This window comes from Semicossyphus pulcher, unplaced genomic scaffold (assembly GCF_022749685.1).
Source record: "Semicossyphus pulcher isolate SPU_LCO1_2020_fin unplaced genomic scaffold, fSemPul1.0.p SCAF_9, whole genome shotgun sequence".
In the NCBI taxonomy this organism is placed as follows: Eukaryota; Metazoa; Chordata; class Actinopteri; order Labriformes; family Labridae; genus Semicossyphus; species Semicossyphus pulcher.
Genome location: NW_027211770.1, coordinates 22,208,618 through 22,279,556, shown reverse-complemented (window position 1 = coordinate 22,279,556; position 70,939 = coordinate 22,208,618). Strand labels below are relative to the sequence as shown.

At 42.3% G+C, this 70,939-nt stretch overlaps 4 protein-coding genes across 6 annotated transcripts; 1 reads left to right on the top strand and 3 right to left on the bottom strand.

The window, feature by feature from the left end:
- Positions 1–28,366: 28,366 nt before the first annotated feature.
- LOC138584492 (oocyte zinc finger protein XlCOF6) lies at positions 28,367–31,509 on the bottom strand. Its single transcript, XM_069656741.1, has 3 exons — positions 31,436–31,509; positions 30,705–31,172; positions 28,367–30,187 (listed from the first exon to the last, which is right to left on the bottom strand). The coding sequence occupies exons 2-3, from the start codon at positions 31,126–31,128 to the stop codon at positions 28,809–28,811; spliced, it is 1,803 nt and encodes a 600-aa protein (XP_069512842.1). The 5' UTR covers positions 31,129–31,172; positions 31,436–31,509; the 3' UTR covers positions 28,367–28,808.
- Positions 31,510–32,407: 898 nt separating this feature from the next.
- Positions 32,408–50,755, bottom strand: megf8 (multiple EGF-like-domains 8). Its single transcript, XM_069655907.1, has 44 exons — positions 50,550–50,755; positions 49,595–49,784; positions 49,313–49,476; positions 49,012–49,221; positions 48,672–48,852; positions 48,305–48,393; positions 47,971–48,184; positions 47,687–47,870; positions 47,223–47,368; positions 47,020–47,130; positions 46,759–46,910; positions 46,501–46,602; positions 46,218–46,365; positions 45,676–45,839; positions 45,121–45,324; positions 44,588–44,785; positions 44,173–44,433; positions 43,941–44,059; positions 43,695–43,826; positions 43,364–43,477; positions 43,092–43,175; positions 42,538–42,777; positions 42,232–42,416; positions 41,902–42,115; positions 41,491–41,731; positions 41,221–41,353; positions 40,699–40,949; positions 40,471–40,581; positions 40,246–40,364; positions 39,898–40,135; positions 39,614–39,785; positions 39,328–39,491; positions 39,072–39,207; positions 38,746–38,977; positions 38,526–38,652; positions 38,222–38,432; positions 37,326–37,540; positions 37,051–37,246; positions 36,783–36,951; positions 36,467–36,659; positions 36,207–36,377; positions 35,945–36,075; positions 35,623–35,755; positions 32,408–35,535 (listed from the first exon to the last, which is right to left on the bottom strand). Exons 1-44 carry the CDS (start codon positions 50,571–50,573, stop codon positions 34,036–34,038), a joined length of 8,673 nt encoding a protein of 2,890 aa, XP_069512008.1. The 5' UTR covers positions 50,574–50,755; the 3' UTR covers positions 32,408–34,035.
- Positions 50,756–51,742: 987 nt separating this feature from the next.
- trim35-28 (tripartite motif containing 35-28) lies at positions 51,743–55,792 on the bottom strand. 2 transcript variants are annotated; one of them, XM_069656266.1, is made up of 7 exons: positions 55,706–55,792; positions 55,143–55,615; positions 54,780–54,875; positions 54,419–54,649; positions 53,671–53,693; positions 53,305–53,423; positions 51,743–53,160 (listed from the first exon to the last, which is right to left on the bottom strand). In XM_069656266.1, the coding sequence occupies exons 2-7, from the start codon at positions 55,563–55,565 to the stop codon at positions 52,625–52,627; spliced, it is 1,428 nt and encodes a 475-aa protein (XP_069512367.1). In that variant the 5' UTR covers positions 55,566–55,615; positions 55,706–55,792; the 3' UTR covers positions 51,743–52,624. The 2 variants fall into 2 exon arrangements, with proteins under 2 accessions (XP_069512367.1, XP_069512366.1); XM_069656265.1 differs by having other exon boundaries at positions 55,143–55,780.
- A 10,262-nt stretch (positions 55,793–66,054) lies between these two features.
- Positions 66,055–69,978, top strand: cxcr3.1 (chemokine (C-X-C motif) receptor 3, tandem duplicate 1). Of its 2 annotated transcripts, none has more exons than XM_069656008.1 (3): positions 66,055–66,107; positions 67,526–67,924; positions 68,309–69,978. In XM_069656008.1, the coding sequence occupies exons 2-3, from the start codon at positions 67,535–67,537 to the stop codon at positions 69,032–69,034; spliced, it is 1,116 nt and encodes a 371-aa protein (XP_069512109.1). In that variant the 5' UTR covers positions 66,055–66,107; positions 67,526–67,534; the 3' UTR covers positions 69,035–69,978. The 2 variants fall into 2 exon arrangements, with proteins under 2 accessions (XP_069512109.1, XP_069512108.1); XM_069656007.1 differs by having other exon boundaries at positions 66,062–66,100.
- The last annotated feature ends 961 nt before the right edge of the window (positions 69,979–70,939 follow it).

Genomic DNA, 70,939 nt, shown 5'->3' with positions numbered 1-70,939 from the left:
TTCCTAAACTGACCAAATAGTTTTGGTGCTCTTATCAAACTGCACTTGTTTTAGAAAGTTAACCACATATCTATTATGTAACTATGATGAAAAAAGTCTAACACATGCAGGAGTGTACATGAACACATGCATAATCACACATTCATGCACAAAAGCATTCACCCAGCTCGTCAGGAATCCACCTGAAGATCAACTCAGTGATCTTTCTCACCAACAACTCCACTTGACAGCAGTTTGCTTGAGCCATTTTGTACCCTGTGAGAAAGGTTTGCACTTTCCCTCCTCCCCCCTCATACCTCCTAGAATGTTCATTGCCCAGAAAATAATTTCTCTCGTCATTTCAGCGCCTTTGTGAGCCGCAATCAATTTCTCTTCTCTTCATGATGGTCCCGCGTGTGGGCACAGAAGTTTGACCTTCTCTAAAAGATCTATCAATTTATCCGTCCATCCTGCAACCTATCCATTAATGTTTTCATCTTCCCCTGTTGTCTTTTTTTCCTTCTCTCTGGCTGCTGACTGTTGGGTGGTAAAGTGGCTTTAAGCTTATGTGCTCTTCAACACATAGTGGGTGTCTGTTTGTGCAATTATACCTCAGTCTTAGAGCTGGACCAGAATCAGCTGGGGGAGAAAATGACGGTCATTTTGACTGACGAGAATATGCACTTGAGACAAAGGGAAGGGAAGCCCATTTTGAGCGTGGTGACGGCTGTGAACCCTGCGAGGGGACGGGGTCGGGCTAAGGCTAAATGACATATCACATTACCAGCTAGGGGTCACCCAATTTCTCCCAATCTACTAGCAGCATTTCTGTGGCAACAGCTCTGATAAAAGCTAACCTATTGTTTACCCGTCTGTGTGCTAGTCTCTTGCCCTCTTTTCCTCTACTGTGCTATAAAAATACAAACCCAACTGAAAACTATATTTTTATCTGTAGTCGCAGCTTTGACTTGCCATATAACAATACACACATATTTTCTGCAGGTTACCTATATTCATATTCTCCAGGGGGCTTGTTTTACTAAAAATGCTGGCATGGATAATTTGATTAGTGCAATATCTGTGTTGACCGCCATTAAAAATTGTTTGTAATATAATTTCAAGTCCAACACACTAACAGGCAGTAATGTACCATTGACAGTTTACAGAGCACTGATGTCACAGGGAAACTTGTTTTTTGACAGTTCGCAGCTGCCATCCTCACAACTGGACAAATCAAACACAGAGTGGGTATGCTTGCAAGATCTACTGCATTGAATAATAACTCAGCATGTGGTGAATACCATGAACAAAAAGTGACGTCAAGTGCACATTCAGTGCAAACATTAGCAAGCCGCGATAACTAGCTACCGCTTTCTAACTGGAATACAAACTGAACAGCATGAAGGGGGTTTAAAATGATTGAACAATCTGTGCTGTAAAGGAGCAGACAACTGAACTTGCTAACAGTTGATAGCTATAACTGTGCGCACTTGGAAAAAACAGAAAAACAAACAGCAAATCCATCAACCTTCATGGTTTAGAAAGAACTATGTTCTTATGTCAGCTCACTGTGGAAGTTAAACACACATCTTCTGGCTACACAGGCCCAAACACAGCCACAGGAAGCACCCACCTATAGGCTTTAAGATGAGATGCAAATATGAAAAAAAATGTCCAAAAATAGTTGAAGACTAATTATTTCAGCCCTGAGAACAGTTTTGAAAATATTAAAATATAAGCACTTTCTATGTGTATATCTAATGACAACATCGAAAATATCTACCTTTCTTTTTCTCTGGTTGACCACAAGCTAGGGGATTCAGATGAATCTATCAGTGCATGCACACCGTCTATGAGCACAAAATGATGTAGTCTAAAAGGGTGCACCTTGCTTTCTGTGTCAGTCCCACTGGGAGAGAGCTGACAACATAAGGAGGATCCAGGCGCAGTGAGAGGGGTCACGACCCCAGGAAGTAAAACCAGGTTAGGAAATAGTGACAACTGCCTCCTCTCTTCCTGTGTAAAACATGAGACTGACAAAAAAAGGCCCTTTTTAGAGGTCTGAAGAAGTTTGTCTCGGCTGAATCTGTGTGAGGTTCAAAAGAACAACATTGTGTTAATTGTTAAAGTCTTCCTCTCTTTATAACACCGGCATAATCCTTCTAAACTGCTGCTGTTTAATCTCTGCTTTTTGTCTCCGTTGGTCTGTCAGCTAAAGAGAACTTTGGCTCTGCAGAGCTTCTCTCTATGGGCCTATTCTCCTGTATCCTCTACATCTCGCTGATCCCTTTCTCTCTTTTCCTCTCTCCCCCCCGCTAACCCTCCACTCCTCTCGTCCCCTCCACCTACCCCGAGCCTTTCCATTCTCATCTCTCTCCCTCACTCGTTTTCTCCTTCCCTCATTCACACTCCTCTCTCTGTCCCTTCCAATCTCTCTCCTCCTCTCGCTCCCCCTCTCTCTAGCTCACAGGACAGTATTATATATTCCAGTCTCATGCTTTGCATGATTTGGGCAATAGATGAAGCCATATCCCTCTCTCCTCTTCGGGCTCTCCCCTCCCTCTCTCTCTCGCCTTGTTGTTTAATGTTTCAATTTGGAGGAAGCAAACATTCAATCAGACAGATTAACTGTTTAATGCATGTCATCAGTCAAACTGTCTACGAGAGGGGGGCCCCTCGGCCAGGCGCTGCCGCTCCCCCCCAACTGCCGCTACGTCCTTCTCACTCCCCTGCTCTCCACGCGCACACTGTCTACTCTCATATAGACGGGCCCATCCAGGCTCCAGCCCAGACGCAGAGGCGTCTCTGCACACACGAGTGCAAAAAACACATATATTTACTCATGCACACACACACACACACACACACACACACATATCCCCAAACACACACATATGCATGAGACCAAACGTGCATGAACACACAGTAATATGCACGATCATATACTTAGACAAGCATACGTATGCATGAAAAACCTCATGCTGACATCCATATAAATATAGTTGTAACAAGGCAGAGAATGCATGGGGACACCTGCAGCCAAAACAGAAGACGCGTGTATGCGTGTTACAAAGGTACGCGGATTACATGAGACATTCCATGTAATTCCAATGCCACATACACTGATGTGCTAAAGGACACATCCACTGATTCACTTACAACGATTGTGAAACTGCTTTACACAATTAAGTCATGCTCTCTTAACAGACAACACACATGCTCACACACACATTCTTCCTCACACACACACACATCCCACAGGCCAGTGGATAGGGAAATCAAAGTGACACGGAGGTAGAGCAAGGGGGAGTGAGAGATTAGAGGAAATGAAAAGAGTAAAGAGGAAAGAGGGAAAGAGGGAATGGGAGGCTGAGCGTGCTGCAGATGGAGTAGACTGTAAAATAGGGAGTGACGCTCGCACCGAGTTTATAAATGATACTGTATGAATTCAAGATGAGGATGTACACAATGACATTAAGGATGACGGCCTGTGCTATGATCACATCTAGTGTTTACCTGAGTGAACACTGTGAATGTACGATATAGATATCCGTAGCAGTACGTATGAGCATGTATCAAGCTATCAGCATGCTAACCTCAAATCTGTCAGCATGCTTATTGGCATCCTCTTGTTCTCTGTAAAGATTTCTTTTCTCTTTGAAGGGACTTGTGAAACCCTTGCACACCTAGAAATGCTGTTCAGCCAATGTCAGCATCCACTAAAAAATCCCCAAATGCCCTTCAGAGTGTTCTGCTGGTACATGACTGAAAATGTATTTTAAGGATGATCAAGGGATCTTAAACAATGAAGTTAATGAATCTCACTATGAACATAGTTTACCGATTTAAATGCAATGATAGTCTCACATTTTTCATACTGTATGACAAGTTGGTCTCAGGCTGGTAAACAGCCTTACAACCACTTGAATCATTATATAAAAAGACCCACAAAATTCCTCATAAGAAAAAAAACAGGTCAATATCATCACTTTAATATTCTCACTAAATATAATATGTTGAAAATGTCATCAGACATTCAAACATTTGCTTAGTTTTTAAGATCATTCATGATGCTGCTCCTCCTCCTCTGAGGGACTTTGTTACACTCAGCTCTGAAGCCACAACAAGCCACGAGGTCAACCGCTCGGGGGGAGTGCAGGATTCCAAGACCTCCCTTGGCAAATCAACCTTCTTATTTATGGCCATAAAACAATGGAACAATCTCCCAACAGAAGTAATAACATCTACACACTTTCAAACTGTATCCAATCTGTCCAAACAGTGGTTACTCAGACAGCAAACTTGCCTAAATCAGTTGTGATTAAGAGAGGGTGGGGCTGCTTGGGTATGTATTGTGTACTTAGTTATGTCCAGTCTTATGCGCTATATTGTGTGTTGGGGAGGCGGGTGGGTTGTACTCTAGTTCTATGTGTGGGTATGGGTTAGCTTTTAATGTGTTGTCTTGCATGTAATTGTGTGCGTGTTAGGGAAGTGGGGGATATATTTTGTAATCTTTCAATGTGTAGTCTTCTCATTATTTATTATTTTACTCACCTGAGCAGCGACTCCAGGCAGAAAATAGTAATTTTACATCTCTCCTTGTTTTATATAAGTCTAATGTTCTTCGTGAATTGTCCCTGCTCAAATGAACACAACATAACATAACAGAGGACTGAATGCAATCTAAATCTAAGTCTTAGAAATACAAGAGGTGTAAAGTCAGTCATTCAATTTTAAAAGGTCAGTAGAACAAACTTATATCATTAAATTGATAAAATTGGTTCTTATTACTATGATTTGATAAGTCCAATCCAATCCAATCCGCTTTATTTATATAGCACATTTTAAAAACAACAAGGTTACCAAAGTGCTGCACAACAGATAAAAACAGTAAGTAACAGATAAAAACAGTAAGTAGTAAGTAACAATGATTTAGAAAATAAAAATATATGATGATATATTAATTGAATTACTATTTTCCAGCTGTTTTGTCTGTTATTTTGTTGTTAAATATTAATAAAGTTTGTTGTTTTTATTTTTTGTTTGATTTGTATGTATTCTAGGTTGTTACTATTATAATCATTGATACTCATATGCCAGACATAATTGTAGAATTTGTTGTGCCTGTTATGCCTTTATTGAGGACAGTGGATAGTGTCGGGAAACAGAAGAAGAAAGAGTGGGGGATGAGACGTGGCAGAGGGCCGAGGGTGGGAGTTGAACTTTGGGCCAACACATCAAGGATTGTAACCTCTGTATATGTGACGGGGATTTAACCGTTGAGCATAACTGGCATCGCATAATTCCAGATTTTGATGTTAGTAGGGCGCCCTACTGTGCTGTGATGTTATAATTGTGACTGTATTGATTTTTATTTTATTTAAGTTGACAATCTCGAAGATTTCAGTTTTCTTCTCTTGGGCGCCCCCTAATGGCGATAAAGGCAATTGCGGGATGACACTCCCCAATTTAACCAGACGTCTACAGCTGGCGCCCTTTGTCACAGCCTTCATCTGAGTGTCGAATTTGATTCTTTTTTGGGGGATTTTCACTTATTTTTGAAGTTGTATCTGTAGTCATCGATCTTTTCTTTATTTGTTCAGCCATAGTAGATTACTGTTTACTCTGAACACTTGCAGAGACCGGAAAAGCAGCCGCTTACCTCCGCCTACCCTCTCTGGCAGACCAACCCCTGCTGGGTGATGGAAAACGCATCACTAACTGGGCGATTTGTTCGTCTGAATGTTGCCACAGAGGCCCAGTCCATAATACTGCAAATGCAAAGGCTTTCATCAGTGGGCCATAGGCTCAATCACCATTGTTGTACCTCATTCGGCGATAGATAGTGACTTAACATTTATTTACATGAAAATCTTCGAGATTATCACTTTAAGGAGTCGGATATCTTGCCAAAGTCTGCAGTTGAAACTCAGCTGACTGGTTAAAGCTGACATATTTACAGAGATGCTAGTTCATGTAGTTTGTAAATAAATACATTAAATGGATAAACTGCATAAAGAAAGACATTAAGATTCATCAAGAACAGCTGCACCTAATTCTTTCTTTACATGAACTTTTTCAAAATGAAATCTAAAACTTTTTGTCTGAACTCGCCTTCTCTCAAAGTTTAATCAAGTAAAAGAAGAGGTAGACACAGATTGTTAAAAATGAAGGATTGTATGTGATGGCTGCAGATGTCTGGGGAATCTAATGGTGGTGTAACACTGTTCATGAGCTCATACACTGTAAAGCTTCAAATGCCAAAATCCAAGAAGGCTCTACTAAAGTGTAACAACCTTATAAGGTTGCTGAGAAGCTGCTTCACACACTGCCTCCCTCCATCATTTTCTTCTCCATCCCTCTTTGTTTTACTCTCCCTCTCATTCATTTTTATTTTATCTCCCGGTGCTGTGGAGCATCTCGTGTATCTCCCTCTCTCCCCCACTCTCCGACCACAGCGCAGAGGGTGGCCAAACCTGGTAAGTATTGACAGGGAGCTCCAGTGACACGGAGAGAGCCAGTCAATGCCCAGACACCCAGGGCAGGGGTCAATGACAAAAGGTAGGCCGCCTGGAAAGAGGGAGCTGAGGGAAGGAGGGAGAGAGGAGAAGAACAAGAAGGGGAAGGCAGTTGATAGATGGCGGGGCACAAGAGATATGCGGAGAGATAGTATAACTTAGAGGGAAGATAAATACAAGGTGAAAGAAAAGGAACATGCCAAACAAAGAAACAAAGATGGATGAAGATGAAAAGGTGGTTTATATTTCAAACATGGCATCTATCGGATCAAATAAGACCATATTTATCAATGGTTGGGTTGTGAAGTTAAAGGCACTCAGCTAATGATAATGTGAAAGACAGTAAAAAAATAGTGATTGCAGATAAGTTCAATTCTAATAAGCTCGACAGGAAACTGGAGAAGGCAACATGGAAGTTCAAGACGAACTACGGCACAGGGAATGAGTTAGTCTGACATGAACGTTCCTCTGAGACTGCAGTTGGGGCAAGTGAGATAGGATACTAGACTAGGATTAACAGACCTGTACCAGCACGCACACACACACACAGGGACACACAGCGTGTTTGTGTATTGGCACAGAGAGAGAGTGTCAGTATGTATTGAACGGCGGGCGGTAAGTGAACCCTCCTCTCCCGCCCATCCCCTCCTCCATCTCTCCTTCTCTCTATCGGATATCAGTCCCTTCTCCTCTAATCATTTCCTTCCTTTTGGCCCTCTCTTCTTTCTAATGCAATTATCCCTCATTCCTCCTTTTCTTCCTCTTTCCCGCTCCATCCCTCTGTTTCTACTACGTCCATCCCTCTCTTCTCATCTGTACTTTTTTTTTTTACTTTGTTAGATTTTGTTTCTTTCCTTTTTTTTGTTATCTCCCCAGTTATGTTCTGGCTAACAACACCGTGTCTACCATTGTCAGATGTACTTATTGTTCCTCCTTGTTTGCTCTTACCTGGCTCGCTCCTTTGTTTTGATCTTTAGTGATCAGTCTCCCGTAGCCTCGGTGTGTGACAAAAAGGTTCTCATTAATCAATATCACTCTCCAAATGTGATAACATTCTTCTCCGAGCCTCTGCAATATGGCAAAGAGAAAGCTACATAATACTTGTGGACAAATACAGGGGTTAGAAAAAAATAACCGCCGCTTCATCATCAAAGACTTTGCAGCAAAAAGGCAGGTTATGTAAGGATGTCTTGGCCATTAGGAGTATTTGTAAAATCTGTATAAACTGTCCAATCACACCCATTTCTTTTTACCTCTTGGCTCACATTCATGTTTGTCTATTAAGTTTGTGTTTGGTAAATTTTGTCCATTTTTTCCACCAGAGCAATTAAATAATTTTGCAGTTTTGTTTACTGATACACTTGCAATTTTCTCACAAACAACTCTTCTTCTTTTGAGCTCTGTTAGTTCCCTCATATCACTTTGAAAACTCGCAGATCAAAGTGCTAATTGCCAGACCTGTTTTATAGCTGAAGATTTCTTTTAATTGGAATTGAAGCTAACATGATGCTGCTTTGTAGCAGTTTTTTAATTGTGAGCAAGTCCTATTTCATAATTATTGTATTCTATTTCGTCTAAACCGTGTAGTTCGGAAGATCAGAAAAAAGTCAAACCTCCCACAAATAAGCATATTTTACTTAAACTGCAGCCAGTTGAATTACTTAGATAACTTATTTTAAATGTTCAAAGGAATTAAAATTACTGTATCATCAAATAAAAGAAGCATGTCTATTTTAATTGAAGGCTTGTCTCCACTACAATCCGTTACACGTGGGAATTAATACCATGAAAAAGCAGCAAAAACAACAGAGTAAACCACGTACGATGGAGAAAGATGGTTTCTTGCTCACATAGAATAGAGACCTCATTCTTCAGCCTCAGGCTATGATCCTGTTAACACTTTCCACTCACTGTGAAGTATCTGCAGGTTCCTTTGGTCTCAGGTGAGGCATCTTCAGGCCCCATCATCTCATCTTTGCAGGGGTAGGAGAAGGCACGCCCCCTACAGTCGGAGCAAGGAGAGATCTCATATTTCTGGATACCCCCTATATCAACAGTGTAACTCTGCTAATGGCAGTAGCCTTAAACCAATGTTCAAATTCACTTGATTAAAATAAAATTAGAACATTCCACAATGAGGGAATCATCTGATTTAAATTGGATTAAAGCTAGAACTGATGGAAAGATCATATCCTCTCCACAGTGCAGTATTACACTCTTTGCTGCAAATGCCCAGGGCACTTCTCATCAGAAAGGTGGAGATTAGTTTGTATCTCTGCCAGTTTACCTTGACACCAACTCTCTCACTCCCTCTGTTTCTCTATCACACATGCACACACACTTTCTTGAACACTTGTTGTGTACCAGCCCTACAGTAACTGCCATTAATAATGTTGATTGTGGTGGTTTAGGAAAGGTAAACTGAATTGTACCACAACCAGTTTCCTCACGCCCGTCATCTGTGATATATCTCCACAAAGCACACTAATGTGACACCCTCTCCTTGTGCAGAGTTATTACGTTGGTGTTCCGTTCTGTAACACGTAATTTCTCCTGTAAGGTGTACGACACGACTGATAGGAATTCAAGCTGAGGGGGTGGTGGAGTCGGGGGGCGATATATTTCGCAACAAGCACATTGGCAGACAACCACCTTTCCTCGCAAATTTGTGAGCCTCGCTTCCTGCATGCCCCGCGCCCGGCGCTCTGCCGGAAACAGATGGTTCCCGGAATGTCCTCGAGCAAAGTTCCGAAGAGCTGCTAGTAGCCCGAGAGGCGCGTGAAGGAGGGAGGGGCGCGCGATGTCTCCGCCACAAACTTTACTTAATCTCTCACATCGTAGCTCTCTGTCTTCCTGCTCGACGAGGATACTTCATAATATTTCTAAATAATTAAACTAGCGGGAGAGCTATTTGGCAGCAGTTGTAGCTTAATTTCAATTTTATTTTACACACTCAGTCTCAAAAGAACGATACAAACAAGCTGTGATGATTTTGAAAGCTTTTGCGTTCTTATCACACAATATTAGCCAGTTGTTTAACCTGTATTAAGGCCTGGAAAAAAACACATGGACACTTTATAAACTGTCTTTGAAAAAGCCTACAAACATTTAAAAAGGGAGCTTGGCAGGCATTTCATTGACTGAAAAGAAAGAGTACCAGTTGGGGTTGCTTCAGCACCCTGGACAGTGAACACGTGTCCACGGTGGTCGTGTGTGCCCAGCAGATTCAGCACCCAGGACAGCGAAGGGAAACACCATGAGACATTGTGCTGAAACGCCCTCATTGAGACTGAAGTTCAGGGACATACTGTAGGCCATATCCAAAATCGTTAAACAGTAAAGTGCAGGGAGAGGACATAATAGTAACAAATGGAAGTTAATTTGTTGAAGTAATAGCATATGACTGTAGTTGAGACTGTGTCTCAAACGTTAAGGTCTTCAAAAGATCATTTCTACAGCTGTCTACAGGTGCAACTTCTCAAGTACTCTAGAACCTTTATGTTTCTTTTTTGATGATTTATACATTCAGAGGGAAATATTACACTTTTTACTCCACGACATTCATTTGAAAGTTGAAATGACTGCAGATTTTTCAAACAAAACACAGTATAATCTTTAATATGATGCAGTTATCCATCTAAATCTACCAACTGTATAGTTAAAACAGCAGCTAAAACATTGTAATGTTGCTTTAATGTAAATGCATCAGTGACAGTAATCTACCTTTGTAGGATATACTTTAAAAAACAAACTTTGAAAGGAACCAAATAATATATATAGAGTATTTAGACTTTTAAAGCAGACTTTGTCAAAAATAGTTGTGTATAGGCTAAAATGTTGCACTTTTTTCCCCACTATTGCACACAAATTACACAAGAATGTATGTTGTAATTCGGCCAATGGTGGGCTACTATTCCATTATGAGGTCACAACGATTGATGTCAAAAGCACAAAAAAACAGCAACAACTAAGAAACACTGGCCTATATTTGAGTATACCCATTAATGGACTGAAAGCATCCTTTCCAATTAGCCCGCTGTAATCCGCAGCTCATCCCTGTCTTACGCCCCACTTGTCCTACACCCGATACTTTGATCCAGGCTCGGCGGCACCTGACGATCCGGCCCTTTGTTACAGAGCACGCCGGGGCTAATCTAACTGACCCGGCGCAACCTTGACCACCTACTCCCCCGGCCTTGGGCTTGGTTCATCGCCGCCCCGGACACACAACACTTCCCGGGAGAGAGAGACAGAGAGAGCCCTCTTGATCGTTTCATCAAACGCGTCCCCGCTGCGAGAGCGTGCGCGCGCCGCCGACCTCCCACTCGTCCCAGCAGCGTGGATAAGGGGGAAGTCGATGCAACAGCGCCAAACACAGTCAATGATCCATAAAGAGGAGCCAATAGGCGAGTGGGTAATGAGGGACTTTATTTGAACTTTATGTAAACCATAAGGAGCAAGGAGCGGGGCAGATCTGAAGGTTGTAACCCTGATGGATGGACAGCCAAAGCACGATATGAACGGAGCTGCAGTCTGCTTTCTCACTGAGAGACGCATTGATTAGTATTACGCTGTTGCCTCAATTGGTTGTGAATGCAAAAACTGCCTATATAACAATAAACATCCAATTTAAAGGCAGATGCTTTTACTCGGAGTCCAAAGCAATGGGCGATAAAATACAAACACTTAAACTCAAACAGAGAGAGAAAGAGAAGAGAGAGAGAGAGAGAGAGAGAGAGAGAGAGAGAGAGAGAGACAGAAGCACCTTTCACCACCACCCCTCCTCCCCCCTCTATCTCTCGTTTTCACCCCCCCACTCCTCCCCCTAAACCCCCCTTCTCTCTCTTTCTCTGTGGAAAAAACGGCAAGGAGGCGCGAGTCGCAGGGCCGCACATAGCTGATCAATATTCGATTTAGTTGCTAATTTAGGGCCTTTCTATAGCTGTCATCCCGTGATGTATGAGTCCTAACCCGAGGTCGCCGTGGAAAAGAAGAAGAAGAAAAAAAAGAGAGAAAAAAATCAAACACCAGTCAACTTTTCACTTAACAATAGAGCGACTTGAATATTATTTATGGGCGAAAGACCCACTTTATGGGTGAATTGCTCCTATCGCTGGTGGGATGATGAAGCGCCTTGTAAGTACATGCCACACAGGCTCTGACACCGGCGTAAACAGACATGCAGGCAGGGGAGAAACATGTAAACACGCTGGGAAGCACGCTGCTTTTAAAATAGGCGCAAAGCTGTGCAAAGAGGGGAAATATTCATATCAACAGACGTCAATATCTCGGTCTCTTGGAGTTCACAATGCAATTTGAACGCACACATTTGATTAATGGCGCTCGTGTGATAAAGAGATCCCCCCCTCCTCCCCTCCCTGCACCCCCCATTGCACACGCACGAGCCGCGGACCCGCACGTGCACACAGGCAAGTTCGGAATGACACAAAAGATATCCTATTTGTCATGCGGACTAATATTATGTATTATGGACCTAATTGTTTTTGCACTTTGCTTCACGCACACACACGCGCGCGCAGCACCCATCAAATCTGAGCGCGGCTGCTTTATTTTGCCACTTAATGTCTTCCCGATCGATCACTGTTCTAAGGATGTTATCAATAATTTGAAAGCTTGATTAACTTCAACGTTTCCATAACAATTCTACCGCGTTCATCCTCTCTTGAATTTTTAATTAACGCTTGCTTAATTAGTTCGAGATCGTTTGGGAGAGAGATGCTTTATTTTAAAGGGGGAGGGAGGGAGGAAATTAACATAAAATCTCTGCTGATAAATTGATATATTATCAGGAAAGAAATGTTGTAGGAATTTCTAAGCGGAACGAGTCATAAACAGACATCCATCAAAATAAGACAGCTTGAGACAATGTATAATTCTTTGGCAGTATTTTTTAATTATTTAATGACTACACTATTCTAATTCCCCCAAATAATGAGGCTGCGAATTGTTTCTGCCTGAATCATTCATAGACAAAGAGCAAGATTTATAACATGCAGCATGTACAGGAAACCAATTTCCTCAGGTGACAAAGTATTTTAAGCAGCAGCCTGCTTGGAATCACATATAGTGCATTTAATATGGGTCTTGAACTTGCTTAAACCGGTATTATCTTGCTTAATTAAAGTGTGAGTCGTAACTTTTTAAACGTTTTAAAGAAACGCACATCTGTACATATGTAGAACTTTAAAAACTAGCCACAGAAATGATATAAGAAGACATTTCTGTGCATTTGTGTGGCAATTGATCCTTAAATGCAAGCACTGGGCTGCCATGTAAACCGTTGAATGAATAAAAGGCATTTTAATTAGAGTGATTAGTTAAGGAATCAATGAGCTGGCACTAGCAGAGCTCAGAGGGAGACCTGAGATCAGCTAATGGAGCGGTTGAACACCAAAGTAAGCTTTTACACCTATCCTTTGACTACAGCTGCTTTTCTTATTGGCTGGTTCCTGTAGCGTGAACTTCAAATTCTGGAAGTTAGGGATGTTGTTATAAAAGAAAGTGCCTTAAACATAATTAACGACGGGTAAAGTCCTGTATTCTTTTTCCTTTCTCCTATTTGACTAACAGATCATGCAGCTGTTTGTGCTTGAGGAGCAAGATGTGTGATTCTCACTGAATTGAGATGTTTTATGCAGGCCATACATCACAGATCCAGTGTGTTTAGGAGTCTCTTTGCATATAAACTAGGATATGGGGAGTGGGAGTGTGTGTATTGGCTGCTGCCAGCTGCCATGCAGCCTCCAGGTTGTTTGGTGAAAGTGAGAGTGTGATTTCCCCAGACCCTGCTCTCAGGGGACGCCTGGCTCCCCCTGCCATCTCCCCAGAACCCCAACGGTTAAACGGACAGGTCATTGATACACGCACGCATGCACGCACACACACAAACACAACCTCCCTGCCTTTTTTTTCTCCCCTCAATCTCCTCTTCCTCGATGGGCCCCCGCTGCCATATAAAGGCCGCATTTCCCTGGTCATTACCGGCGAGTCACAGAGAATCTCTCACCTCACTGTATGCACGCTAATCAGATCAAACCTGGAATTAGCGTCATTAGAATTATTGCAGGAGGCGAGTCATAAGGAAACGACCTGCTGAATAATAGCTCACACTGCCAATGAGAGTTGTAATTGTAAATCTGATTCTACCCCTCAACCCCATGCTGTAATGAGCACACGGCATTGTTTAAATGACTCAAATGAAATTGATGCCGATTCACCAAGCATGAATGACAGCTCATATGAAGATGTGTGCTGGGAATGAGAGATGATGGGGTGTGTGTGTGTGTGTGTGTGCGCACGTTTGGGTTGTGTGTGCGGCCCTTGAATGGGCTGTTTAACAGTGGTATTAATAATCTCCATGATCTATGAGCTCGTCTGGTGTCACTCAGCCATTAGGGAGACAGTCTCTCTGTGTTCTCCACACCTCGTTTCCTCCCCCCTCGCCCCCCGTTGGCCCCCCCAAAATAATTGTGTGTTAATGGGTGAGGAGGAGGGGTAAGAAGGGGGGGATTAAAGCCTGAGGATGGTGGATAGAGGGATTATCGTGGAGACAGGTCACTGTTAACAGAGGAGATGATGAGGTTTGATGCCTGACCCTTGCTAGTCACAGAGACGGTGGTAAAGAAATCAAGAGGACAAAAAGGGTGCTAAAATGTGAAGAAATGTAAAAAAAAAAATAGAGGAAGGCGGAGGCCTTTAAGGACAAAATAGATGTAAGTGTGTGATAATGAGAGTAAAAAAGTAATAGTTTGCCTGTAATCCTGTGAGATGAGGAGATCCAAAGCCAGGTGAGGCAGCCTAAAGCCACTCACAGGTCCTAATCTGGGATGAATGAGCCGTGAGAGGAAGAAGGAACTAAAGTACACTGACTAACAGGTCTCCCCTGACCCCTCACTCCAACTCCCACTCTCCCGCCTCTACTTTTCTTCTCCCTCGTTTCCTCTCTCCTTCCAACCCTGCTTTCCACCACTTCCATCTACAAAACAAAGTTGCCTGGCATTGACGGGACCCTGGAGGCTGTCAGCGGGGAAAGGTGGGAGTCACCCTCAGCCGAGAGAAAGAGGTAAGAAAGCGAATGAGGGAGAGAGAGAGAGAGAAAGGAAGGAACGGGGGGGGGAGTGAGGAGATTGAAGCGTTTCTAATTTAAATAAACCCTTTTGTAGACTGAAACTGGCAGCGAGCTTCCCCTTTGCTTGAGAGGAAAAGAGGGAGAAGAAAGGGAAAAGAGGGAGGGCAAAAGGAAAGGAGAGATAGATAGATGGATATAGAGATGTCTCCATGCTGGTTTGCTTATCCGCATGGGAGAGTTAGAGGCCAGAGGATGGGGAATGGGGGAATATAGAGAGTGAAGTGGCATAAGATAGGGAGCTAGATGGAGGAGAAAGAGAGGGGACACAAATAATGGGGAAAAACACTGACAAGATACAGAGGTTAAGGAAGGGGAGGGTAGGAAAGAGCTGTGAAAGTTAGGTAATAGAGAATTGTGTGTGTGAATAGATGGAGGTGCGATCCATCTATTGGGAAGAGTTCATCCGTCCTCAACCTGTGGAAGAAACGCACACACACACACACAAAGAAAGAAAAAGAAAGTAAAACAGGGTCTCTCAGCAGTGGGTCCGATCAGTCTCATCTCATCAAAACTTGGCTGAAGTTTTTTGGATGGATCCCAGCACCAATCTCCCCGAGCCGCCACACTCTCCTCCGTCACACTGTCTCCCCCTGTCTGTCCCTTTGGCTCGTCACAGCAGCAGGCCTGCTCACCGGGCTATACACTTCTAATAGGCTGCCATGGAGAGAGGAGCTGCAGCAATACAGGCTGTAATCTAAAGTCTCACCACTGAACGCCAGAGGATGCCCATTTTGTTTGTCTGCTGGTTGTTATGTTGGGTGGCTAAGAGGTGACAACAGGTGAACCATACAGCCCGGAGATTTAGGAGAAGTTGCTCTTGGTGGCTCTGGAAAAACTACAAAACAACAAATCAAAACAGGGCTGTGAGGAGGGAGCAAAATAAGAGTTTAAGAGCCATTTTTATCTGTTGATATGTTGATTGACATTTTAATTCTATGAGGCATTAAACTAATAGAGAAGTTGTACAATATCGATTGTTTTTAAGGAGAGAAAATGTGTTTTGTTTATGGTTCGTCCTAAGTCTCCTGAAGGTCATCGAGAGCCGCTTTTTTATTTCCCATCACATCGCTTACAATGTTTGATTAACTACCCATGCTCATATGCATTTAGACTGCCTTTTACAGGTATATTACCCGGTCAACATAAGAATCAGGGCTTGTCACGCCTGTTGACAAAAAATGACAAGATGCGATTACACAGTCTCTGGATTAAAGGTGCGAGTGTGTGCGTAAAGGCGCGACACGCATGTTGTGTACAGGCCCACAGGTAGGGGCAAAGACTATAGGATGGAGAGAGAGAGACAGAGAGAGAGAGGGACAGAGAGAGAGAGAGAGAGAGAGAGAAGGAGGCTGGGTGGGGGGAGACTCCCGACCCCCTCCTTCAAACATACACACAGAGAACTGGCTCCGGCTCCGGCTTCGCTGGAGTGGAGAACCATAAATCTTCATATAGCGGCTGTTTTGATTAATGCAGCCGAGTCGAGCTAGGGGGCTGGACCTATCCCATTACGGCCTAATGGAAGATGGAGCGGCGCTGTCTCCACCACTAGGCCCCTGTCATTTGTTCCACTTTGCAGTCCATTTGGCCGAGAGACTACAAGCCACTCCATCAAAAATATTTTCAGAGTTAATTTCCGCCCGCTTAATTCGCCTTGATTCGGATTGCGTATCGAATGGCAGGATCGATTTTCGCCTGGCGTCTAAATTAAATAAAAGAGAGGGGGGTATACTTTAAGTCTGCGTTTTCTTTCTTTTCTCTTTTCCATTCCATTCTTCCACCTCTTTTCTAGACATCCTTTACCGTGAGCCAGCTCATTCCTTTTTTTTTTTTTTTTTACGATGCATCTCATTTCCTCCTTTCTCTCAGATTTTGATAGACCAATGTTTGCAGGCGGAGAAAGAGGAGGAGGAGGAGGTGGAGGACGCGCAAATCTGATTGTAGTTACAGATGAAGGGAAACCTATTGAAAGAGGAGCTCATGAGGATGGATTTATGGATTTGTCATAAAATACAAACAGACACATAAAGACTCGGACATGGGTGAAACACCTTCTATGACAGGTAAAAAGAAGGAAAGAAAGAGAACCTATATCCTCACATGACAGCTCCACTATTCGTAAATGCTGAAGAATACATTTGGAAAAACATGGAGTGAAGAAGAATTGGACAGGCCTACACAGGAAAAGTGGGGTAAATTAGGGGCATCGGGGTATTGAGGGGGTGAAAAATAATAGGGGGGGAAAGTACCAAAAAAGAAATGAAAAGAGGCAAAAAGCACAGTGACAAATTGGTCGAGTGTGTCGCGAATTCCCTTTTAGATTTAAAGCCGCGTGTAGCCTATCGTCATATCTTTCCAGAGTAATTTATTTTCTCATTTCTCTCTCTCCCCTCACTACCCTTCCCTCTCTCTGTGTGAATTTATCTGGTAGTCACGTGGACAGAGGAGGGGGGAAAAAGTCAATAAAAGTCTCTGGCGACAACTGTTTCCCCCATCGGTCTCTTGTCTCCTTCTTGCATTATCTCTCCTGCTTTGCCTCCTATTTGTTTATGCGCTGAAGCTGCTTTGCTCCTCCCTATTTCCTCCTCCATCCGCCGTGTTTCCTGTCTCAGATCCTCTCTCATATCATAGGACTACAAGCTATACCTACTCCTCTCCAGAGAGGCCTATTGATTTTATTCTCCCACTAACAGCAAGCCCCACGCTTTGAAATTACAAAATCAGGAAGCTGTAGGATCCATCTCTTGTATCCACCTCAGAAATGTTTCGATAAGCGGCAGAAAGTTCTCAGCGGCTTACAAGTTGGAGATGAAGGCCGGTGAGCTTTGGCTGGCAGACATGGAGCCACTTGTAGATTGTAAAAATCAACAAAGGAATTACATTTGAATCAATCTGATTTTATTACACTCTGCCAAATCTATGCGTCCATCTACAGCCGTAACAGGCAGGCGAAGACAATGAAGGGGGGGGGGGGGATTAAGAGAGGAAGAATCTAACATTAAATGAGAACTTTGTGATACCTGGGCTCCACACTCAGCCCAGACCGGTTTCAAAACTCCTCATGACATGTCCTGCACGATCTAAGGCTGGGAGGATGCTGGCCTGGATAAAACAATTTGAAAACATTGCAATTAAAATTAGCTGGCCTAAAAATACAGAAAATTGCATCTTATAGTGTGACCTTTAAAACCAAGTCAGCCTTAAAGCTACAGTACATCAGCATATTATAATCATCAAAATGCCAGTTTATATACAGTGTTGGGAAAAGTATTCAGATCTTTTAGGAAAATACCAAGTCTTGCATTAATACTTTTACTAGTATAACAGTGGATACCTAAACTTTCCAAAGTACAAGTACTTATATTGACCTGCTTGATTTCCCACAAGAAACATTGATTTTTTGGGTCTTCACTGTTTTAAGGCATTTTTCAAAACAATTTCAAAGTACCAAGTTTGAGGCAACAGAAGGATGTGGCCTTATGCAAATAAAAGCTATCCTTCTCACCTTGACATGCATGTACAAACTAAAAAAAACATCAACATAAGAAGAAGCCATTGATATAAAGTGAAGCACTAAATACACATGCATGAATGTATAACCTGACTTTTGATGTAGCGCCTCGTCGAAATGGAGGTAAAGTAATAATCTCGAAGATTTTCATTTAAATAAATGTCTGTTAAGTCACTATCTATCGCCGAATGAGGTAACACAATGGTGATTGAGCCTATGGCCCACTGATGAAAGCCTTTGCAGTTACAGTTAGTGGCCAGTTAGTGACATGTTTTCCATCACCCAGCAGTGGTTGGTCTGCCAGAGAGGGTAGGCGGAGCTAAGCGGCTGCTTTTCCGGTCTCTGCCAAACAATGAAAACAATGAAAATCCAAAGAAAAAGAAACAAATTCGCTCGGATGAAGGCAGACAGTCTAAAAAGGAAAGCGACCGTCAGCAAGCGGAGCCAACAGTGGACGTCACACATCCAACACTGTCTGGATATCTAGGAAGTGTGCTCCCGCAATTACCGTTTATCGCCATAGGTGTCGCCAAAGAGAATGAAACTGAAATCTTTGAGATTACAACTTTAAAGTAATAATCTCAAAGATTTTAAGTTAAATTGGTTTCTGCTGTGTCATTATTGTGAGTTGAATATGTAAATGTTTATTTAGCCCATGGCCCACTAATGAAAGCTCTTGCAGTGGATGGTCAGCCAGAGGGCTTAGAGGGATGCAGCATACTGTTCTCTCCAATCTATGCTAGGTTGCGAGTATGATGTCCGGGATCTTTAACAACAGACAATGAAACTTAAACATCAAGCACAAATCCAAAGACAGAGCAAATATGATGTTCACGCGAACATAAAGAGTCAAAACCTTTAAGAAAGGACGAGGCTGATATATCAGCTGATAAATGACAAATTGCAGCAGTTTGGCCAAAGATATTTCACATAATGTCGAGGCAGTGAGGCTATTACTTAATTTGTCTTAAAGAGGGGACTAGCAAATTCATTTATAAGTATAAAAAGTTATAGCAGTTACATCATTATCGGTTTTTTTCAAACTCTTAAATCAATTGGCCTCAAAGACACAGTAACTGAGCTCTGTGGTTATTGACAATCTATCAAATCTTAAAGAAAATGAAATGAAGGTAAACTTAAATTGTGCTCGAGTAAATGTGCGTTACACATCATAATAACGTTATACTGCTAAACTCAAACCGAAACATAACTCCATACAGATATATGAGGCAACAACTACGACGCTATGTACAGCCGCTTACGGCCCATGCTACTGTCGAGCCGAAGAGGTTGATAAAACTGAAGGGTCACTGTGCTCTGGGTATCCTTGGGGGGTTTACACTTCCACAGCAAACAGGACTGATGGCCAACCCACCCGGCAATATGACTTGTTCACTCAGCCCCTCCAATATCAGTGTCTCTATTTCAGTCGCCACATCTGTTATTGTCTGATTCTTAAGAAAAAAGTGGCTGAGCAGAGGATAATGAAATCAAAGCCCAACACACACATTCAAGAAGCCCCTGGTAAGAAACACTGTGTCAATATTAATCTCCCTGACAGAAAGTCGAAATATGGCATCTGTCACACATCATCTTCCCTCTCTCCTGTCTTTCTGCGGAGTGGAAAAAGATGGAGAGGAGGTGGATTTGGAGGGAGTGAAGAGGGGGAAGTTGTTGGAAATTGAGGACATGGACCGGAAAGGGCAAAGGACTCGAAGATTTTTAAGAAATATTTCTATGTTGTTGCATGTTGGTAAGGAATGATTTTAAGGTAATTCAAACCTTCAGTAAAATAAAGTCTCTTACAAAACATATTTGTAACGAAGTATTTTCCACAGCGACACTGGACACTTACATTCCCTTAAGTATGTTATAGCTGTAAAGAACACAGATCCTTGTGACTGATTTCTTTGACTCAGACTGACAAAAGCTAAATTGATTTGCTTGCCACTGGGGGTGAGCCTATAATCAATACACAATAACTACTGTATGCATCTCAGTAATCAAATACATCTTGTGGATTGCTGTCAGCTTCAGCTCCAGGTATGAAGCTAAAAACTGACAGAACATTTTAAAGAAATCTGGTATTGTTTGGTGTAAATCCGTAAAAGAAAATAAAACAGTGTTGCCGATAATGTAGATGTATTTGACTTATCTTTAAACGTGCATTATACAAAGGATAAGTCTTGATATATTCTACATTTTCATCAACAACAAATACAAATGTAAAGTCTGTGACTATAGAGTTCTATATTTCTATTGTCATTACATTAGACATGAGTATTGACTGTAGTGTATTGTAGTCAATCCCACATACACAGACTTGGTGTCATAAACACTCACTAGAGCAGTGATCCTCAAACCGTGGTACACGTGCTTCCATGGTAATAGCCTTATTTCAAAGCCAAACAACTGCATCCTATGTGTGCCAAGATCTTAACTATAAACCAAAGAATTGTGCTTTAATTTAATTCAATTACAGGCGACAGTTACATATTATTTTCCTTAAGTACAAGTAAAGTAAAAATTTAATTATTAATCAATGAAATATTTTATTTAGAATCAAAACTTGCCTGTCAGGGACCGATGGTGGACATGGCATAATGTCCAACATAAAACAAGCTTGAAACTTTAATGCTAGCTAAACGCGGCTGGACTGACACTTTTCATTTATTGATTAAAGCAGAAAAGATGGAATTTTAAAATGTAGATATGGAAATGGTTCTTGGTTCATTTGGTTTGGTACATATTGTTAAACGATCTGGAAGGTTTTGGAACAACTTCAATAAAGCACTAAACTCTGGGGGGAAATAGTCTCCACCAAATACCCTCTATCTCTCTTCACTGGGAACTAACGTAACTAACATAAAGTTTAAAAGTTTTTAGAGGTAATTTATCACATAGCTGGCTGAGTATATTTATTTAGTCTATATTTCTTTTTTTCACGAACAAAATATACATGAAGTATTACCAGCCTTATGCTCTGATAATTTCACACTTATCCATTATTTAAGTTCAGACAACCATTACGTTTTCTCACCTCACGCCTAACTGCCACTAAAACTTTAATATGAGAGAAAACATTGAGTTTGCAGTAATGCAACGTGACCTCTAGATCCAAGCACATATCATGAAAAGTGCATGCTCAAGGTCAAAATGTAAAAAGCAACAAGTCCGAGTGAGCAGGAGCTTCCTGACTGCAGGGCAGCAAAACTAATGTAGTTCTCATTACAAGCTGCTTACAGGCTGCGTTCACAACACAAGATCTCATGGTGATGATAGAAAATGTCCTCAGACATTTCATCAGTTTTCCCATGCTTGAGGTTTCTCCTCCCTATGCACATCCGCTATCCTTTATTTCTCCTTCAATCATCCCGGACTCTCTCCTCCTTTTCAGCCTGTTATCTTTTTCTCCCACTCATTTCATCCAGGACACTTTCCTTTCTTTCATCCTCTTTCCATCTGCTTCCTATTCCTCCCACCTCTCTTCTTCCTCCCTCCATCTCTCTCTCTGTCTTTTGGACATTTCTCTTAGTCCTTCCTATATCCCTCCACCCCCTTTTCCCCCTCTTTCCCCTGTGATGAATGAGTCTGTCTACTGGGTGCAGTTCATATTTACTGAGCAGGGGAGCGCACACTGTCAGTCTCTCTCGCCCTCCACATCTCTATCCCTTCTCTAAAGAGACAGAGGGAGCAAGGGGTTACAGTGGGATGAGAGAAGGGGGAGGCCGTGGTCAAGAGATCCACTCCAGGAGTCGCTACGACAGCAGCTGGCTTGGTGGGGAACACATTAGTCCTGAGCAGTGTAGTTTCTCAGTGCTAGCATTAGGGGTGGTTGAGGGAGAGAGAAATCTTCCTTACCCCTTGACCAACCTGTCAATGTGGTGATACTAATAGGGAATAAACAGCGTCTTTCCATCCCTTTGTGTGTAACTCGCCAGCCCACTCTCAGCACTCAATGCAACACAATTTAATGGAGTTTTCTCGCTCCTTCCTTTGTGTGAGCCATGCTTTTAGGCACATTTGGACTTGAGAGGGAGAGAAGTAAGAGCCGCTACCAGCTGCAGCTTACCAAAGGCCCACAAAATACCCGGTTTCATCTACGCCCACACACACCAGTGTGTTGCGGGGAGTCAAACGGTGTGTTTTGACCCGTGTGTTGACCCCTTCATGAATAAGAGGAGTGGATGTGGGCCTGCCGGAGCCCAAAGGGACAGGCCAAGAGCCGCTGCAAAGCCCTGCAGAGCCACCATCTCTTCCCACACAGTGACCTCCGAGGCCAGCCAACACCAAAACCACCGTAGCGTGACGACACCGGTGACACCCAGCGCCAACGCACAAAATGTGTTCCTCTGCCAAATTGACAAAAATATAGACAGTAAATACAAGGAAAATTGGATGGCTCAAATTACATCACAAAAGAAAATCCCTTCAACTGGACTTTTATAAGATTCAATATGAGGTAATTTAATACTCAGACTGCACCCTAAAACACGCGCAACTGTCTGTCAAAGGGGGCAGATTGAAAATGTTTTTGCCATTTGGTTTTGGAGAAGGAAAGGCTAAATAAATGTAAGGATTTATGTTTCGATTTGTGGATGATTTGCAGTAGACACTCAGCTGTCTCAGTGTATCCATATCTGCACTGATTAAACATCATTTCAATGTAAACATTCATATCATGTCGCCATATGTCAGAATCCAAGGAGAAGAGTGAAAGGGAATCAGGGGAAAATAGGAGCATGAGAGGAAAAGAGTGGAACGCTGAAAGGAGGAAAGGAAAGCATCATGCCATAATCATCTGAATATTAGGGAAAATTGGAGACGGGAAAGGCGAAAATTGGATATGGGGGAAGATTTCTGAGCAGCAGAGAAAAGCCTGAATGCATCAAATGTGAAAACAATGACCAGTATCAAAACGGATGAAACAAATGCAGGCTCCTCTCTGGATAAATCACTGTTGTAAAATATCCTTTAGGAGGTTCTAAAAGCCATCGTCGGTGGGCAAATGAAAGGGTCAGAGGTCTTACACAGGGAGCACTATCTGCGGGAACAGCACTGCTTATGATGGAGGAGGTGGTGTAGTGCTTTACAATAGGACATGAAAGATATTTTCTATATGCAATGCTGACCGCAGGCTTATTTCACATCATAGTTCGAACAAACTTCTGAGCGAGAGGCATTTCCTAAGCTTGCCTTTTCCCCGAAGCATCCTTTCCACAGCTATCCATTTCCCCCTGGTGCCTCAAGAGAGGAACTGCTGCTGCTTCACTGCGGCCTTTCAGAGAGGATTCATCGGCCGACTCATCTGCTCTGCAGCTGATGTAGGCCCCACACTGTGATGCATCCGGCTATCACAGCCAGACGATGAGATACACACACACTTCATGGAAAGGGTAAACAGTAACACCTTTATTTGTCAGGATGCATTCTCTGCCGCCCCGTGTTTGTGTGCTGCATCGTACCCCCACCCCACCTCCACCTTCTCATCCCCGGATCATATTTGTCCATCTGCCTGCCACGCCGATGGAGCATTCCAAAAACGGCTGCTGTGCAATCTATCTCAATTTTCCAAATCTATTAACTTTCTTTGTGTGGCCTGCCTCTCCTCGAGCCGATCTTTAAAAACCGTGGTTGTTCAACAATTATGATAACTGCAACAGGGGGAATTAGAGAATCCACCCATTCATCTCTCTGCCCCTCCTCCGCACAGACATGACGCGGCTAAATGAAAAATGGACACGCTTTAAGAAGTATTGATTCCAGCTTTAAACAAAGGTACAGTCAATATTATTTACTACTAAATATATCTTTGTTATCTGCGCTGGAGCCGTAGTTACTGCTCTGTCCTCGTAATTGCGGACATAAAAATAATAGACCAATTCCCACTGAATTGACCAAGACAGGTTGGGTTGTGGCCCTTGTCCTGGTGATGCATATCCCGGGTGTAAATGAATGTGTGAGCAAGGTTTTCCTCTGATGAATGCTGTACTAGAGGTAGATATATATTCGATCCACAAAGGAAATAAAATGCAACAGACTCAGTAAGAAAAAAACAAAACATTTTAGAGGTAAAAAGGAAAAATGAAAAAGGCGAGAAGGCAAGTCATCCTCTTTCCACAATTGTTTTTCAGCATAGTAATATTAAACTTGTTTTTTCCTCCTCAAAGACTCTTTTATGCATTCAGGTTTCAGATTTTTTTGAAGGCGTTTCTTTTGATATTTTCCCAAGCCCCCTGGGGTTTCTTTTCTCATGTGGAAAATTCAGGTTTGTTTATTTTTTTTAATAGTAAATCCTTTTTGTGCCATTTAACCAGCTAAACTTTTTCCTGGCAATACAAGCCTTTGAGTCTCACATGCTAGTCTGTTGTTCGTCTTCTTGCAGATAAACTCTTGAAAATTAGATTAGTACATTTTGATCATTTATTGACAATTTTCCAAAGCCAAAAAGGAGTGAAGGATTATGTTAATAGGCTGCAACTAAAAGTTGCCTCATCTCTACATTTGACCGATATTAGTAACATAACAGCGTATGAACATCTATTTCAACAAATCTAACAGTACTGTTGTGTTTTATTTAAATAAATATTAAGCGTGTATTATGTTGTGTAAACAGTAGGCAGCAGTAATGAGGCATTAATATTTCCATCCGTGAGTAGAAGTGTGCGTCCATTGACATGCATGGTTTACAAATATCCTGCTACACTCCTGACAATTTACCCTTCCATCAGAGGATTTGGGAGGTGCATGTTTATAAGAAAATGTGATTCTTACCTACACACCCACAAGAAAATTTCCCCAAGATTTGTAGAGACTCCTCCAGCAGTCTGAGCAACAGAAGTTCTCCTTGAAGATATATGAACAGGTTGTGCCAACTCTGCCAGTGACATCTCGGGTTCTTCAGGTAACGCAAACACAGACTGGGCATGCGTAGACTTTCCTGGGTCGCTGAAGGACGGACTTCAAGCTGCATGAAAGTCAGGACAGTATTACTGCACTGAGGACAGTTGAGGGACTTTTACAGAAGGACAAGTGTATAATTGCACCACAGGACTAATCCTGGCGATGATTCTGGACATGCTGCTGCAGAGGGCCAGACTCAGTGAAGGATACAGAGGTAAAGTCTCCTGCAGAGCAATCTATAGAGGCATGAATAACTTGTAATTAGTTGCCTTGATAGTATTTAAAAGACAGGTAATAATATTGCATGTACTGTACAGTCAACCAGTAAAGAATAGAGGCTCTATCCATACACAAACATTTATAAACCTTAACTTATATTTCTGTTTTGTAAGCATGCCATTTCATTATTCATAGCAGACTGCATACTGTTACTATTGTATATTACTGTGCATATTGATATGCCTTGACATTTAATATAATTTCTAGTGCATAGTACTTGACTATTTACACAGCAGCAAATAAAGCAAACCAAAAAACCATTAAATTAAGTTACCAGTAATTATTTTTAAAGAAAATTGAATCCCACATAAGGTTCAATAATTTCTGCACATCTTTAACAATTGTATCTTCTAAAACAAATAGCTCTGGTCCAAAGCAACAAGAAAGTCACAACCTCATGAGTAAGAATTAAGCATAAAAAACATTTCAATGATGCATTGTGTAACTTTACTTTGTTTTTCAGAGGACCTTCCTCCACAAAAAGGCTTTCATTTTCAGGCGTCTGTTTCTCTTCAGTCAATTACAGTTTGTACAATTTGATTTGTTAGCTGACCAGATGACTCGGGAGACCAGATTATTCCTCTGATCAGAAATTGTTGTTCTTTATTTCCTGTTATGGTTTGCTCTGTTTTTACAGCAACTTGATCCCCTTTTAAATGAGGGGATCTTAATCTTACCTACCACTGGAGTTTTCTCTTCAGTGTTTGTAGTCTTTTGAGGAAGCCGACGTTCCGTCTCTGCAGACTGGGTCATTTTACCTGCTGCCTTTCTCTTCAGCGTAGGGTTAATCATCTATGGATAGAGTAGGCAAAAGCTTACACACTTACTGCTATACAAATAGGAAAATAAGTTGATTCAATTTTATCAGTTCAGTCTAGCGGAATTTAGAACAATTTAACAATAAGTTTTAATTCAAAGGCTGAGATTTAATCCCCTTTTCCTCTTCTCTATCTTGCTGTGACTGCTTAAAAGGCTGCAGAATTGTGAAGTATTTGTGAGATTTTATTTCTACAATATAATACGTTAAAATACATGTAGTTACAAAAGTCAGTCTAACATAATTGTGCCAATCCCCTCAAATTATTTCGAATACAGAGAGGTTATTGATAATATGACAAATTGGAGCGGCCAATTCCCAGATGACTTCTATTACATAAACACAATACTATGACAAGGGGAACCTGATTGATTTTCAATACAGAATTTAAAATGACATAGGCTAGCCTTAGGTATGGATATTTCTTGCTGATAATTTGTAAGTGCACTTTCATCTGGGCTGGATAATTATGTGAAAAGGTGTTTTTAAAATATGATGACATTTTGTATTAGGTATCTGTGTTGCTCATGTAAACTGATACGTGACAGTGAAGATACAGCAATGTTTTGGCAGTTGGTTTTCGAACATTCTAAAGACTGCAACCAGCAACTGCCAACTTTAGAATGTTGAGGTGAGTTGGGTATTGTGTGGGCAGTGTGCAGTCAAACAACCTTAAAACATGACAGTGTAAAGTCTAACGACTGAAACCAAGTATATTGTGACTGAAAAGGATACAAAAAGTGAACTTACCTGCAAACAAACATTTTGACGTTCCTTGAATTGGGTTGGGCGGAGTTTAAGCTAGCTAGTCGTGTAATGCTTACAGTTTAACTACAGTTTTAAACTTACATAAAACTTGGCACAAGCAGGTACCATTTTCTTATACTTTGTCATGAACTGTAGCTAACCAGCTTTTACATACTAACAGCTATGCAACCGCGCAACTTGGTTTTGGTAGCCTTTGTTCCACTGCTCTTTTAGCTAAGTCAGCGCAAGCTTGCGTTCGCATGAATCAGCTCAAGTTAGTAAAGAGCTTCATTTAAGTGAAGTTACAAACGTCTGGAATGGTCCAGCCTGCTTGTGTCTGTCGGGTTATAAACGTTTTAACACATCCGAAAGTCATAAGTTTCAGGCCTTTTTCAACATCCGAGCGTGGCGAATCATGGACTGTTTATATGACACAGTCAAAGAGCAAAATCTGCGCGCTAAAAATGAAGATGTTTTATAGGTTTACCTTGACCTCGCTTACGGAGCTTCTACGTTGAAAGAAACAGTGACCCGCCCCGTCGGGATACGCCGTGCTTTGCATTAAAGCTCATTTAACTGCATTGTAAACAAACGGAGACGCATCTGTACTTTTGTACATTTAAATTCCTTTGTGTTAGCTCCCAGTTTACATGACCCTAGCAATTTTTGTATTACCTATTCATTATTTGTTGAAGAGGTTTTTTTTTCACTATGCATTCTTACACTATTGCATTCCTGTTTAAAATGTACTAATATAATAATTTGATTTAATTATACATATTATATATTTGATTTCATTAATTTAAATGTTATTTGATTTTTAATTTAATTAATACGTTTATTTTGCCTTTCTTTGGTACGTTTTGTTGTCTTTGTTTTAAGTTGTATTTCTGGGTCTATCTTCCAGAAAACTGTAACTTTGACTCAAATGGCTTATATGCACAGCACACACTGACTTTTCTGAATTACTCAGTTGTGATTTTTTGGGATATGTCATACATATAAAAATTAGAGTTTAGGACAATCGAGTAAAAATGAATCATTATTAAAAGTATAAAACAAAAAAGGTAGGTCTAAATTGTCAATTACAGTCGCTATACATTCAAACTGCCCATTACAGGTAAGATAGCGAACCAATATGAGGCACAATAGGTAGTTTCATATGCTAAATTCATAGCTGAAAGACCAACATAAGACTACTTGCTTTTTCACTGTAATAAGAAGGGGGCCACATAATCAATTTTGGGTTAAAGCAGACATTCATTAAAAAACTGCCAACAATTCTTTGCATTTAAGAGGTTTACTGGGCAGTGTTACTGTAAATAGAGCTGCCCTATGTCCGTCTTTGAAACAAAAACATTACGTATTAAAATTGGTCAGTAATCTTGTTTAATAACAATAACAATAACTTTATTGATCCCCATAGGGAAATTCATTAAATTTCCCTTTTTTTTAATTTCTCTTATTCCTAACATTTTTGTAGGCACAGTGTTCATGCTTTCATCAATTATTTATTTCATCTTTACAAATAATACAGCAGTTATATCTGGAGAAAAACATTTCATTATTTGCATGTCCAACTAAACATCAACTCATACCACGTCATCATGCCTCCATTACAATAGTGTCCTGTAAACCCAGTTTGCCTATGCTAGAAAAGAAGAAACAATGCCAGGTATAGGGCTATAAAGTAGCTCTGTGCAATAACAAACATGAGTCATGTGTTCAATTAATATTTTGTAATAAGTTAAAACAGTCATCTGAGTCAAGAGGGTAACACAACGTTCTTTTAAATAACCATACACAGATATTAGTTTTGACTTAAACATATTCATGTAAAAAAAAATCTAGTGGTAGAATAATTTATTTTAAATCAGGCTAGCTTATTTACATTCCTTTTTGGAAAGTTTAACGACATTTGGCCACATGCCCAGAAAGGTGGTGAGAGCGGGCAAACCTGCGGAGGCAGTTAGGGCAGGAAAATGGCTTCTCCCCTGTGTGTGTTAACATGTGAGTTTTCAAGTGGCCTGACAAGCGAAAGCTTTTTTCACATTCTGGGCATGTGTAGGGACGCAGGTTAGTGTGACTCCTCCGGTGCTTTCCCAGATCACCAGAGGAGGTGTAACGGCGGTGGCAGTCTGGACATTCAAAGGGCTTTTCCCCAGAGTGTATCCTCTTATGCTTCACTAGGTCACCAGACTGAGTGAAGCTCTTGTCACATTCGTCACATTTATAGGGTCTCTCACCAGTGTGGGTGCGTTGGTGGTTTCGCAAATGTGCTAGGCGAATGAACCTATTGCCGCAGACTGTGCAGTGGTAAGGTCTTTCCCCGGTGTGTGTCCTCAGGTGTATTTTCAAAGCCCCAATATCTCCGATCTTTAGCCCACAGTCCCCGCACTGGTGAGCTTTCTCACTGTTGTGGAGCTTGCTGTGAACCCTCAGGTTTTTCCGGGTGTTGAAGTTCTTCCCACACACATTACAGTGGAAAGGTTTTTCACTTGAATGTGTCCTGATGTGAAGATTCAGACTTGCCTTCAATCCAAACTCCTTTCCACACACAGAGCAAGAATATTCCTTCTTGCCAGAGTGTGTGGTTAAGTGGCAGTTGAGGTGATGGGATCTTAAAAAGGCCTTCCCGCAGATGTGACATTTGTACGGCTTCTCCCCAGTGTGTATTTTCATGTGTTGCCGCCAACCACTGCGCTCCACGAACCTTCTGCCACAGTCCTTGCAGACAAACGGACGGTCTCCTGTGTGGGTGCGCATGTGATCCTCCAGGCTTTGAGGTGTGCGCAGAAGTTTTCCACATTCTGGACACGGCACACCGATATCCAGACAGATCGGCTTATCCTCAGGTTCTGCATTATCTGGTTCATGACACAAATGAGGCCCTTGACCCCAGGTAGCTTTGAAACTCTTCCCACAGTGGGCGCAGCTTAGATGCCCTCCTCTGGTAACCACGGACATATTGTGCCATCGCTGACAGTGATTCTTAAGATTCTTCAGGTACTGGAAGCTGCGTGCACAGGTTGGACAGGGGAACAGCCTGCGGGGAGGGGCAGAAGGGTGGGCGTCACGCACATGGACCCTCAGGTGTACTTTAGAGGTAAAGGTGCTGCTGCAGACAGTGCAGGTGTGTTTAGGGATGAGGTTTAGTGTGCGGCTTGAGAGGCATTCTTTCAGATTTGCGAGATACTGTTTCTGATGGACCCACTTGACGTGTTTCTCCAAGAACTCCAAGTCAGTAAAGGAGACAGTGCAGTGAGGACATGGAAAGAACGATGACTCTAAGCAGGAGAAGAAGAGACACACAGAAAGCAGAGCATAAAAAAGATAGAATTAGTTTAAACTTCACTGTTATTCTAAAAATGCACTCTTTAAGCTGCTAGGACGATATATGATAACTAAATTTTTTTCACCAAATCTGATACTGTAATTCATTTATGTAGGAAGTTAAATGACAGAGCAAACATGAAAGAAGAGATAAAGATAAATTATACTAGTTTATTTTGCAGTTAAACTCTGTAATTGGAAAATCATTGTATGGTAAGCTTGACACTACTTGTAATAACATAGCTTAAAATGCAGCTCCACAAATTGCAAAATACTGTCCATCTAGAGTACTCTATTACACCTGTATGAATATACTTTATGTTTTAGCTAGCTGTCATTTCAAAGAAAACTTCTATTTTTTTCTTATTTTTTACAGTTATTGAATTTACAATAAAATAAGTTATCAAACCCAAACATCAATAGGCAGATAAAGCCCTGAGATAGGGTGTTCTTCATAAACTACACTTTTACCTTTGCAGACCTGCTCTTCCTCTCCAAAACTTTCCTGGATGTCATATTCAACCATCTCATCGTCTCCCTCCTCTTTAATCCACGACTCTGACTCCTCCTTGACAGCAGCTTCGTTGAATTCATATTCTTGCTGCTCACACTCGCCCTTTAGGTGTCCCCGTTGATGGGAAAAATCCGGCCAGGATGTGACAGTATCAGGCTTAGTGTCTGAACAGCTTGATGAGTCTAAATTGAGCTCCTCACTGATGTCCTCTGAATGTGGTTCCTCCTTGATTTGGATGTTGAGACCAAATCCATTATTGTAAACTTCATGTGAGTCTTCTTCTAAATCACATTCAGTTTTAACTACGACAACATCATGTAGTGTCTCCCCTGTCTTTGCTTTGTTTTGCAAAGACTTCTTCTTGGCAGCTTTCATCTTCATGGTGTCACCATTAATTCGGATTAGGGGTTCGTCGCTTTAGTGATCTGTTAACGAGAGCAATGTCGCATTACTTAGCTGAATATCTTTAAAAGCAATGACGGCAGCATGCAAGTCAATGTCAGCAATGCATAAACAAAAACATGTAGTAGATTCCTGTGATCAAACGTTAGCATCGGAGCTAAGCTACACTTACGGCAGCATTAGCCTAGGAGCAGTGCTAGCACTGGTGCTCTTTGCTGCAGTTTTCATGTATCTAAGCAACTGTCACTATCATTCAGCTTTTGTCTACAGTAAAGTAAAAACGTACCGTTGTGAATTTCGCGATTCAGCCGCAACATCTTCTCAATAAATTAGCAAACGTTTACTGTGCTTACATTAGACATTAGACATTAGTGTAGTAGTTAATAAGATAATAACACAGAAAAAGGACCGGACTTCCGGTGATTCTGGCCAATCAGCTTAAATCAGTAACGTTCAGGTTAACGCCCACTGTGCAATTAAAGAGACAGCCATTCCTTTTGACTTCTAAGTATATTGTACATGAGTACTCTATATTAGACTTTCCTTATCCTGAAGAGATCACAATTACTTAGAGCCCAAGGTAAGCCCATGTCGTGCTTATCTAGGTCAGAGAATCAATCTGAAAATATGTTAATTTTAAAACTTGAGGGTTTTTTCATCTTGGTACAAGCTAAACAATACATCCAAAAGACATAATTATATTTAGTTCAAACCATGGGAGTAACATTTCCAAAAATCATTTCACATCTATGTCTTCTATTGCTATTGTTTATATATCATTATAATTAGGGATGCACAATGTTATCAGTATCTCATGATTATGGCTCGAAAATGACATATCGGCATGGGCAGATATCATCATTTTTCTGCCGATATTTTCCGCCGATAAAACGCTTTAATTATGCCTAAATGCTCAATGATTCCCTAAAAAAGCTTTACGAATATTAGTTTAATTTGTACATAACCTAAGTTTAAGTAGTTTTCTCATATTGCTGAGTGAATGTGTACATTTTAAAAAGCACTGTATTATGTTATTTCTGCATCTTCCAGTGGGCCAGTACAACAATAGTAGGCATGATAACAATTCCACAACAGGGGACGCCATGTGCCTAATATCGGTAAAAATCGGTATTAAAATCAGCAACAAGGGTTGGAAAATATCGGCATATCGAATATCGGCAAAATATCATATATATTATATATATAATATATTATTAGCAAAAACAATGATTTTCTGCTCTGTAGAAAACACACACAGTCATGTTCCACAGACTTTATTTCAGCCGACTCAGGACAGAGAATCTTGACTCAATCTTCTGTTCAACACTGTTCCCTTCTTTGAAAACAAGGAAAAAACAAAACACAACAGTTATGTACAAAAATAAAGTATGTTAAAAAAAAACATACACAAAGATACAAGACAAAAAACAGTTTTAATGCGTATTTGTGGAGGGCTGCTATAAATAGTGAGAATATTTATTTGAGCTTTATTTTTGCTTAACTATGCTGTGAGAATTCAGTTCCTGACAAAACCTTTTACGATTTTATCAGTTTGATAAGAAGCCAGTAGCACCGTTCTGAGATCATCCATGACACTGTGTGCCATCTGAGGCCGGACAACATCCCCTCTTAGTGTTTCACATGAATAATGGGGCTCTTTGCCTCCATGCAGTGCAAAAAGGAAAACGAAAAATACTAACATCAACACCAACCAGTGAACAAGTTATTCAGTCTCATTACAAATAAAAATGCTGTCAAGTCTTACCACATCTCTCACCAGGAGAACTTTCAAATGCAACTTTCCATAGAGTAGAGAACATTTTGCCTGCTATATTTTTTCTGCATCCATTTTTTTTTTTCATCAAATTGTAGCTATCATTGGCTAATACAATCATCTAAGCACGCTGCCCGGAAAAAGTAGCCAAACACCGACATACATTTCATGTCAACAAAATGTAATGAAATGTTTCAGAAGGACAAAAATTGTTTTCATTTGTATGGACGAGTTCTGTTGTGTTTTACAACATCATAGGGCCAGCAACCAAAGACTGATAATGAAAAGGTTATCCTTCATATTTTTTTACAAAAACAAGTAATGAAAGAAAATGTAACGTATGCTTTTGTGATTGTGTTCTCCAGGAGCTTCACAACACATTTCCAACAACACAAGTTGTAAGTGTAAGCCAGTAGACTCACAGACAAGGCAAGAAGTGAAGGCAGATGAGCAGAAAAACAAATAATAATGTAACAGAGCAGGTGAACGAGTCTGTTTAACATAAACACGTAGCTTAGAAGCCTGCCATATACTGAGTTACAATTATAAATCACTCATATCGACTATGATATAAAAACCATCTCACAAGCAACTTTGACTTTTTTTTTCCTGCGCTGAGCTGACAATCAAAATGTTGCACATTATGCCGAAGCCATTTCAGTCTTTTGTTCTTAACGGCAAATTTGATTGTCTCTTTTTGGGGTATAAAGCACATGTTGGTTCTAAAGAGAGCACATGTTTTCTTTTGAACACTTCTGTTTGTTTGAGACAGCCAAGTGTGCACATAGCTCTTTAGTGATCACAAACAGGTTGCAACATTGCTTTGTTGATACGTATAGCAGTTGTAGTGCATTCTAGAGACAGCTGGCTTGGTCATGTGAAGCACTAAAATACAGTATAGCAATACATAATACAATAAAAGACACTTAATAATTCATTATACAGTGTATGTACAACTCTGTTCAAAATGCTCATATTAGCTGACTCTGTCATAACTTTCTTTTCGACTTTGCCTTTTTCTTTCAAAAAATTAATTTATTATAAATCAAACACTTTTACAGGTTTATCCCATCTCTTTTATCCCTGCCTCTTTAATGCATATCTTTGCTCTCCTACATAGCCATAGTGGTCAGGTGCTGATTCCCTAGCAGCCCCTTACGCCCTGCGCCGGCCCCTGCGTGCCCCCCTCCATTGCCATGGCCACAGTACTCTTGCAGGTTCTGGCGCAGAGTAACCAGAGCGGAGCCCAGACAGGCACGATTCGGAGCCAAGACACCCCCAGGTAGCTGGAAGAGGACAGTGGCCACCCCGGCCATGCCGTCGTCTGTGGGCTCCAGGGTGATCGGCCCGACCTTAAAGGAGGAATAGGAAAAGCCCATGAGCTGCGAGAGGAAGGGGTCAGACCGGCAAAAGTGCTGGTAGCCGCTGTAGGTGGATGGGTGGTGATGGTGTGAGGCTTGGGTGCCAGCTGTGGTGCTGGCATAGTGGTGGGTGTTTAGGTAGTGCAGCGGCAGATGCTGGCCACCATTGCCCCCTCCACCCAAGGCGAGGTGATGGTGGTGGTGGGCCGTGGGTCCTGAGCCCGGGTCATGTTTGTAGGAGACAGCTCCTGCCCTGCCCCTCTGGCCCACCACCACTCCTCCTAACTTGCTCGTGCGGGCATGAGCAAGTGATACAGTGCTGCCCCCCACCCCTCCACCAGCTGAAGGCAGGTAGATGAGCTGAGGCTCCTCTGGCTCAAGGTATATGGTGAGTTTAGCAAAGGGCCTTGACGCCATCTTGGTCATCTCCTGGATGTGGCGACGCTGCTCCCGACGGAAATCCAGGAACTGTTTAACCTTCCATAGGAGGACGCAGACAGACAGGAAGAGGAAAAAGCAGGAAAAGAAAACGGAGAAGAAGACAAAAAGGTCGATGTGGGCTTGGTCCTGTCGCAGAAACAGCAGGCCCTGGGACTCCCCCTGCCGCTCGTCTGTTCCCACGCCTCTCAGAGCGATGTAGAAGCGGCTGGATTTGAGAGAGTGAACCTCATGTGGGAAGGTGATGACTACACGATCTCGAACTGCACGGACAATCAGCACTGTCTGTGGTTTCCACACGGTGATGTAAGTGATAAGTCCTTCAGCCCGTTCCTCTCTAATTTCTCTCTCTGCCCCTGGAGCTTTTGCTTGTAGCTGCAGTGGGTTGTGGGCGAGCACGGGACCTCCAAGACTGGATGAGGAATTGGCAAACACCTTAATTGGGGACGGAGCTGAGTCCTTCTCTGTGCCAGTCGTTGTTCCACGTGTTACTGATTCCTCCTCGATCTTGATGGTGTGAATCCCTGTGAACCGGTCCACATCCACAATGAAGGTGTCATGAGAGTTGGACACATACACCTCCACCTCACCGAAGGTGACATCAATGGTGACGCGAATGTCCACATTAGTGAACTTTGGCTGGGCGGCAAAAAACACAGTGCGGCCCTTGGGCAGGTTGCGAATGGTAGGATCGTGGAAGCAGTTGGTCTGGGACGTCGGGTCAAAGCAGCACTCAGTGTCCACGTTGAACTGACGGTAGCACTGACGCCCATTCACTGGTGTGCCGTTGAAGGAGTCTTTGCACTTTGCACACTAAATAAAAGAACACAAAAATTTCAATTTGATTAAGTTATATCGTATTGTCTTCCACGTTTAAAGTAATCTTAAGCATGTGCAAACCTGTTGTCTGTAGCAGTCTTTTCTATCACTCTGAGGGCTGCTGAGGCAAGAGGAGGTCTCTGTGTTGTTTTGGCAGGGGCAACCCGTACCATCGTGTTCGTTACACGTGTCTGCATGGCCATTACACTGACACCTGCAATGAAAAGGAGAAAATACAAACGATAAACAGGAGAAAAGAAAGAGGTTTCCTTTTTTTGTTTATGTAAGAGCATGAAATTATTTTCAGTCACAAGGTAAAAGAAGAATCACGAATATATATATAAGGGCTTTGTAATAGTCACAGAATAGCATCCATTGTATGTTGGGAGCAAACATCACTCACTTATCACATTTCCCCTGCAGCAGAAAGTAGCCACCGAGGCAGCTCTCACACTTGTCCCCCACGCTGTTGTTCTGGCAGTTCACACACACAGCATTCTCCTCTGTGGGTCCCTCAGACACCAAGTTCTGAATCTGATAGAAGAAAAAGAAAGATTTAACCCGGAAACCGAACGAGTCAGAACATTGACAGCGCCAAAGACACTACAGAAAGCAAACGACCATTGTGTTTGTTTTAGAAGGCCACAAGGACCGCAGATACTTACGTTATTAGGGTCCAGAGGGAAGAGACGTGGGTTCTCAAGGGCTTTTTTATGTTCATCTCGGGATAAACACACGCCACTGTTTCCCTTGCAAAACTCCCGACATGGACGACAAGTGCCACCCCCTTTGGCAGAGCCCACAAACAGAGGCTTACACTTCTCACAGTGTTTACCCTGTAAATAGAAGACAGCAAAAATCCTCACCAGTGGACATGGGAAAAACGTATTAACGATAAGTGCATTATTTTTCTACAAGCACTTACTATGGTGTTATTGTGGCACTCAAGGCAAACATCTGGTTTGCTAACACCGGCACAGTTGCTGTGTTTGTTGCAGCTGCACTGAGAGGAACAGTTATCGCCCACAAATCCAAAGTGACACTGGCAAACTCCTGGGGACACGCACGTCCCGTTCACACAGCCTTGTGCACACACTGGCTCGCACTGACCTGAAACACTGTACAGGAGAAAAAGCAGAGGAGGGGATTTGGGTTAACACAGCTGTATTAACTTTTCAAAGCCATACATTTGTTTTTTAAATAAAAAAGTAAAATAAAATAAAGGTTGATTCCTGATGTACCTGCTGAGTATGTAACCATGTTTGCAGGTGCAGTGGTATCCCTGGGGCAGGTCATGGCAGTCCTGAGTGCTGTTGCAGTGGTGATGGCTGTTAGCACACTCGTCCTCTTCTGGGCAGTGGAGGAAAGACCAGCTGCTGTTTCTCAGGGGGCAAACACCCTCACTGACACCTGGAAGACAATGATTGATTAGAAATGAGAAAAGAATATAATTAGATTAATAAAGGAGGAAATTTAACACTGAACTAGTGAACTGAAGAGATTTCTCACCGTCAAGTCCTCCCTGCAGGCAGCGTCCAGCTCCATTGCCTCCGCGAGTAGCACACCAGCCACACTGAGGTCTAGCAATGCACTGGGAGCACTGGCTGAGCTGGGAGCACTGGGGGGAGCAAGAGTCCCCCCCAGAGAGCAGGCGACCACACTGACCCGCCTCACATCGCAGGGGCATGAAAGATGGGCTCATGCACTAGAGAAAAGGCAGAGAGGTTAGCTGTGTTAAATAATGCACAAAAAATACTGTGTCAATCAAAGAAGGGCACACTTACCTGCTGCAGAGCCATGCTCCACACACAGTGCTGCCAGCCCCCATCAGAGCCCCGGGAGCCCAGGCAGAGGCTGCAGTTATGGAGGCTGTGGCAGGGTGGAGGGCACGGCATTGGGGGAGAAGACTCCACCTGCATGGGGGAGACGTTGAGCAGGGCGTAGCTGAAACACGTCCAGTCATAGGTGGGGTTCACACTCAGGATGCGCCTTGTTTCACCTGGAGAAATCACAGCACAGTCAATGTTATGCTAGTGTTAGATTCATTACAATAAGAACAGCCTGAATTGAGATGACATTGATCTCTACAGAAATGTAGAATCTGTAAGTAGGGTCGTGAGTTTAGTACAGGAAGTGTTCCGTTTTCTGTTTGTAGTACGTTTGTAGTCCGAGTTGTATTGACCAATCACGTAGCAGCAGGCTGCAGCGTATGCAGGAAAAACAGTCCGTGTGGAGCAAAAGCAGGCGGAACGTAAACTGCCGTAATGACTTTTGGTTCCCATCGGCATCAGCTTCTTATTAATTTCTATAAACAGACCTCTGCAGCAAGTTCAGCTAACAACCCGCTCTAGATCTAAAATTCAACTTGAGACATATTCGCTTGACCCTGTGTCATGAAAGCCGTGCAGCGCTTAGATTTCCATACTTCCTTGAATGCATCAGAAATGATCGACCTCCGTTCAACAAACGAGCATTTTAAAAGTAGTTTTCTTCTCCTCTTGAGGGAAGACCTGACAAAGCTTCATCTTTAATTTCTACAAATCTGCATCATGATGTTGACATTCCGGCAAAGGTAAGACCCGTTGATTGTAAGAAAATCACAGGAAAAGCGATTTCTTTTTCAGGTTACATATAACCTAAAAACAAAAACGAAATGTCTTCAAATTTCAGACGCCTGTACCTGTGCGTTTAAACTGGCGAGTCCACATGCATTTTCCGGAAGCAGTACACTTTGGGCAGTCAGAAGCCTCACAGCTGGTCTCGGTGCAGTTGCTGGACAGGAAGATCTCTCTCTGGTTGATCCGACAGTCATGTTCAGACGTACAGCTTACAGAGCTGCTGATACAGGCTCCCTCTGGACAGTTTGTGCACCACTTACACTGTAGAGCAGGCTGGGAAATGTAGTAAAGAACAGATTTAAGTTGACAGATGTTATCTTTGATACTTTAAAATAGTGAGTGTGATAGAGCAGTTTTTTAAGTAACCTGTGATGGATTGGAGAATGTTTTAGGGTGTCGGGCGAGGCATTCACTGCACGTCTTCAGTCTGCGACACTGGTCCGGCTGACGAGGGGTTGGGGAACAGGGAGACTGGCCAGTGAAGCAGCCCATTCTGATGAAGAGGGAGGGATGCATTGTATTTATAAGCTGTACAAAACTTCAAGTTCAACAACAGTCCTATTTGTTATTTCAGCAGTTACATTACCTCTCAGCAGTATCAGAAGAGGCACAGGTTCCCCTGCACCAGAGGCAGCTGCCTGTGGTGGTGTTGCAGGCCTCGGGTGTTTGCATCAGGGCACAGGGGTCTGAGGGTACAGTCAGGGTAAGGAGTCTGCCCAGCGTGACACCATTGAAGCCTCCTGACAGGAAGAGACGGCCCTCCAAGCTTGTCATGGCGAGAGACACTGAACGGTTCACTGGATCTCCTACAGCTGAGACTAAAGGAAAGAGAGAAAACGGGGTTAGGTTATGGTATTGATAGTTTTGATGTGACCATAACTGATTTTGCAGGAAAGACATTGAGACAGATACCTGGTTGTATCCAGGTGTTACAGTTTATCTGGTACAGAGACACCGAGTTACTGTAGTCCTCTGCTTCTGTCCTCCCCCCAACAATGACCATGGTGTCTTTAATTAGGGCTGCAGCGTGGAAAAAACGGGACAGGGGCTGCGTAGCAAAGAGACAAAACAAGTTATATTACTACAGTGGACAGTGGAGGATAAATGCTTTGCTTCTCATCTACTGGCCTGTAATGACAGTCGCGAGTAGGCGTGGTCTGGCTCTTACCTTGTTACCCTGTGAGGGAACCAGCAGAGACCAGGTGAGGTTGGGGTAGTACAGACTGTAGAGTTCTCCTGAGGGCTCAACAGTCTCTACGTGAAAGCGGTAGCCTCCAAAGACATAGATGGCATCTGTTTGCTCATGGTAGACTGCTGAGTGGCCATATAAACCTGGAGAACAAAGGAGGTGGAACAGAAGAAAAAAATATGTTTCTGCTGCAACAATCGTGTTGTGTTACGTTTTCATGTTCATATGGAGTAAAAACTTCCAAAAGAAAAAAACAAGATGAAACCTGTGGGTGGAGTGCCTGTATGGGCGGCAATGGTCCAGTTTCCAGTATGAGGACTGAACTCCAGCAGATGGTGGTTGAAGCCGTTCTCTGGAGAGTAACCTCCAATCAGCAGCACCGAGGAGTCTCTGCGTACAGTTAAAGTGTGGCCCGCCACCGGGGGCAGCAGTGTGCTCTGTCAGAGGGAGAGGAAAATGTAAGTAGATAAAGGTAAAAAAAAAACAAAAGAAAATGCATGCTTCGTATTTTTTAGATGTATTTTATTCTACAATAAACATAGTCCTAACCTTGTGTTCTCTCCAGACTAAACTGCTGAGATTTAGACTCCAGGTATCCATGGCAACACCATTCGGTGTGACACCACCCACCACCAACATGAAGTTGTGACTGGCTGTGAGGCTACCTGAGCCAGACTCATGACTGGTCAGCAGGGCAGACGCGTGGTGATTGCGAGGGCTCGGAGTGGAGCCTTCTTCTACAGAGCTGGTCAACATCTGGGTCCAGCGGTGCTCTGACACAGAATATCTAAAGAACCAGGTGTGTCAATTTTGCTTATATAAATAGAACTTACAGTATAATAACACTTTTAATGACATTCATACTGCAGCGGACAGTCTCAGTTTACATGCCCCTACCTGTAAACATTTCCCAGAATGCCCTCTGCCAGAGAGAGCCCTCCATACATCCAGAGGTAGCCCTGTGGTCCAGACACCAGAGTGTGGCCCATCCTGTGGAGGAACCTGTGGGCCTGATTCTGTGGAGCAACAGTGCGCATTTAGGTGTGTTTGTGTGTTAACTTAAAGAATAGTGCAGACTGAAACAATCTTTTTTCTTCTGTTTCTGTTATGTTCTGCCCTTACCACTGTCAGTTGTGTGTCCAGCAGTGTTTCCCAGACCAGGCTGTTGGAGTCCCGAGGAACAGAGCAGTCTGAGCCAGCCCAGCCCTCTGTGCACACGCACACTCCAAGAGACTGAAAACAAAACATGTTGGTTAGCAATCTAGGAAATTGTGTTCGCTCTTATTTAAGTGTCTTGAAAAACTTGAAAAAAAAACAAAACTTGTTCATATAAATTGTCACAACTCTCACCATATTACAAGACCCTCTTCCTTCTGCTATTCCACAATCCTGAGGGCACATGGGCCGGTCGCAGTGTGGCCCAGCATATCCCTGAGGGCACTGACAGAGGCCCCCCTGGCACTGGGCTCCACCTGGACACGCAGGTGTCCCATCCTCACCCTCATCAGAGCTCTGGTGACACCGCCGCACCCAGAAAGATGCATTGAAGCCTTGAGGTTTGTTTGAGGTGACGTTGGCTTCAAAGTAGACTGAGATCACACCTGGTGGCATACGAGAAAATACAGTATAGTAAAAGTGACATGGTGACTTTGGACTAGAATAAGAGATTGCATAAAATGTTTCAATGGTTGACAGTGACTAAGGTTACATACTATGCTGAGTAGTCAATGGTTAATGTGTTTACAGGGATGTATGGCAGCCCAAAACAACCAGTCTAATACTATGTAATCACTCAACTTTTGCAGTGTGCCTGCACTAGACTTATGTCAAAGCAGATTTTTACAGCCAAATTGTTTATTCGTAATAATTTACCTGACGTGGCTTCCACAGTGATGGGCTGAGTTCTTGTCGTGCCACAAAATGCTCCAATCAGGTTGTGATCTGAATGCACAACTCCGTTACCCAGGAATCGAGGGAGGCCATCAAACACATAGACGTAGGAGCTCTGCAAAACAAAACCACAAAAAAATAATGGAGTCGGTTAAACAGAAAGAAATACTAACCATTTTGATACTATACCAAAGCTAACGTGGTCATTTGCAGGTATGCTGGTGTTAATGACCAGGTCAAATTTGTACTCACTTTACAATGCGTGTGGGAGTCTGGGTGTAGTGTCAGGGCTATGGGGGGGCACAACTGTCTGGACATACAAGGAGCCAGGTTCTCAGTTACAGAGAGGACCCACAGGCAGTGAGAAAGACCTCCTTTTCCCTCTGTGCCACTTCGCCATCCAAGAGAGGAGGAGAGAGGAATGGCAGAGGCAGAGGTGGAGGAGAGCAGCACAGAACGGCCCTGGCACTGGCGGTAGCATGTGCCATTGTTCCTATTGGGAAGACAAAGATGTCAGGATGGACGAGTCAGAAAGAAAATTTCTGTTTGTTTTCACAGTTTTTACTTTCATTAAGACCTTCTTTCCCTTAACTGGATTGTTTTCAAACAGTTCAGGCACAAAAGAAAACATTACACTCAAGGTGTATGATTAAATGTCCTTACCTAGGGTCCCCATAATAACCAGGCAGGCAGGATTCACAGTGTGGCCCATGAGTGTTGTGAGTGCAGTAGCACTGACCAGTCTGGTTGTGACAGTATCCCCGAACAGGGTCGCCGTGGCCGTTACACTCACACTGCACACAGCCGCCGCCGCCAGCCAGGGCTGAACCAAAGCTACCTGGACGGCAGTGCTCACAGTGAGGCCCTGTAGTCCAATCTGAGACAGAGGAAGAACGTCAGCGGAGAAAACGTTTCTGTATAATTCTACCTCATTGACCTGGAACAGTTAAATATCAAAGATGACTGTTAAGAAGTTATTTATCAAGGTCTCACCCTGGCATTCATCACAGATCCCTGGTGCAGTGATACAGGTGGAGTGGAAGTTGCAGCCACAGTCCACATCACATTCAACGCCACTGAGAACCAGAGTAGCAGGGTCTGATGTCCACCCAAGCGAGCACTCGCACTCAAACCGTGGGCTGCCGCTGCACTGACCCTCACGACACTCATTGTAGCACCTGAGGGAGGGGAAAATGATGGGAAGGGTCAAAATGTTCTTTTTCCAGATTCCAGAAGAGCAACATTGAATGTTAAACGGGACGGGTGAGGAAGATTTTTAAGTCTAGAAGAGACTCTTACGTCTGGTTGCAGTGCAGTGTGCCGTCCCCCGTGTATCCCCTCTCACAGTGGCACTCGTAGGAGGTGGGAGTGTTGATGCAGGTGGCAAAGAGGTGACAGTTGTGGAGACCCAGCCTGCATTCCTCTACATCAGGGCAGGTAGGGTAGGACCAGATGGCATCTTGCTCTTCGTCTTCCAAGTGCTCTAGCTCCATCTCCATGTCCAGGGGTCGAGGCGGGGCTGAGGTCTGGGGCTCAGGGCTGGAGGAGCAGGACAAAAAGATCAGAAGTAGGACAGGTGTACCCTATCAATCTATCAATATATCCTCTGCTAATGTCTGTTTAAATACTCAGTGGAAAAAAGGGCATCAACACATAATGTAAGGTCTGCTTCTAAAAGAGGCAGTACAGGTAAGAATCTGTTTGTATTTACTTAGTGTTAATTAGTACTTTAATTTTATCCAAAATAAAAGTTGACCACCAAACAATCCATAAACAGTTCACAGTATAAAATAACAACTATAACAAAAGCTTACTGCATCAAGTCATGAAAGAAGTAATTAGAGCTTTCTTACTTTGCAGCCCGGGCTTCAGCAACAGCAACACTACAGTTATAAACCAAGGGGTCGTCCATTCCTCCCCAGTCTCCTCTCAAACATCTGAAAAAACAGGTGGAAAAAATCAATTAAAATAATAAAGACAATCACAGTAAAAATGAGAATGAATCCAACAGCTATTTGATTTAAAAGGGATTCATTAATATGTCGATCAAAACAGGGTGTTAGCACTTTATGTCCTTTGTCTGTAAAGTGTATAATTATAAGTATTAAATATTTGCCATACTTACTTTCCAATTGTGGGATTGTTATAGTCACCGCACCAGCCACACTGAAACGTCCGCAGGCAGTCCGTGCACGTGTTTAAAGCTGAACATTGTTTACACTGGGGAACCGAATGAACACTGACGAAAAAAAATGAAGGAGAATATTAGAATATTAAACTAAGAATCATTTCAGCTCACTGACTGAGAAAAACATAATGGCACAACTTGTTTAACTAATGCAAGTGTACGACTGTACTGTGTACAAACTGTTATCGAGAAAACTAACAGGAAAGCAGGTAACTGTATTTTAATACTTAAAAAGGAAAAGCAAAGGCTTTAAAATGCCTCATTTTACCTGTCGTACCAGTCCCTGCACTCTCCATAGGGGTATTTTGTGAGGTAGGCAGCAAAATAGAAGCAGGCCTGGGCTGACTCACACCATGCACACTGGCTGGAGTTAGAGAGGCACTCACCACACGTCTTTCTCCTGTGAGAGACAAAGACACGACAAAGGACAGGAGGACAATGAAGGTGAGTTGTAGGTTTATGTGAACATAGTTTATAATCTGTATCTATGTTAACATAAAGTTTTTCAACTCACTGGTTGCAGACTTTAGGACATCCCCTTGAATCCCGTATGGAACCATCTAGTCTTCCTCGTCGACTGCACTGGTAGTCTCCTTTCTTGCTGGAGTTTATCTGCCACTCACAATAAGGGTCCTGCAGGCCAAAGTTAGCTTTGCATGAGTCAGGAATATGTAGCTGTAAATTAAGCAATAATGCTTTTTGTATATAAATGTTTAATTATCAGTGAGGTGTTCTTTGTGATGTACCTGAGTACAAGCAGAGCAGTCCCTGTACTCCTCACACAAGGTGCAGTGTTGAGGTGCCAACAGCAGATGGCGCTGACCCTCCTCCTTGCCTTCCCCCTGCTCTCCCTCAGGGCAGGGCTCAAGCTCTGGGCTATCCCGCATCAGGCAGCGGGATAAAGACGGGCACCAGCCACAAGACTGGTCGGACAGACAGGCCAGACAGGACATGTAGCCCGAGCAGGAACCTGAGCGGTAAGGCTCCAAAAACAAGAACGAGATCTCCTAGAAGCAGAACAAAGTTTGGGGAAATAAAAGAGGATATGAGATAAGCTGGTTTGCGTCACTGAAGGAAACTCATTGTGCAAAAAAAATGAAGCAAAAGTTAAACTTCTTTGCTTTTATAGAGAAGCACGGGTTTAACCTTGCCAGTACTCACACTCCCTCCAGGCAATGTTCTGTTCCAGATCAGGGCCATCTCACTCGTCTGTCCCGAGCCAGAGTTGTTAAGGTAGCCCTCAGCCTGAACAAGATAGTGGTTGCCTCTGGTCAGGTTAGAGAACAGTCTACTCCCATCTGATCGAGCCAGCAGCTTCAACTCCTTCTCTTGCTGAGCTGCCCAACGACCCACTACCTCCTGAGAGAAGAAAAAGGGGAGAAGGGTTAAAGAAAAGGGGCAATAAGAGCAATCATAGCAAACACAGACCAAATCCAGGCTAAAGCAGATATACAGTGAAGTTATTTGTCCTGCACTGATTAGTCTTGTGGGGATCTCTTGTTCAGTCTGCCCTCCAAAAGTCACAATGTTATTCAACATGGGACAAAAATTATGTCCGGAAAAACTATGTTACAAGTTATCTACAACAACTGATCCTGTCAATATGTTCCAGTTTTAGATGAGAGGTTTGTTTAAAATGATTTACTGAGTTTGAAAATATAGAATTTGAGGTGTTTATGTGCATTCTCCCTCACCAGTTGGCTTGAGTTGGGCCCTGATGCCATTCGAGCCTCAAAGTGAAGCCTCTGGATGCGAGCCCACATGGAGACGGTATCGCTGGGAGGTTGTGCAGGTGGCGGGGCCCCCCACAATGGGTGGATGAAGCCCCTGAATTGCAGTGCTACGTCCATTTCTGTAGTGGGGCTGAGGATGATGGTGGTGCTGCGGAGGATGGATACCTGGCGGAAGGGGTGAGGAGGGAGGAGGATAGAGGAGGTGGGATGGAAGTGGAGACACATCAACAGGAGCACTATTCTCTACAAACTGCTCCACAAATTTGACAAACTACTTTGAAAAATGAATATTTTCTATAGAAGATATTGCAAAACAGACAGAAAAGAGAGCACAGGAGTCAAGGGGTTAAAAAGCGAAGGTAGAAATAAGCAATAAAAGAAAAATAACTATAATATTCATGTTGAGAACTACAGTGGATTGTCAAAGCAGTGTTGGAGGAAGGAAGGAGGGATAAGTATACGTGGAGAGGTAAGTAGTTACAACCACAACTAGAACAGTAGATTTGGACTCCGTACCTTGTCAGGCTGGGAGTCGTTGCGGGGGTGCTGGAAGGTGAGCAGGTGCAGTCCCGGGACATAGTTCTCGGTGCGACAGGAGTGGAGGGAGGTTAGGAAAAGGGTACGCTCCCCCCACCAGCCGTACGCCCCAGAGATCTGGTCCACACGGCACGCACTTCGCTCTGTGAGACCGAGAGGGAGAGGTCAGCAAACAGAAAAACATCTGACCTCTTAAAATCTCATCATACAGCAGTTTCTCAAAGTGTACTACTGTACTGAAACAAGCCTTATCTGTGACTCTTGTGTGACGTGTGCTCAAAAAGAGTAGAAACCACATGACTTCACTGCACCATGGGGACAATATGATCGGACAGGCAAGTCAAAACTCGGTCTGAGTCACTTGTCCAATATCAGTACGGTGTAGTCAAGTCACTGCGCCCCGTTTTTGAAACACGTCAAACATGAGCCGAGTCCCTCCCATGTCAGCACCCAACATCTATTTTTCAGTCTGTTGCTTAGCCCTTCTCTTCTGCCCTCCTTCCTCCCTCCCTGGGTCTCACCTGATACTGGAAGGCAGGACTCGTTCTGAACACACCAGCCGAACTCCCCAGGGGCACGGGCAAGGGAAGCTGGAGTGCCGCTGAACACCAGACAGGACTGGCAATCAGATAGGAAGCGAGCCAGGCCCAGACACCCAGTACTGCCACACTGTGAATATAAAACATGAGATATAAATTCTAAAAGTATCGTACAATTTTTCATGCAAAGAGATCAGAGGGGAAAAATGATTTGAAAGTCTCAAAATTAAGGAATGCATTATAAATGGATAAGGGGAAGTGTTACCGGATTAGTGGGTTGGTACTCTCGACAGCGACCTTCACACCAGCTGCACTCCGGGTTCTTAAGGCACATACTTTCATCTAGCGCCTCAGCACAAACAGCATCCTGGTAAGAAAAAAAATACACACAAATATAGGCATTTCACAACAACTTCCTTCTTCTTCAGCACAATTTTTCATCCCTTCTTCTACTGAATATATGCAAATGTATCTTCCAAATGATATGACTCCATGTTTGCTTAATTCATGACAGTTCACTCACCCTGTCACCTTGATCGCTACTGACGAACAGCGGTACTTTGTAAGCCACCAGGTCTCCACGGGCAACCCCACTGTAACCTCCGGCGACCAGCAGCACTCGTCCCTCCATCACAGCAGCAACGTGCGAGTAACGCCCCCTCACAGCATCTCCCCCTTAGAGAAAAATTGTTTGGTTAGGCCCATAAGTGCAGATGTGGACGTACCGCCCACATAGAAAGCAGCTGTAGGTGAAAACTAGACTTTGTGTGAGAGAGGAACTCACTGAGTGACCATCGCTCCCCAGCAGACACCCATTGGTGACAGCCCAGATGGTAAAAGAAGATCTCCTCATCATAGCATTTCTCCTCTTGGTAGTGAATATGTACGTTCCCCCCTATGAGAGACACGCAGGAAGAAAATAGATGAGTATACATAGCACTGCACTGTTTAACAAGGCTTATGTGTGCTTTATTTTTCTATGCTCACCATAGACCACCATGTAGTTCCCGATGACGGTGGCTGAGTGGAAAGCTCTCTCTCTGGGGCCTGTTGCTGGGAAACGGGAACGGAAGGATGTCCAAAAGCGTCTGTCCACGTGGAAGACGTCAGTGTTGTTCACTCTCACACTAAACCTTAGGAAAATATGAACAAGAGTACTTTTAGTATCTAACCAGATGTCTATATTTTGTTTACTTGTTTGACTAATATCACTTCTCTATTCTCACTATTCTCACTTCTCCCCTCCGGCAGGCGTTACATAGCACTGTACGCCAAAACAACCAGACACAGAAACAGTTTCTTTCCCCAGGCTGTCACTCTGATGAATAGCTAATTCAGCCAGAGTGTCAGGGACAATAACCTCCTCCTCAACAACCACATTCAGACAAGTGTGCAAAATGTAAACAAACAGCATGTGTATCCTGTAATCTAATGCATAGGAGGGTATGTACCTAGCAGTTGTAGGCCGGTGGCCTCCATAAACCAGAAGAGTCTTAGAGGGGCTGTGGAACACCATGGAGTGGCCAGCGGTGGCAGGGGGCTTCCCACCAGTGGGTTGAACAGTCTCCCAGCGTCCAGAGCCATGCAGACCAAAGCGATACAGAGAGGAGGAAAACATATCCTCCTCAGTGCGACCTGGTAAATAGGAAGAGAGAAAAAATAAACATTCTGCCTAAGTATAATTTATTCCTAAAGGGACAAACTCCAAATACAGACAACATATTGTGAAACCCACCTCCAAATACATAGAGATAATTGTCCACTACAGCTGCAGCGTGATTAGCCAGTTTAGGAGCACCATAGGAATTCGAAAAGCCAAGTTGTTGCCAGTCATCATGGAGCGGTCGGTACATCCAGACATCACTTGCCAAGGAGCCATTGGCTAGCTCTCCTCCAAAGATAACCATGTTACCCATCCACTCTACTGCTGTGTGGGAGTGACGAGCCACCTGACAACACAGAGGGACTTCACATTGACTATGTTTACAAGTTAAGAAATATTAGGTTGTGATAATGCACAACCTGTTTACTTTGTAACTTCCACTTGGTACACACTACAAATCACTTACGGGAGAATGACCATAAGACCTGCTGTCCCATTGGTTGGATGAGAAGTTATATTTGATCAAGTCACCAAGAGCTCTGTTCAGGTCAAACCCTGGGGAAATAAGTAATAATCATTAACATAAACTCATGTCATCACATGCAACATCAGTTAACAGGGAAGGTTAAAGTCAAGTAATGGGCTGCAGCAAAAACAAAGACACCAATATTTTGGGTTAAAGTCTAACTCTTAAAATGAAGGTTCTTTTAATTGATAACCTTGAATTTAATTAATCTGCTGAAGAATCAAAAATATTCAACATGTAAAAGTGTGGTTTGTTAATTAAATACTAAAAGCTAAATCAGTGTAAATAAAGAGTACATCAACCTCACCTCCAAACAAGTACATGGCTCCAGTGGGGGACAGGTACACGCCAGCAGAACCCGTCCTTGGAGGTGTGTAGGGGTTTTCCTCACTCACACGCCACCACTGCCCAGCCCCACTGTCATCATTAAAGCCAAGCTGGCAGCTATGACCCAAGAAGCCTGGGTTACACAGACAGCGCTCTCCTTTCTGAAGCAAAACACAGAAAGTAAGAATAATTAAATACCTATCAATGTTTCAAAAGCTGCAAAACTGACAGGCATAACTAAAGCTAATCGAGGGAATGAGAAGTGACCATTTTACTGTTTGCTATCCGTGTCATTTGACCTTTGCCCTCTGCACTCTTACCTTGTCACATTGGCCATTCACAGAACAGGCCTGTGAGCACAGAGGGGTTGTACAAGCTGCTCCTCCCCAACCCTGATGACAGTGGCACTTTAATGTAGAGGGATCACAGCGGCCATGACCGCCACAGGCGCCAGGGCACACAGAGAAAGTGTAGGTGGCATTGAAGCCGAGGAGGTTGTAATTAGCATCACTGAAGAGATGAAGCAGCATCTGGGAAAATAAAACAAAACGACAAACATAAAGTTACCATTCTCACTAGTTAAAATGCCTCAGTTTCTTTCATCTTGTCTTAATTTGTTACCTTTCCAGACTTGGCCTCGATAGGTTGAGGCAGAGTGTTGCCACTCAGGCTGGCAAGGAGAGGGCTCTGGTAGGAGTCTCCATCATACACAAACAGGTAGTCATAGGTACACTCTGTGTCCATAAAGGTGAAATTTAAGACAATGCGATGACTGTTGCTGGGAGCTGGAAGGTACAAAAGAAGAAGCAAATATGAGAATGAGTAACTGACTATTAGCTTCAAGTTACAGCTCTTTGATGGTTAATTTTCCTGTTCACATGACAATATTAGAGCCCATTATACCTTTGATAAGCCACTCGCAGTTCCCATTGACAGAGTAGTTTCCTGGTCCATCTGTGACATAGCCTGGTGGTCCCCTCAACACCTGCCTGTGGCCTTTGCAGTCTCCTGCCTGACCCACAGGTGACTCAGCCAACAGCAGAACCACCAGGATGAAGGAGACAGGGAGGGGGGAGGCCATTACTGGCACAGCCTGCATGATGGAAAGCAAAAGGTGACAGAGAATCATTAAGTCTAGGTCTAAAAAGACACATCACCAACAAAAATATGAGTCAGCAATGTGCCGCAAAGGCGAACAAACCTCAGAATTTCAGCTGGGTCAAGCATTTGATCTACCACACAAGAATTGGGAAATATGCCAGCAGGATATAGAGTATAATTTAATTGAAAAGCAAAGAGACAGGCCCTTGGGGGCTGGCCCTTGCTTTTCTCTGCCCGTTATCGTTTATCTCTTCTGCTGACTGATTTCACTAAATATTTCATTTTCAATATGCATGCTCCTCATGTTAACTGCAGTGTTATTTTAGCTGAAAAATTCAACCGACTTAAAGAGACCAGTTGGTATTTTTTTAAACGCTTAATAATGCGTAATGCGCATTTCGAGACTTAGGGGGGACCTCTGGAAAAAAAATACTACTTCTGATGGAGCTAACAACTGTTAGCCCTATGTGCAGTAACCAGTGCACCAATGCCACTAACATAACAATAATGTAACACCAACATTTTCACAAATTAAGCACTAAAAATAACCCATGCTATAAACCAACATGCCGTCAATAATCTGATATCTTACATCCAACTAGCAAAATGACAAACCCTCAAGTATCCGCAACTCCGAGTTCTCCGCAGGCTATAACAACAAAGCTAACGTTAAGGGTTGCTAAGCTAGCTAACAGAAAACCGTTAACAGCCAGAGGCCGCTAGCTGGCTAGTTTGCAGTCTGCAACATCGTACTCACCAGGTCCCGTCTCTTTGGCCCCATGGCAATTTACATTTTCGGTGACCCTTTAATGCTAGCTACCACACGAGCTAACTAAACGTTAAGGAGTGCTCAAGACTGACAGCTAGCTGAATTAGCTAGTAGCTACTGATTGGGAGTCCCAGCAGAGGACAGCCCTGGATTGTCGGCTAGCTTGTACTACAGCTAGCGGTAGCGGCTCAGAAAAATCCAGATGCGCAATCGTGAATGGCTGCAAAATCTAGCAGTATAAGTCATTCTTTAGAGTAATTTATCATTATGCAATTCGGAAATCATTTTTTCTAAAACACGGCCTTAGTAATAGTCCGAAAAGCTCCCGGCTAACAGCGAAACACTGAAACACCATCGAGCCGATTGCTGCAGTCCATCTTCGGTACAGATGCCCGTTGTTTTGGTGTTTATGGCTGGCTAGCACAACCAGTGGTTGCCAACACAAAAGACAGCGCCGCAAGTTGCAGAACCCAACACTGCCATCCAGTGGAGACTTGACAAAACTTTTTAACATCTGGATGCAAACATTTTAGACAGACTTTTGTATTAACCGTTACTGAAAACGGCAAACCGTTACAGCTTGGATACGTCAATAACAATTGAAGTCAAAATAAGTGAAAATCAGATTATGTTGGTACCTTTAACATAGTTTGTTACATCAATCTTATACATCTCCATATTATACACTATTTTTAACTATTATTATAATTACTAGTCACTATTAAATAGTATATCATATTGTAGTATTCCATATGTATATGTTCATAATATACATTATTATTACCGTACCATACTGTATATTATACTATATAATTGCAATTTTTACTGTTATATTACTTATGCACTGTATTTATTTGCCACTTTTATACTGCACCTTATATTGTACCATATTGTAACCTTATTCCATACTGTATTATCTGATCCTGCATGTCACTTTATCCCATAACTGTCACTTTAACTTGTCACTTACTCCTACTTGTGTAACAGCTGCATATACCTTGTATTTTATTATTTTTTATACTGTACTTACTTGCCATTTTGTCTGTGTACTGCTGCAACTCTCCCCGAGGATTAACAAAGTATTATCTTGTCTTATCAATTAAATGCCTCTAATCATCTGTAAAGGATGATTGTTAATAGCTATTACCAGTGTGAGGTGCTATTTAATGAAACAAAAGAAATTTGATTTGAATGTAGTTTATTGAGAGTTTAGCCTAACAGCATACACATTCAAAGCAGTAGAAGTATATCCTACTTCAAATGCTGCTGAGCAAACAACTATTTCCTGGCCTCACTGTGTAGTGAGTGTAGAGTAATCTTATACAATTATCCAAAAATCCACAAACCCGAACAGATTCAGAAGACAGTGTTGACCACAAAGTTTGAGCAGAATCACAACATAGAAAAAAAAATGAATTAAGAACATTTATTAAACACATTCTTAAGCATAAAGGCAGATCATTCTTTGATTCCTCAAAGAAATACAATAACTAAAATGTATAAAACAGCCTTAAAAGCCAGTGACGCAAAGCAACTCCAGTTTTTTTTCACACTTATTATTTTTCTTTCTATTTGAAAGAATCCCTTGAAATTTGGCGGAAATATTAAGTGGTGAATGTTGCACAATTTTCTCTAGTGCATTAACAAATCATCAGGCCAATCCAGTTTCTTACAGCGAAGGCACACCAACATTGGTCTTCACTATTCTCTGCCAAGTTATGCATCATCCAGCTTGCAGGGCTTTTAATTACTCATAACCTAGCCATTCATTGGCTGCCAGCATGTTTCAAAGTCTTGCTTTAAGTAATATATCTGACTGTAGTGATACATAGACATAGTAATGTATGCCAAATCTCAATGTCTTTAATATTCTTTCAGTTATCCCTTTTTAGAATATTTTATGACCAAACATCTTAATCTATACTCTGGCCTGAATTTTGTAATATTCTTTGTCTTTGGCAGATTGCAGAGATATTTATTAATCTCTGTGTGAGCTGTTGAGTTTATCCATCTTTTATTAGATGTATTTTTAATCCTACAGCTCTACATCCTTCTGTAGAATATCATGAGGTGTGTACAGCCATTTTTCCTGGAGCCAGAATCATGGGCGTATTGTGGAGCCCAGGGCCAAAAATAGGAAAAATCTTCTCATCAAACTTGTGTGTTAAAGTGACCAAGTGCTTCGCTGTTCCCCCATCCCAAAATGACACCTCTCCCTTATCCATATTAAGCTTAATGCGGATCCTTTCTGGACACTGCTCCACCTGCAGCTCTGTACGCTCAGGTGTTAAGGCGGTGTACACCCCTTTGCTCAGTCCTATGGACCACACGCCGCGGTTTGTAGAGACTGTGAACTTCTTTTTACGGGCTACCGACTCTTTGCACACTCCCACAACCCACTTGGGGTTGTCACCCACAATGACGTCCCATCTGTGTTTCCCAGAGGTGTAGCCTTCAACACCCAGGACAAAGACGCAGGGATCAAAGCGCTCCGGGTTGTCGGGGGTGGTCAGCCGCTCTGAGCTTTCCTTCACACCGGTCAGATCTGCATTCAAGGACAGCCACGGGGAGGCTGTGTTTGGGTTCAACACCACTGGATCTGCATACAGGAAAAGACAAGATGCCGCTCTGTGATAATGCTAACATTGCAGGTCAACAGTGTTTATAGACTGCAGAAGACTGGTAGTTTGCTATTTTGAAGTCAGGGTATAGAATCCCAGTCCCCACGGTGTCATTTACTCACTGTATTTGACATGGGTCTGCATGTTCTTCCAGATTTTGAAGCTCAAAGCACCAACATGCTTGCCCATATTCAAAAGAGATTCTTCAGAGAGGCGAGGGTCGTCACTCTTCCACTCGGCTCTAAAGCAAAGATGGCAAATTATGATTAACAAGAGACATTTGTCAAATCAACAAACACAGCAGAAACATAGAAAAAGCAGGTCTTTATCAGACTTGTATGACAACTACAATAAAATAAATTGTAAATATATGATGAAATGTAACCCCCTGGTCCTCTTTGCATTTGGATATTTACACCTATATATTCAGAGATTTTCTGTTAAATAAAATTATTTGTTATGATACAGTGAGATTTGCAATTACTTACTTTCTTTTTAAATTCTTGAAATTCTAAAACACAAAAGAGAGCACTTGAAATTAGTTTCATGCATTTTTAAAGTCTTGAAAATACTTAAAGTAATAATCTCAAAGATATTCATGTAAATAAATGTCTGTTAAGTCACTGTCTATCGCCGAATAAGGCAACACGATGGTGATTGAGCCTATGGCCCACTGATGAAATCCTTTGCATTTGCAAAGTATATAGTACATATGCAAATATATAGTATTATTATAGACTGGGCGTCTGTGGCGACATTTTCGGAAAAAAACACAAGCGGCGCCCAGTTAGTGACACGTTTTCCATCACCCAGCAGTGGTTGGTCTGCCAGGGAGGGTAGGCGGAGCTAAGCGGCTGCTTTTCCGGTCTCTGCAAGTGTTGCGAGTAAACAGTAATCTACTATGGCTTAACAAATAAAGAAAATATGGATGATTACAGATACAACTTCAAAAATAAGTGAAAATCCAAAGAAAAAGAAATAAATTCGACGCTCAGATGAAGGTAAACAGTCTAAAAAGGAAAGCGGCCCTCAGCGAGGAAAATCAAGAGTTACAACTGGAGCCAACTGTGGACATCTGGTTAAATTGGGAAGTGTGCTCCCGCAATTACCGTACACCGCCTTTAGGCTGCACCCAAGGGAACGAAATTGAAATCTTTGAGATTGTCAATTTTATCATCAGAATCAAATATGACAGTCTTAAAACTGTAACTGTGAACACGTTTTGCCTTCACTTACCCGCAGGAGGGGCACATCCTCATTGCCCATCTCTTTCTTCAGAGAGTCAGTGAGCTCTTTCAGGTCAACAATGTCCTTTTTGGTTTTATCATTCAGCTCCTGTAAGGCTGCAATCTTCTCCTCCTCCTCAGTACCCAGGGCTTTTAGACGCAGCGCTTCTTCTGTGACAAGCACCTGTCTGAGCCTCTCAAACTCCACTTTGATCTGCTCCTCCGCCAATCCAGCTTGAGCCTGCATTAAGTACAAGAGAGATATTGTTTATAAATGTATGAAATGAAATCTGCCCAATCTATAGTGCGTTTGTGACTTGTGCTGTATGGAAGGTCCTCTTAGTCAATAAACACAGTGACAGTAACTTTACCTTGATGTATTCCACTGCGTTGTTGAATTTATGTGTCATTTTCTTGTATGACTCCACTTTCTTTTCAAAAATCTGGACTCTGAACCCCAGCTCCTTCTGCAGGGAGACAAAGAGGAATACGAGTTGACCAAAAGCAAAGACATGATAAGATGGTGGCTGGTGACTGATGTTTTCCCTGAATCCATACTAGGATTGAATTTTATTTCCGATTATTTAGGTGGGAGAAAAGCATCAATAACTTGATGGGGAAATTGAGGACCTACAGAATTTTCAGTATTTTTTTAAATCAAGTTTTTCTTATTTACTATTGTTATACTTAAAGGAAACAATTTAATCGGTAACACCTAGTTAATTACACCTTACCTTACATATTGTTGCTCCATCTCTTAGTGACCAGAGTCTGTGTGTGCTGTGTAGCGACACACAGTCCACACACACAGGCTCCTCGTCCTTCTCACAGTAGAGTTCCAATGGCTTCAGATGAAGGTTACAGGTTTCCTCACCGGCACGTTTCTGGTTTGGCCGCCAGTTTGCTTCTCTGAGGAACGTCTCACAGGCGTCCCTGAGCGCACGGTTGGGGATGTCCTTCCCTTCCTCTAACGCGGTCCTGCAAACTGGACAGCTTTTCTTAAGCTGAAAACTTCTCCGCAGGCACTCCCCACAGAAGCTGTGGGAACAGGGGAGCAGCACGGGGTCCTGGAAGATGCCCTGACACACGGGGCAGGTCAGGTCCAGCTGGAGACGTGAAGTGTCTTCCGACATTTCTTCATCCATACTGTCGGCCATAGCTTCCCAGGCCCTCTTCAGTTTACTTTCGTTATTGACAGAACTCCAAACTGACGGATATATACAAACAAGTACACATTCACTTAGTTATGTGATATGTGATATAAAATATATATACAAAAAGGAGTATCCGTGACTACCTTTGAAAGTAGAAACCACGGCGCGAAACAAGTTGCTCTGCTTCTTCTTTTTCTTTTTCTTCTTCTACGTCGTCGTCTTCTTCTTCTTCTTCGACAGAATTTCCGGTATGCTGTAGGCCACTAAGAAAAGTGTACTGCTAACCTCCACAGACAGAGTATTTGGACGATTATTTTATATTATTTCATACAGACCAGTTTGTTAAGTATAAATATTTCAGCATTACTGTACTTGCAGTATTTCAGCATTACTGTACTTGCAGTATTTCAGGATTACTGTACTTTTCCGCGTTGCAGTGACAAGCAGCAAACTAGACGAGGGTTTTAACAACACTGCCCTCTAGTGGACACCAAGTTTCCCCCCCTTTATTTCTTTCAGCCTGCAAGATTCAAGTACCACCCTCTAAACAATCAAAAACGTCAAGGTATATTGACACACTACTGAGACAAAAATAAAGTATAAAAATAAAAACAAATATCTTAAATAAAATTATGGATTCAAATGGGGAAAAAACAATACATTATATTGTTTTACGTTATGAAAGTGTGAGGGTCATAATGAAACAGCACAAACAAGTCAAATAATGAATATCATCATGGATCGGAGAGAATTTTTTAATTCGCTTGAGTCCAGTCTTCCATGTGCTGATATGTAGTAGATATGAGACTTAACCTTAAAATATTTACATATATTATTAATGTATTTACCCAACTTTACTTCATAAGTAATCTTTATTAAAGCAGCATAATATATTTACATTACTGTTCACTTTTTATAAACAAACTCATATGTTTTACTGAACTCAATATTTGATTAACCCCCATTCTTTATATATATTGCTTATATTCCAAATCTATAATTGTGTTCTGTTGTGGGAATACTATGTTAACGTGACCCTAACCTCAACAGTTTAGTTTTGTCAGCAGAGGTAAGACCAGGCAAGCTTGATATCCTGCAGGGCTCAGATAACTCAACAGTTGCTGTACCAGTGTGCTGTACCCTTGGTAAGTAAAGACAAGTCTCTTCCTCTATCAGAAGGGAAGTGGGAACTCTGGACTTCCTGAGGGGGCTGCTTGAGGATTAGGTTGACTTTTTTTATCCCAACATTTTATGAATATACTGTACAATTATAGTTTTTAATGACATTTTCACTTGCAGGTTAAGTTTCAAAAGCTTAATGTTATCAGTGTCTCACTCATGTTTGCGGTGGCTGTGCACAGTTGAGATATGTGTCCCAGTGACACATTCTGCTGCAAGCCAGGATCATGACTTCGCACAAACACACTTTTACAGTGTTTTCATATTTAGATGTTTAGCTCTCTCTTAAAAAGAACAAACTCCCCTTCATGTTATTTACTTCACCACATATCTCTGATCCTGGCCCTTCAGTCAAAAGAGCATTGTGAAACTTAATGATACAACAGATGGAGCCACAGTGTCAGTATGTGGAAGTGACTTCTGTGATCACCTGCCGAAGTCCTCAAACAACACAACCAATTACATTCAAGCTCACAGTCACATCACACGGACAGACTCGCACTCTTGTTTGCGTGTCTGTCTTTTTTTTGGCAACCATTTTAAACGGAAACCAAAACAGTTTAAAATAGCAGCAGTTGAATGCATGTGTGCTGTAAATGTCCGCGTTGTGGGACAATAAAAGGTTTATCTTATCTTATCTTATCTGTAGTGATGGCATTTTTTATATTTCAGTTAAATAAAGCATGGTTTGATCTTTAATTGGTAGGTGTGCACATATGACACAGAAAAGCATAATTTCAGATTTTGTTTGGTGTAAAAAGCTCAATAACTTGTCAATAAAATTGTAATTAAAAACTCTATTACATATGTGTATTGACTGATTACTATTTTGTCTCATGACATGCTGCTGGTTGAGCTCAGATAGAGTAGGCGCAGCAGGTGTCCCATGTAAAGAGGTTTCAGTCCTCAACGTGGTGAACCGCAGGTTTGATTAGGTGCATGTAATCCCCCACTCTCTGCTCTCCACATTTCCTGTCTCTCTTCAGCTTTATTTCCAATAAAGGCATAAAGCCCCAAAAAACATTTTGTCTCTAGAAATATATTTATATATAAGAATATATCTTCAACTTTAATACATTGGAACTGTTTTTAATTTTCTACTGGTAAACATTTGCACTACCATCTTCTTGCACAAACCTGCACATCTGTACAGCTCTTTAATTACACCTGGTGTAAATATTTAGTATTATATTGCTTTTGTATATGTTGTTCTTATAGTCTATTTTTTATCTCATTTTACTCAAAGGTACAATGAACAAACAAGGAAAAGATTGATGACTACAGATACTTAAACTTAAACGTTTTATTTGATTTGTATTATATAATACGAATCAAAAACTTTAGATTAACGTGAGCATCAGAATCTGCCAAGCTGCATATCACTGACTCCTGACAGATAAACTCTGAGGACACTTTAGTGAGGGGGGGAAGAGGGAGGATACCAGCACCCTTCAAGGCCACAGAGCTGAGAGGACTCACTAAGAGAGCATGCAGCCTGCACCAACATCCCTCTGACAAAAACGTTTCTGCTCAGTTCAATATTTGTTTGTTTTCATGCATTTTACATTTTATCTTAAAAAAACAAATGAGAGAATGCTCCCCTTGTTCAATCAGAGGACACGGCTCAGTTGTTCTCAACTGGTCTCACCTCAGGAACCACCGCCACTTCCTAAATGATACATCGTGACCCAAATTTCAGATTTCTTTTCAACTACTCAAACACATTTAATGAGAAATGGTGCAGTTTTGACCTGAGAGGAAAGGAAACATCACAGTATGTCAGCATCACAAAACACAACAGTATAATAGTCAACCGAAATGGCTGCAGTGCATGAGAGGAAATTATTCCCTTTGCTAATAAATGCTAAAAACAGCAACATAAATGCAACTACCGTCGGGCTCACCAAGTGTCAAGAGTGAGTACCCAATCAGTGAATACATGGAGTGTAACTAAACTACACTACTGCACACAGGAAACCTATGTCCTTCAAAATAAAAGACTCTTTTCCACAACAGTTTCTTTTCCAAGCACACATCCGCGACCCACTGAAAACAGCTCCGCAACCCACTATTGGACCCCGAACCACAGTCTTAGAACACATCCCTGGTGCCGCTTTAGACTGTGTGAAGCATGTGAAGGCAACCTGAGGTCGTTACTCAGTCCCAGCGAGCGTGAGCGAGGCTGTAAAGGGCATCAAGGGTTTGGTGATACTGAAACTCAGACACTGAAATACTGCACAGGAACATTTTATTATTTAACCAAAGGCAGACATTTTCTCTTTGGGGTTCTCCCTCTTTTTTCCATCGTGATGAATTTACCGCCTCAGTTCAGAAACAGTGCTTAACATGAAGCAGGGCGGATCATAGCCGTTATAGTGTTACACATATGGGCTACTCTCCCCCTCTCCCCATATAAAGACGCCTTATTAGGATAGGCCTTTTCAATGGCTCTAATATAACGGGGGGGGGGGGGTGAATTTGTAAAGAGTAATGACACAAAATGGATGAAAGTGAAAGAAGCTATTTCATTCACATATTATTGTCACATATGTCTTTGTACTTTATCTAAAATCTGTGAGTAGTTTCATTCACTGCTATGACTGATAAACTCTGCATCGCGGCAGAATCGTGTTTTTTTTTGCCACATAAGTTCACGAATGCAAGAAAACCAACGCTGCGTTGCTAAAATTTAAAGGGTAAAAAATACTGCTTTGATGTAAGGTGAGAAATGTCTCACAGGAAATCCACAAGTGTGCTGACGTGTTTTTTTAATCTTTTTACAAGAGAAGTTGCACGAATCAGCTATTTTGGTGATAGTTTTAACCCCTCGTGATCTTAACGTGGGTCTTGTTTAACCTTAAAGGGCAAAGATTCGCAATTGAAAAAGTGGCACTGAGGCTTGCATCGATCTTATTTTATGCAATATTTCCTTTGTAAAACATCGGATTGTGTGATATAACAAGGTAACACATGACATGATATCAACTAGTCTAGTGGTTTTAAAGGGATTTTACTCAAGGTAAGCTATCCCTTTAATATCTCCAGGTGTATTCAGTCATTGTGGGCATTGTTGCCTGTCAATGAAAAATGATAGCTAAGCCAAAACTGAGACGACAGTCATCCCATTTTACATTTCGGAGTCAGCCTTTGGGTGCACTTTGGTGTTCGGTATCTTGTCTAAACATGCTGACTGAACTGTCAGTCAGCATGTTGTTGACACCATCTTTAAGCTCAGGGACAGATAATAGTGGGTTAAAGCAGAAGTAAAAGTGTAAAAGATGCTGAGTGTTGAGAACACCCCTGGCAACATGAAAAGCTATGTTGACCATGACTAAACCCTGATGCTACACTGAAGCAAAGCGCTATGATCATCATGAAATAAAAGTTAAACAAAACACGCATTCTTAAAGTTGTAATCTTGAAGATTTCAGTTTCGTTCTCTTTGGTGGCACCCATGGCGATAAACAGTGATAAATAATGGACGTAGCGTTTTCAAGCCAGAATTGCGCCCGCGCTGGGGGTCGCCATATTAGAAATGCAATCCAGAGGCAGGCAAAGAGGCAGAGCGCGAACGAGCTGAAGCCTATTGGCTGAGGACTATGGGCGGGCCCGTATGAATCAGCCAGCTACGGCTGAGAAGCTAGGCTATGTGCTCCTCAGCGTAGTTAGCGGTTATTAGCCATAGCCTGTATAAACAATGACTGAGCTAGTTTAACTTCATGTTTCCCACAGAGGAGATTCTGTTTGTGACGGTGACTGACTGCAGTTTTTTTTTTATCAGATCTTCTTATCACCACGGTCTGTGACTTAACAGACTTTTATTTGAATGAAAATCTTCGAGATTACTACTTTAATTATGTCAGACTATTTTTTTTTTAAGATTATTTTTATTTGTTCATAGGACAGCCGAGAGACAGGAAATCTGGGGAGCAGAGAGTGGGGGGTGACATGCACCAAATGGATCGGCAGACCGGGAGTCGAGCCTGCGATCAGTGCGACGAGGACTGTAGCCTCTGTACATGGGGCGCCTGCTCTACCAACCGAGCCAAACCAGCGCCCCAATTATGTCAGACTATTAAACTAATTTTCCCAAAACTTAAATTTCAGTCTCACTCGACTTGAACAGACAATTAACTCACATCACCTACATGCTGCACTTAAAAAAAGTCAACAGAGATTTCTCTTTGTAACGACCAGATTTCACCTGTCATGACTGAAACGTTTCACAGCTGTTTGCCTGCAATGTTTTTGAAGTTAAGTGGCACACTAACCTATAATGTGGTGATACCGACCACTCACACTGAAACCAGAACCTGCAGACGGAAGGAAGGGGTTCACACTGAGAGGGAAAATGAACCCTGCTCTGCAGGTGCTCAAATGGCAGTCAAAGCATGAGAAGTCTTTTGATATTTTATTCCTTCATAAACATCACAAATAATGAAGGCATCTTTCATGCGTCTTTATCGCGGTGATCTATGTATCTCGCCGCCGTCTCCACAGGAAGTTGAAGGGAAGACACCCGTTGTTACTGAACTAGGTAACCTCTGGCTGTGTTAAATGATCGGTTCACGATCAAACATAGCAACACCATAGTAAACACTTTACTGCAAGAATATAGGAATTAAAACTAGCTCATGGAAATATCAATTTCAGTTCCTCAAGTCAAGTGTTGCCATAGTTGCACAAAACAGAACCTAAATTTAGGAGAACTCTCACAACTTGCCAGGCCTCATGAAAAACAAACCACACAGAGGCTATAACCATCTCTATCTCCTGTGCACTTTCAAATAACAAGTCTCCCTTCTCCACATATCTGACATCTGTAATGTTACATGCAATATTCTGGAGTTTGAACCCTGCAAGTTCAACACATCACATTTAACGGCCAAACCAAACAGTAAAGCACATGGCATGCAAGCGCTTTCCATTTCATGTAAAGTAGTTGATGACATTTCATGTGAAGTATTTGATGACAATCTGGATTCAATTAGTTTCAAGCAGTGCTTTTTTTTCTACACGTGGGCTGAAAATATCTAACCTTCATGGCCACACGCACTCCTATCAGCCCATCACCGCAAACAGGCTTGCAAAACAAGAACAAAAAAGGTGTGAAAGAAAACAGGAAAACACAGTGCACAGTAGATGGGTGAGGGGAAACAGGCATGCAAAACGTTGTACTGTCACAGGTGTCATTTTTGCATGACAGGATGTATATGAGCAGCACTGAGAAAAGAAAAGGTGTGATAAAGAGATTGAGGTTTTTGGAGAATATTTCTGTAGAAATTGTTAGAGAACATGAGTGTACAGAGATTTGACACTGATATGCCTTATCAGGGTTTCTATAAGCTTTTAAAGCATCAATGTGGAGTTATTAGGAGATATTCAGTGTTGTAAATATGATTGACAGCCATGTTTGTTAACTTGCATTCTTCTTCTTCTGTGACATATTGCAGCAAATTTCTGCATATAACCTGTTAGCCAGTGGAATAGTGCTTCATCATTCGTAGGACATTGAACGCATCACACGGCAACTGCATAACATCAAAAATCACTCCGTGAAGACTATCGAGGTGTTGAGCCCTACAGCGGTGGCTCTCAAAGTCACGATTGTGATTGTGACACATCACGTCAGTCTGTCAGGAACCGTTCCTGCTGATGTTCATCTTCTGAAAGCTTTTAAGATGAATTACTGGAAAAGTAGAAACGCTGTGAAGTTGAGTCCACATGCAATTTAAATGAAAAAGACTGTTTTAAAGTATGTAAGTGGTATAAACATGATTCAAATGTTTTTCACTTTGAAACAGGTCTGAAGTATTTAGGTTGATCACTTTGACAATACAAATAGTTCCAATGGTAGTCACCATATGCCTAATCGGTGTTACGATTATGAGGGGGCCCTTGGAAAAAGTTCTCCACTGTAAGTTTGAGAAGCCCTGCTCTACATGATCCCTTTAATATGAAACTACAAAAGCTAATTATGAATGCGTTCATTCATTATCTTTACTGTCACATTTAAATCATTTCATTTGGAAGGATAATCAAGAACTTTATATCACGTTTGTGTGTCAGTACAAATTATTCTTATGCATCTCTGCCCCGAAGTTCACTCCTCTATTTTTCCTGTGAACTTATATTTAAGATAATAAAGTTGAAGAGCATGCCCACAGCATGTATAAAGAAATGATTTGAAGAGCTGTCAAAGTTGCATTATGTACTATTGGTGGGTACTTCTTAACATAGCAGGACTTTTTTAAGGTTTCATTTTATTTTCTTTCCTGTATTGAGTCTTGTTTTCAAGTGAATCACTTATGATTGACCTTTAACTTATCACCTTTTTCCTATAAGAACAACAGCTCTTCATTTATAGAAGCAGGCTTCTATGCAACATGAAAATGTCTCGTCACCAGTGTTTCAGTTTCAGATGTTGTAAGCCGTCACATCTTGTCTCTTTGTGTTCATAGTGTTCATGGACAACAAATCTGGAGGTTAAGAAAACCATCCAATGCAATTGATAGCTTTATTGAACATCATATTAAGGATGCCCTTCAATTCTACACATATTATGCCAGCAAGCACGCCCAACAATGAACCACATGAATGGACATCAGTGAAACTTAAAAGGAGTTCATTCAAGTAAAACATCCGTTCAAATGGCGTGATGATAGCATGCCTCTTCTGTGGCACAGAAAGGAAGTTGATGAGGAACAACAGTGATCTGAAAGTCGACAGGCACCTGGAAGTAAAACTTCATGCTGCGGTGCAGAGTAGCAGAAAAGGCAGGTGTTCTCCTAAATCGGCTCAGATAAAAATAAACACACAGTACTGTCACAGCATCATACCACATGATCATTTCATAAGGGCAGCACCGTGTTTTTCTTTAAAGTGCCAGCACGTTCTGAAACCTAAAACAACCTCTGTTTTCATATTGAATCAGTGGAAATGTTCTTCATCATTTAGTTTGGAAAGGGCATCAGCCCACACACACAGAGTGACGTATTCTCTGCGTTTGCCTTTTCATATCCTTACGTTGGTGTAAAGTCCCGTAAAGGCAGTCTGTTTTTAAACCGGGAGGTATCAAATGAACGCATTTTCCGAGAGGTCGTCGAGAGGATAGAAACAAATACAAATACAAATGGATGTTCACCTCAACAATAAACTGGACTGGTCACACAACACAGATGTCCTGTACAAGAAATGTCTGCACATTTGGAGTGCGCAGGTGGCGCTGTGGTGGCGCCTGCACAAGCAAACGCGCTGCAAAGGCCCAAACGGCTTCTATCAAAAACACATGCCAAAGTCCAAAAGAAATGCAATGATGGAAACACATTTTTCCAGCACCACCGTTAGGAATCTGGGCGTTCAATTTGATCAAGATATGTCCTTAAACTCCAGCATACAACACATTTCAAGGACAGCCTCTGCAACAACAATCTGCCACATGCTGTCTCAAAATGATGCAGAAAAACTAGTCCGTGCATTGGTTTCTTCTAGGTTGAATTATTGCAAGAGTAGTATGGGAGGTAGAGCCCCTCTCATGTGGAATCATCTACCAGTCAGGGTCCGGGAGGCAGACGCCCTCCCAACCTTTAAGAGTAGGCTTAAAACTTTCCTTTTTGATAAGGTCTGGCTCAGGCTTGGACCAGCTCATAGTTATGCTGCTATAGGCTTAGACTGCAGGGGGATCTAACACACCAAGCTCCTATCTCCCCCCTCCCTCTCTCCCTCTATCTGTAACGAGCCGGCAGAGGACCCAAATGCAACACACAGACAACCAGGTACACTTCACAGTGTCTTTTACTGATAGCTTCAGGCAGAGATACAAGCCGACAGGAAACACAGTAAACAGCAGGCACAGGCGTAATCCCTGTATTCTCTCCACGGAGATAATGCATCGCGCACACTTCAAACTGGCAGAGAAACAGGAGGACTGAACAAAGTCTCGTAGTCTGGTACAGAAGGCAGGGTATTTTACCGAGTGGCAGGTGAAAGAGAAAAGTCGGGGACAGGCAGAGTCGGCAACAGGTAATCCAATCGGGAAACACTGGAGAGTCTTGCATCAGGATGTCGAAGAACAATCTGGCGATGAGTGTGAGTGAAACCGGAGTCTTTATAGTGGCGGAGTTATTGCAGTCAGGTGTGTGTGCTGATGAGAAGGCAGGTGTGTGTGATTGTCCTGATTGAAGCAGAGCAGAGGGAAGCGGATGCATGGCCGGGGCTGAGAGTGAATGAATGAATGAAGCCAGGAAATGGAAACTGTGACACTATCTGTATGTTACTAACTTTAAATGTTCATGACCCGTTAACGTTGCTAACTGTGGTGGCATTTTCTGATGACGAGACCAATAAAGTTCTTTGGGAAACATAGATGTCTTTTGATGTCATTTAATGAAGAATAATAGATGAGTAAAAGCAATTAACAACTCGAGCTGGGTCAGACCAGTACTACACAGAACGCAGCTGTCTAGCTGACTGACAAGGTTCACAGTGTATTTTATACATTACAGATAGAATTCCTTCTCACTGAGACAAAGCTAGATAGCCCTTGGCCTTGGAGGTCTCGGCCCCAGACAAGGCCACCAACTATCTCTCGAGGACAGAAGGAGCAACAGTAAATCATGTACAAGACCCTGGAGAGGAGCAAACACTATCTCTAAAATAATCATATGCATGCATCGTCGAATTAACCTTCGCTGACTATGTCATGATTATTGACTCTATAATAGTAAAGAAATTTAGACACAAGATCCAACAGGTTAACATAAAAATGTCCTTCACATTAACCATTTAGTTCTTGAGCTCCCCTGTCTAGTAGGTTCCCGTTGCTAGGGTCGTTGCTGCGGACAGCCTGCTGCTGTCGAGCTGTCTGACTCCAACTCCAACTATTATTAATCAGTCTTACTTTTATTGTCACGATTATAATTGATTATGTGAACCTTAGAGCTGCTCGACTCTAACTGCTATAATTAACATTATCAGTCCTCCAGATATTATCGGCACTGTAGTTATGTTAATGTTAGTATCAGACGGATCCGTCGATAATCATACTTTGCTGTTCCTGCTAATATCACACTTCTTTTACCATCTTTTTTTTGTTGTCGTTGCTCTGCTTTATATGATTGATTGATTGATTGATTGATGAAAAGAAAAGAAAAATCATGCTGCAAGAAGACCTAAACAAATAGCTTAATATCAAATGTGCAAGCGTGCTGTACGATCACCACCATCTCTCTCTCTCTCCCTCACTCGCTCGACCACTCCCTCGCCGGGCATTACTCAACACACGTTTCAATGAGAAGAGATTTCATAGCGTTCAGGTCCAGGTGGAAACAGCACGACTCGATCTACTAAGAGAACAACAGGTACGAGGTTTGCCTCTGATTTTAACCTTTCATCAGTTGTTGATTTTTGATATGATGCACATTTCTCTCCGACGTGATTGTAGTTTGTGGCGTTTCATTTGTGATCCCACAGCAAACTTGTACGTTATTCAGGCAGACAGACAGACAGGCAGACAGACGCATGTGATGGAGAAATGCACTGCAAGGCATGAACTGCGTCTAAAATGTGTATTTTATGTTTAGTAGTTTAGAATGTAAATGAGGTGTTGCATATTTTGTCCCTGCACATTTTAGAAAGCTAGATCTACGTTGAAAGTTTCGGATCAAATCAGGTCTCTAATGGATTACTGCGGTGCATAACCGTATTTAAATGTGGCTTTAAAATGATATTATAACATTCGTGAGTATTTTACGATTTGCACCAGAGGTTTTCAATTAAAAGGCAGAGGTCCAGTTTGAGACGAAAAAAGGTCCGGAAAACCCTAATGTCCAACTTGCGTTATTATTCATAGAAGTAAAGTAGCCTGGCAGTTTTATCAACATCTGTTAAATCAAATAAAAAAAATGTCATAATATAACGTTAATAATAAACAGAGTGTGTTTGTTGACCATAAAATAAATGACATTTAAACGGGGGGGGGGGCTGGGGGGTTGAGTAGCGTCACATGGTATGATTTATAAGTGGACCGTTAGCGAACACAAACCAAATGTCTTACTCAGATAAACATCGAGACTGGGTCCAGTGGATGTGTTACAATACAGTTACATTGCCCCGCAACTCCTCATATCAAACACCATTGGAATAATCACGTTGACGACGTGAAAAAGGCACACACGTCTATTGTCGACCAACTGTCAATTGAAAAGAACTCTAACCGCAACGTGGTCTTTGGCAAAACATAAAATAAAATATAAAGTATAAATCCTCCTATAATTGTACAACCAGGAGGCAGAAAGAGCATCTCTCTCTCTCATTTGAGTTTTGCATGTGCAACATGAGACTACCATGTGAGTTATGACACTTTAAATCTTGCTATGAAGTGATATTCATGCTTAAAGTACCGGACATTTATTACTTAAAAATCTGGACACTTCCGTCACAAACTGCAGCAAAAAAAAACCCCGCCCTCCCCCCAACTTACAAACACACCCTGTTTCCCGGCAAATATTAAAGTATTTATTATTACTACAGTTATATTATGAGAGTTCCCTCCAGTTGTACTTTTACTTTTTGGAATATACAGAAAAGTAGCTCAATGTTATTATCTTCACTTCAGGATTATTCTATTATTCCAACAACACATTGAATTGTGAAAACATATGCTTTACTTAAAACATACATAGATAGACAGATAGACAGAATTAAAGCAGCTAACAGCCCCACCTTGTGGTTGAAACAGACTACACATCCATTGCTGTAATTAACACAGATTTCCTCTTCTGCAGAGCTCACTAATGGACGGTGGTGGCAAGATTACAGTTGATAACATTGACCTCTTGGATGGAATAGATGATTTATATGACAACACCACTGCTGGATATGACTACTGCTGTGAAGGAGGTGATGTATGCGACCTGGGCGAGGACATGCAATTCGAGGCAGTGTTCATCCCAGTTCTGTACTCGGCGGCCTTCATCGTGGGCATCCTGGGGAACGGAGTGCTGCTGGGAGTTCTGGCTCGGAGCTGGAAGAACTGGAGTGTGACGGACACATTCATTCTCCACCTGGGTGTGGCGGACATCCTGTTGCTGTTGACGCTGCCCTTCTGGGCCATACAGGCTGCTCAGGATGAAGGATGGACATTTGGCACTCCCCTCTGCAAGATCACTGGAGCTGTTTTTACGGTATGAAAGTTGTACCAAAACAAGAGATGTTGTCATACCATTTTTTCTGTTCTGGTATCGATCTGAATCCTAGACTTGAGTATCGGCCGATACCAAGTACCCCCTGATACCAGTTCTATAAAATAGTATTCATAAGATCGTTGGAAAAACACTGATTTCTGACAAGTTACCAACTTTGCCAAAATTACACTCCCTTCCAGCAGTGCACCACTGCTGTTTGATCTAGTTACATGATAATTTAACTTAAACCAGATGATATTTTGGGGGGCTAAGAAATTATGGTATCGGATCGATAGTATAAGAGGTATTAGAGGTATCGTAACATCATGATAGTTCATATTCAGGGGTTGCAAAAAGATTTGTCACGTTTCTTTGTACCCTCAGATCAATTTCTACTGTGGGATCTTTCTCCTGGCCTGCATCAGCCTGGACCGGTACCTTTCCATCGTTCACGCCACCCACATGTACTCCCGCAGGAATCCCTTGGTCGTTCAAGTCAGCTGTTTGGCAGTCTGGCTCTTCTCCCTGGTCCTCTCTATCCCCGACTGGATCTTTTTGGAGGATGTGACGGATGAACGACGAAACAAAACAGAGTGTATTCGCAACTACTTCATCTATAAAGAGGCAGGAGATGACTGGCGGCTGGCGTCACGGCTGCTCTACCACCTGGTGGGCTTCCTGCTGCCTTCAGCTGTCCTGATCTTCTGCTACTCCTGCATCCTGCGGCGGCTGCGGTGCGGCTCCCAGGGCCTTGAAAAGCAGAAAGCTTTCAAGGTCATCATGGCCGTGGTGTTGGTTTTCTTCCTCTGCTGGACGCCGTACAACATCACACTCATGGTGGACACAATTCATTCAGGCAGCAGCTGCGGAGTATCATTGTCTCTGGGGAAAGCCAAGATAGTCACCAGCTCTTTGGGTTACCTCCACTGCAGCCTCAATCCCATCCTGTATGCCTTTGTGGGGGTGAAGTTCCGGCGCCATCTCTATGAAATCCTAAGGTCTCTGGGCTGCAAGCTGAAGACAAGTGCTAAACTCCAATCTGCTGCCAACAGCAGGAGGAGCTCCATTTGGTCGGAGTCTGCCGACACCTCCAACTCCATCGCTGTCTGAGAGACAAAGACACATGAACCTATACTATAAGACTGGATGTAGCCTCCCATTATCACAAGTTAAGTTCTTTTCATGGCCAGCAGGGTGCGACTCTACGGGGCTGCAAAAAGAATTCCAGTTGCTTAGACGTCCATGAGAAAAAAAGCCTACACATCACTTGATTTGATACCTAAACTTAATATTACTGATGATTTTATGGTCATTTGAAATAAATGGTCCCCTTAGAGTATAAAAGACGATAAATCCGGGTATGCTTTAGGGTGGTACTACCTTGAGGTTGACCACCGTGACCTTGTGCCTTATCAGTTTTCTCTTGTAAAAGGCACTCTAAAGAGTCAGACGCATTTTTATTTTCAATAGTCAAAATTTGCCTCCCAGTTAACATCATAGTAGCGGTGAATGAGCAAAGCTTGCACTAGCTGATAAGTGTTAATAACCCCTCCCACTTCTAAAGCTCCAAATTGTCCTGATATCACTTCTGGCTCCAAAATCCAAGATGGCGACATCTTCAATGCCAAACTCAGGACTCCAAGCTGTAGTCCAAAACCAATGGGTGCTGTCATGGTGACTATATCCACTTCTTATTGACAGTCTGTGGACCTGATGAAAGCTGAACAAGATTTCAAACTGACATAAACTGACATGTACAGCCGATATATATGGACGTGTTTCTGTATGTTTCCATGTTATATAAGCTGTGGCAGGCATTGCTCTCCTGTAGTCCACAGTGCATTGGCAGCTGAACATGAACATTTTGCGGTCACACACCTGGACTTGTATAAAAGATCTATATTTCTTGTATGTCATTTCCTGTTTCTGGCTGCTAACTAACACGTTACTTTGCAGTCATCGCTGTTGCTTTTTATCCTTTTATAAAGAAACTTTTAAAGGACATTTTTGTACCAGTTTTCCACTGTACAATGCATTATATTTTTGTATATGGAGTGCAGATAATTAATAAAATATTTTTTCTTTTTTTTTAATGCAAACCTGTGTGATTTAAACATTGCTGCAGTGTAAAGCACCCTTTAATTGACATTTTTTAAAGGGTTTTAGAAAAATCATCTGGTAGTGTAGAAAAGGCCTTTTTAGCAACATTTAGAACATGATTAATATTTAAAGGGAAATTAACTGTTTAAAAAAAAGTACCAAGAAATATTTACAGTGTGGTGGTTGTCTATAGTCAGTACGGCATAAATAGTATGAGCACAAAATAGATATAGCTGTGAGGTCCTTCGTGTTTACACTGTTCTAATTATCGCACAGAGACCAGCTCTGTTATTATTGACATTAGTCTAATTACATGCAGCTTCCTCTGAAGGCAAGCAACGACATTACCCGTGGGGCACATGTCTATGTTTAACTGTGGGGTTTTCTGGCTGCTAATTTTTATAGAATATAAAGAATATTTCGAGTCAGATGGCAGATAGAGGATAGACGAGTCAGCAGCAGGAAACCTCACTTTTAATTTAAAAGAGAAGTAATTACGCAACTTCCTTTTCTATTTTCTCTCTTCTATTTCTAAGTATTAAGCTAGTGAGAAATGTTAATACGTCAACTTAATGTGTAAATCTTTTACATATCTTGAGTGATTACATAGAAGAGCATACACGCACATGCATAAACGCAAACTGCAACCCACGTGACGTGGTTCCAGACAGTGGAAATAAGTCTGTTTAACAGGAAATTGAAACAAAGTGACAAAAACCAGCAGCACAGCCTCATGCATGAGGCTGAAGCCGAGAAGTTACAAGAAATAGATGAGCAAGGTGCACAGAGAGGTGAAGGACTGATGGCTAACCGAACCAACCAGTATGCATGTGATAACAAGAAAACCACAATGTGTCGCCTCTGCTAACCTTTACCAAGTGTCATCCATCCAACCCGTCTACTGCAGGCTGCTGA

Bases quoted from the DNA above. Each gene is read 5' to 3' on its own strand.
- LOC138584492 (XM_069656741.1), bottom strand. From the start codon at position 31,128: ATGAAGATGAAAGCTGCCAAGAAGAAGTCTTTGCAAAACAAAGCAAAG. The intron at 30,188-30,704 runs GTAAAAGTGTAG...TCTCCTGCTTAG, and splicing joins GGAAGAGCAGGTCTGCAAAG to AGTCATCGTTCTTTCCATGT.
- megf8 (XM_069655907.1), bottom strand. From the start codon at position 50,573: ATGGGGCCAAAGAGACGGGACCTG. The intron at 47,369-47,686 runs GTACATACCCTC...TATTTTCCTAAG, and splicing joins CACCGGCCTACAACTGCTAG to GTTTAGTGTGAGAGTGAACA. The intron at 43,478-43,694 runs GTAAAATGAGGC...TTTTTTCGTCAG, and splicing joins TGCAGGGACTGGTACGACAG to TGTTCATTCGGTTCCCCAGT.
- trim35-28 (XM_069656266.1), bottom strand. From the start codon at position 55,565: ATGGCCGACAGTATGGATGAAGAAATGTCGGAAGACACTTCACGTCTC. The intron at 53,694-54,418 runs GTAAGTGAAGGC...TTTGTGTTTTAG, and splicing joins AGGATGTGCCCCTCCTGCGG to AATTTCAAGAATTTAAAAAG. The intron at 53,161-53,304 runs GTGAGTAAATGA...TCCTGTATGCAG, and splicing joins GCAGACCCATGTCAAATACA to ATCCAGTGGTGTTGAACCCA.
- cxcr3.1 (XM_069656008.1), top strand. From the start codon at position 67,535: ATGGACGGTGGTGGCAAGATTACAGTTGATAACATTGACCTCTTGGAT. The intron at 67,925-68,308 runs GTATGAAAGTTG...TTGTACCCTCAG, and splicing joins TCACTGGAGCTGTTTTTACG to ATCAATTTCTACTGTGGGAT.